This window comes from Haliotis rubra, unplaced genomic scaffold (genome assembly GCF_003918875.1).
Source record: "Haliotis rubra isolate DU_JTF1 unplaced genomic scaffold, ASM391887v1 Scf159, whole genome shotgun sequence".
NCBI classification, from domain to species: domain Eukaryota; kingdom Metazoa; phylum Mollusca; class Gastropoda; order Lepetellida; family Haliotidae; genus Haliotis; species Haliotis rubra.
Genome location: NW_025765547.1, coordinates 27,173 through 99,261, shown reverse-complemented (window position 1 = coordinate 99,261; position 72,089 = coordinate 27,173). Strand labels below are relative to the sequence as shown.

The window sequence follows — 72,089 nt, the reverse complement described above, 5'->3', positions numbered from 1 at the left end:
ATGCAACAAAAGTGTTGATAACATGATTTTACACATTTGTCCATTGTGAAAAAATCGACTTTACCTGAAACTATTGATTTTGATGAGATTTCTTACAAGGGTTAAAAACGCATCGCCACAACGCAACAAAAATCACCTTCCAGTTGAAATTGGGCAGCAAAGAGCATGCACTGTCTGGCTATAAAAATCCAGATTACTTTCGGAAATCGGCATTCGTTTTTTGATGGAGTTTCAAGATCAAATCACTGCGCCACGTCTTGACGCTGCGACACATCGCCATTGAAAGAATTACAAATCTTCTGTTGCCAGGCGTCTGAATGTCTGAGCACGATATCACGGCTTGCAGCTCGTTACAACCAAGCAGGTATAACAAATGACTGCAGCCCAAGATCGGTACATCCGGGTACTACATCTGCGTGGTCGTACTGCCACAGGTGAGAGCACAGCAGTCAGGGTGCCTGGACTTCGGAGGATATCCGGTTCAACTGTACGGAACAGATTGAGAGAGATTGGACTGAGTGAGAGCCAGGAGACCGACCCTACGTCGGGACCGTGCTACGTTGTCACCATCGCGCTCAACGTCTCCGTTATCTGAATGATCCACTTGGTTGTATAGACATTACCTTCTTCTATACCGATGTAAAAAATCATGTACTAAAGTCTATTTGTGGACGAGTTATACGTGTTTGAAAATGCAACATTTTCGCCATGCAGGTAGCAAAAGTAACTTAAGTCCCCATGGTCCCTAGTATGGTTGTTTACCTTCCGTTGACTTCTATAGCCCGATTTTATTGTGTTGTTTTGAAATGATTTAGCATTTTACACTGAGGGCAAACTAGTTTTTATTAATGTGTGATAATCTAGTCGTTATACTGTCCTTCGCTGACAGCTGCAGGTTATTAAAAAGGATATAATATTCTACATATTTATTCTTAGTACATACCTAAGATATGGCTGAAATATTGCCGTGTGATACGTAAACTTTTAACTCACTCACATGCAAATTATATTTGCGATGCATGTTCTGCGTTTTTTTTGGGAGTACCTAGATATAAAGTCAAACAAAATTGGGATCGTGAGGCTGGAACATAGCAAAACAAATTTGCTTTAAGATAATATGGACGAAAATATAACATAAAAACAACTTCATTTGTATCATATTGTAGGTGAGGCTGACTACGTTTTGAATGCCCCTCGTAGATATACCCGCTTGAACACAAGCACCTGGGTACTACTTTTAAGGACAATTTGTCAGTTTTTTCTGGAGTTATCGCGTTAAAAATGTTTTATATTGGCAAAACCCTCGGATTTTTGGTGTGACCTTGCAAGTCAACTGGCTTCGGTGAATCTCGCCAGTACACCTTGCTACCAAATTTGAACAAAATCCATCATTTCGTTCTTGAGTTATCACCCTAACAGGCTTATATATATATATATATATATAAAGAAAGTGATGAGAATACCGAGCGTACAGTAGTACATATATATATATATGATGTATGAAATGCAACGAAAAACGAACACGCGTATTTGCGGATGATTAAAACTGTTGTTACAATTTACGTCAATTTTTTATTACAATTTGCGTATTACAATTTACGTCAATTTTTATTACAATTTACGTCATGGATTATTACAATTTGCTGCAAGTATTACAATTTACCTTCTATAACAATTTACGTCGTAACACAGCGCATGCCCGGACGAGGTGACCATGTACGTCGGGACACGTGTTTTGAAAACTCTTGACAGCGCCGGATGACAATTCGCCTCCTGTGTTCTCGGACAGCTGTTGAAATTTTACCCTGATTGTGCGTAATGAGAACGTTATACTCTGTGAGTCCTGGGTGTATTATTACGCTGCGTGGTCGAAAGTTTCACTACAGGTGGAATTCGACGCCTCGTCTCCCACAATGGACAATAGCTGATGTCGTTTTAGTGAGATGTGGTCGCTGTATCTATTTACAATTATACTCATTAAAATGAGTTGTGACATAATGTTAAAAATTTGCAAACTCTGCGGTTTGTTTTTTTTCAATGTCATTGGCGATCGTCAGAACGTGACTGTTTGCCGTTATATTGGCCCTTGAACGGTCAAATTTGATGGGAATCTCTCACATCCTTCTGAAAATGAGACTATTGCAAACATTCCTCTCCGTTTTTCAAAACACGAACGTTCTGGCGATCACCTTAAAGTTTAATGTGAGTTGATTGCTTTCGGCAATATTACAGCAGCATGAAGGGGATCAGTCTATCCTGGGTATCTGTCCAATTCCAACCGACTCGGTTCACCTGGAGGCACTGACGGCAGCATATCTCGCTTTAAGTGAGTGAGTATGGTTTTACACCGCGTTTAGCAATGTTCCAGTAATATCACGGCGGTGGACACCAGAAATGGGCTTCATACATTGTACCCATATGGGGACTCGAATTCGGGTCTTCGGCGTGACGAGCGAACGCTGTATAACCACTAGGCTACACCCACCACCTCCTCGCTTTAAAGAAAGCCATCGAGCCACAACAAACGGCTGGAAAATCATACGTAACATGTAATCCCAAAACAAACTTAATTAATTTCGGTTTCGTCTTGGGACAAGACTGCTATAACTACGTATTGCACAGAAGACGCCTTTCACGAAATCATGCTGTTGATCACTGGATTGTCTGGTCCAGAATCGATTATTTACAGACAGCCGCCATATAGCTGGAATATTTCTGAGTACGGCGTTAAACCAGTACAAAACCATGACTTGACAACTGAAGGGCCTGATCTTCATCCTGTGAGGATGCTGGTCAAGCTTGTCTCAGCGGCACGTGCTTATCGTGAGAGGCAACTGCATAATCCGTGCAGTCGGTCGCAACAGCGCCAGCGGGGATGAAAGATTTCGGTTTGCTCGTCAGTCGGTTGGTTGTACAATAGATAAATTACAGTTTGGTGTCTGTGAAATATGAAAACTTATGAATGACTGTGAACAGCTTCAGTGCATGCGTCAGGTTGATTGGAAGCACTGACGAAGCCAATACAGATCAAAAACTCCACATGCACCATAGGACACTTTACTGTGGATTCTTCACCATAGGACACTTTACTGTGGATTCTTCACCATAGGACACTTTACTGTGGATTCTTCACCATAGGACACTTTACTGTGGATTCTTCACTGTTGCACTTGGAGCATGAATCGCTTAACTTTACCGTAGGTACTCATTTGCAAGCGCCTCCTCGCCACTCCAACGAAGAATTTCCAGTTTGCACGCCAAGCATGAGCATCGGTAAATGTCTTCCTAGAATTATCAGCTGCACGTCCAACAAGTCCATCGTCTAGAATTCCGTTTATTCAACAGAAAAAAGCGTCGTTAGTCTCAGCCTCGTTTTGGGATGACGCATCTAAGATAATCTGTCATACAGGCCCTGAAACAAATATTTCCAAGAGAGCCCATGCAAGTCTAGAGTACGTGACAAGTCCAGATTTCCACAGTTTCTGAAAATGAAGAAAGTCTCCAGTTCATTATATTTTATGATTATAATTTAGGAAGTGTTTCTTTTCTGTAAACTATGTTCATTTCAGTGACTATATGTTAGTCTACGCCTAAAGCTGAAAGCTTGACGACTGTAGTCTGTACCTGTACATTCTTCAGCTCTTCATTTGAACTGTCTGCACTATAGACTTACTACCTACATATCTAACGGTTATAACGATCAAGTCCTAATGGGAGTTCGCAATGATTATGTGTTAACAGACCTGGGAAATGTTTTTCCAGATTTTAAAATAATTTCATCTGACCCCAAATGGTCAGACACGAACACAAAATCAACAACGATTTAAATATGAATGCATCTTAGTATTTACACGGGAAATCATGTCATTTACATGTCAGCTGTTGATTGCCATGCAGGCGAGACAGGGTTATGTTGTAGAGCCGGACGCCATGTACAAATGTACAATGAAAGGTTATATATCACAAGCACCAGCTTAAATACACGCACGGCAAGAGATCTGGTGTATGAGTTGCAACACTATCCTTATTCTGTAAAGGTCAATTACATAACGTCAGTGTACAAACGCTGATCTTCCACACACAATCTCCCTACAACCTCTCCGTTTTACCCCCCACCTTCACAGCCAGTCACGGTTCTGGTGATCTGTGAGTGTTTGAGCGGGTGAGTGCCCTACCTGCAAAGCTACAACCAACTGAAGGCATTCGTGTTGTATAAGTTTAATTAATTTGACTATTGTGGGTGAGTGTTTGTGTGTGTTTGTGTGTGTGTGCGTGCGTGCGTGCGAGCATGTGATACACTTGTTTAGATTAATATATTTATGTCCTACTCGCCTATTCGGAGTAGCCTAGTAGTTAGAGCGTTCGCTTGTCACGCCGAAGACCCGGGTTCGATTCCCCACATGTGCACAGTGTGTGGAGCCCATTTCTGGTGTCCCCGCCTTGAAATTGCTTGAATATTGCTGAAAGCGGCGTAAATTTCATGAACGAGTGCGAATGTTTTAATACATATTTCACTGTGCATGGCATACATTGTACTCATATACTACCCATCAAAAGTTTAGACTCACCTAAAACACTCACTATATGTTATGTATATATATGTGGTTACATCGAAGATGAATGTCTCCACTAACTTGGGGAACCAACAGCAAACCTTATGCAGATGAATTGTACGAGGATCATGCATCAAATTGCTAAAAAGCATGTGCAAATATCGTTCATGTGAACAGCTGCGTTTTGATGTAAAGTTTTGTTAAGAATTCGCCACTTTTCACTGATTTACATCGTTTACTGAACTCATGACAATAATCTTTTCAACGTTACGAATTTGTTTTACAATACATTAGTTCATGTGTAAACAGTACCTTTAAACTGAATGGAATATTTTGCAAAATCAAGTTTAGAACAGTTGACTAAAGTAAGTGACTACATTTACACTAATGAGTCTAAACTTTTGATGGGTAGTATATATAAGGTCTTCGGCGTAAGGTCAGTCTATATCTAACGGCGAGTCGATACATCAACCTTTAAGAGATTAAGATTTTTATTACTATAAATATACTATGAGACCATCTGTGTCTCTGCGTGTGCCCCCCCTCTCTCTCCCTCTCTCTCTTTCTCCCTCTCTCTCTCTCCCCCTCACTCTCTCTCTCACTCTCTCTCTCTCTCCCCCCCCTCTCTCTCTCTCAATTGTGTGTGCGTATATTTGAAGTTAAAATATAATTTCTTTGTTTATCAAATACAGCAACATAATTTCAACACAGGTTATGTCCAGTAACACGTATATGTATATTCTAAACCCATCTATAGGTTCTCCTTTCCTCATTAATATAACGACAGACGCACCCTATGATTGGAAGCAGTGTTTATATTATACGGAAGCCATAATTATTCTAACACAAACACAGTCTAGGATCTAAACAATAACCCCCTTCCAGGAACCGACCCTTTAGCCGACGTGGTCAGTGACGCCATGTTGCAGTAAACAGAGACCCGATTTGCGACGTAAATATCAGACATTTGAGCCTATGTTATTTCCAGACTGACCACCGGGCATGGGAATGGTCAGTGTCGTTTACACATGAAGTGAAACATTAAACACTGTTAATTACAAACGTCCTTCATCATTGAGATCACTCTCCGGTTTGAAGGCTTCACTCCGAAATATAATTCATACCACACTCGATTGAACAACTATGTTGACTTTCATCTGAAATCCTAAAAGGCGCGTGTAGATTAACTTTTCAAGTAGAGCAATAACTCAAACAGAAATTACTTATATATTTACCTTTCGCCCTTGTAAGCAGCTAGTTTTCTTTCATATGTGTATTTATACAAACATTCTGGTTTAAATCTAAACATACTCTCATTGCCTATGGCGATGAAGATGATGGCGAGAAATGGCGATGAAGATGATGATGATGATGACGACGATGATGATGAAGATGACGATTATGATGACGACGACGGCGATGATGATGACGACGACGACGATGATATACAACAAAACCTCATTATTTAACAAAGTAAGAGCTACGGTTAAATACAGTGAGATTGTGACGTATTACTCATCGGAACGCAGAGAACCAACCACCGGGTCGAGAAGAAAAAAACCGAATTCTTTGTCCGCAGGTGATGGTTTAGGTTGTTTGTTCAACTGTAGTTGTTGTACAGATCGACTCTACCTTGCTGTCCGTCTCTTCATACTGTGACATGATCTTGAACTTTTGGGGGGTGGCGGCGGCTATTAAAACTGACCGTGATATAACTGACATGCAAGTTGGCTGAAATATGACCCATTAATTCAGGACTTAGTCGAGCGGTCGTTAAAGCGTGCTCAAGAAGCCTGTAAAAGTGGACACAATAAACTTACGTGCGTACTTCGGCTATGGGGATTATATCATTACATGTGGTTGCTAATATCGGTGTAAGACAGTTAACTGTGAACTCACACTCTCTCACTAAACGTTGTTGAAATAATATGTCAGTGTGAAATAGCGCAGTTGTTAGTTACAAGCTTTAACATCGTCACGATATGGCTGAAATATTGCCGATGTGACGTTAAATAATAACTCACTCACTTTAACAACTATTTCCGAAGCAAGCGAAACTGTTCCGAGAACAACAGTTGCAGAAGGTCGAAATGAAATGTCCTGGCGCTGATGGACAAACCAGGATATGCAGTAACTGTGTTAACGCTCAGCGCCATGTTTGCACACGTCATCTACGGCGACTCGAGACGCCGCCAGCAGCATGCAGGTTAAGACATTGTATGTGACTTAAGTCTACATCTTAGCGTCTGGACGTCAGACCTTAAGCCCAGTCCCGCACTGTGCTTTTGAAATAAACAAATCTCACCCTGGCAATTTTGAATCTTAAACCAGTGCTTCAACTCGGGGAAACTAAGTATTCGCAGAGTTGAGTCCCTTGACCGTGCCACCTACCTTTGATTGAGGTTTCGAACACCAGACATTCGCCTTGCCTATGTTTTTAGGTGATATAACTTTACACTGATTTTTTCATAGAGGCCTTTAATCCGTTTAATCTATGGCAAATAGTCAGGATACGATTTGCAGTGAATATGGTTTAGATTGGCATACAGGTATCTTTGAGGCCTTAGGGATAATTTTAAATGTTACCTTGAGTGATCTGTGGGTTATTAACACAAGGAAAAGACCAAAAGCTATTTCAAACATTCTTGGAAATTGGAGGAAAAGGAAGTTGACCATTCTTGGGAAGATTACTGTCATAAAAACTTTGGCTGTATCTACTCTAGTTCATATTTTTACATCTCTCCCTAACCCTCCAAAACGTTCTATCGATGATATTGAGAAACTGTGGGTTTTTTTCATTTATTTAGAATGGTAAACCGGATAAGATAAAAAGACTAAATTTAAAAAAGAATTATGGGGATGGAGGAATTAGATACGATTGATATAAAGTTCTTTACTGGTGCCATAAAGAGATGTTTTACGAATGTAGGTTATAACAACCCATGTAAAGTTCCCATCGGGCACTTGCGAGTATTGTGGCTAATATAGACCAATATTGTAATGTCGACAATCCATTTTGGAAAGATGCCCTGCAAGCATGGAAGAGATATAGAGGTCTTTATATAACTGATCAGAATGACATTTCCAAAATACATCTTTCGGATCCATCCTTATTTATAAAAGACTGGTTTGATAATGGAATCACAGACATAAAGGACCTCTGTAACTCTAATTTCAAGACAAGATATCCATAGAGGAACATTCGTAGATTATAACAGGGTGATGAAAGATCTTCTAGTGTCCTTGAGAGATGCTGTCAGTAATCATAAATTCATAAACCAAAATCTAGTGATCAATGATGCTGTATATTCTCTTCTTGTATCTTCCAAAGGATGTAGAATGTTTTATGACAAATTGACAAAAACTGATGTTTTACCCGAGGTGTGTAGCAAATGGGAAAGCATGATTACTATCTCAATACAATGGAGTAATATTGACTATAGAAACTGTACACGTGATATTGAGCTATTGGATTTCCAGTTCAGGTTTATTCATAAGATTATATATACCAAAAGAGAATTAATGAACATGAAATTAATAGATATAAATATTTGTACATATTGCAAAACATAACCTGAAGATATTGTCCATGTTTTTTATCTCTTGTGAATATGTACAGACGTTTTGGAATGATTTAAGAATGCTTCTTAGAAACATTCTTAATAATGAACTAGTATTCACAAATTTCACAGTCCTCTTAGGATTTAATTCTGGCTATGATTATATCAACGACATTATACTGGCTGGTAAACGATTTATATTTACTTCTAGTATTAATAATAGACTTTTACATATAGCAGAATTCATGAAGATACTACCAAATTATACAAAAATGGCCAAATACATATTGTAATAGCTGAAAGATAAATAGCCAGGAAAAACAATACGATTGCCAAATTATACAAAAAATGGCCAAATACATAAATTGAATACCTGGAGAACCTATAGTAGGTCACTGTCACATCTCCTGTATTGTACTGCTGTAATATCAATTTTCACTCCACCCTGCAGATGTACACCTTCTGAAATGAATAAGCAGAATGTAAAAAAATATTATTTTGATTTAGATACAGACCTATAAGTGCCTCAATACTGCATAACATTAAATGTCATATCATATTTTTCTTCATTTGTCAAAAAATTATACTGTTAGATTCCCCCTCAGTTTAGAACGCGTTCATTTAAAAGGTGACCGAAAAGAAAATCAGTCTCGAACAAAAATCCAAGAAACATTTCAACTGTCTCATATCTGTACATGCATGTTGCAGACATAATGAGACTTTGGTGAAATTAACAGACGTGTTTACAGCAACCCTATGCGAAGTACGATCTTGCTCTACTATGGTGTGTAAAAGGGTTATGCTCATTAATATGTGAATGTGCTTACACACATGGGAACAAATGAACTAACCATTATACCTGGAGAGTAGATAACGAAAACAGGTTCATTGATTTTTTTAGCCTAAAATAGATAAATAGCCCAGTTTATCATTGCTCTTATCGGACCAGAGTGACACAGTTCGGAACTGGGTGCATTTGTTTGCTGTTAGTAGGATGCCTGTCAAATATGACTTGGTCAAACCACAGGGACGTATTCGGTTGTGGCTTAGATTTGAACTCAAGAAAGAATATATGATATATGTGCCAATATATTCACAATAAATGCATTGAGTGAGTTTAGGTTTTAGCAACAAACCGGGATTATAGACAATAATAATAATGTGTCCATTTATACAGCGCCAAACTCCACACAGCACATTATTACGCCGGATAACCCGGCGGGGGACACCAGAAATGGGCTTCACACATTGTACCCATGTAGGGAATCGAACCCGTGTCCTCGGCGTGACGATCGAACGCTTTAGCCACTAGGCTACACTGTCGCCCCGTTTGTTGTTTAACGGTGCAGTTAGTCATCAGTATTAGCGCTGTGTGAAGCCGCGGCCTGTACATGATCAAGTCGGGACGAGACAAACCAGGTCCTGATTGAATATACGTGGGGGGCACGGTGACGTTTATTTAACAAAGTGACGGATCCCTGTCCACAAGTCGCCTCATTCGAACAGCTTAAGGTGCTGGGGACTTGCTCTAAGCTAGAATTCCCTCTGGATTTTAATATAGTGAGCTGTTTGTGATATGAACATCAAGCCTAAGCCATACGCTTTAGATAAAGAGTTACATTGTAACTTTTACGCACGCTTGTCAAGAAATTTTCGATTTGATACACAATAGACCCAGCAGTGTACAGTGATCGCAGAAAGATTTGAAAATTCCACCGAAATGCTATGTTCTTCCTTATAAAGGAGCGACACAGGTTCTCAAGTCATCTATTGCGCCCGAACCTACTGTGTAGAGTTATGTCCCTTAGGTGTCCCAGGAAACTACGATGATGGGTTCAGATCCAGAATCATTCCGACAGCCAGTGACTGCGATCTTTCCCACCGACATCAAGCTGACACAGCAGTGAGATAACTGAGATATTGTTCTCTGCGGCGTCAAACAAAACTCACTCATAATACTTACACTCAGACACCTGATAGACAGGAAACTATGCTTGAAAACGGTATAAGAAGCTATACCGAAACGTGGCTATTGTGAATATAAAGACGGTTATCATCCATAATTTTTTATCATCTTATGTGTACGTGTTTATATCCAGGCAAAGTGACATTGTAACTGCACTTCCTGCCTGTTAGTCACAGACAGTGGGATGCCGATATCCCTGTAGAATAATGTCAGCGTCGCCCCAACAAGCACCATAACTACAATTGTCAAGAAACAAGAAGATCCGCAAGGATGCTTGTATTTAGCCCCAGAGCGTATGGGGGACTGACGTGGGGAGGATATGTTCGGCTCAATGTCACCGACTCTCATCACCACTCAGCTGATGCTGTGACGTTTCCGCATCTTTAACTAATATATGTAAATACACAGGACAAAAAGTCGTTGCGGTTGTTATATATCCTTCGGGCTTAAAGGAGTCCTGTGAGGAGAATATACGCCTCGCCCTGTCTCGTTCATATCTGGATAGCTCGGCTTGAAGTCCCTGTTGTGTAAAGGGAGGATGTCTGATGAGGCGAGTTGCGTACCTTAGGCAAGCAAGAACACGATGATTCTCTGTTCGAATGCAATATTCTTCCGATTTTGTTTTTGTTGGCGTTCTTGTTATTGTGCATGTGTTCCGTGGGTTCAACCTAAATGAGTGAGTGACTTGGGTTTTACGCCGCTTTCAGCAATATTCCAGCTATATCACGGCGGGGGACACCAGAAATGGGCTTCACACATTGTTCCCATGTGGGGAGTCGAACCCGGGATTTCGGCGCGACGAGGGGACGCTTTAACCGTTAGGATACCCCACCACCCCCTGAGTCTGTAACACATGTAGTGGTTGCACATTGCGCGGACTTCGGGAAAGGGAAGTTGAGCCTGCTCTTTAACGTGAAGACCCGGTTCTTCGGCGTGGCGAGCTAATGCTTCAACCAATAGGCCCCCCTTTACCCACTATAATATCTCATTAAACCGCGTGACGAGCGAACGCCTTAACCACTTGGCTACCTCCAACGTACCGATCGGTTCAACCTACGTGATACACCAGTATCATTGCTACCTCCCTGAAGCTGACAAGCCGTGATATAACTGAAATACCATCAGAATCGGCATCATTCCAAACTCGATCACTCACTCACTCACTCACTCACTCACTCACTAAACGCTGTGGTGCAATAAGCAACGTATCAGTAATCTTCACCGATTAATGTCGAAGATCTTCAATGATTCCAACGTCGAAATGTCGGAGGCAGATGTCGTCGATTTTGATAATGACTATCACACTGCTTGTTTTAAACAAGTTCCTCCGTCGTGATATTGCTGGAATATTGCTAAAAGCGGTGTAAAACCATACTCTCTCACTCTTTAACAGGATGAATCCGCCTCGGGAACACAGCAAAACTCACTAGTTCCTTTAAACATGCTGCATCTGATATAGGGTAAAATGTATTCTTTATGTTATATATAATACATAGTTTTACGAAGTATTCAGTGTCGACTGACAGTGAGTAAACATGGAATACCTACATGAGTTGATGGAGTGGTATAATCAAGTTCAGTTGTTGTCAGCCAAGTTTAATGTTATGAATATAAATTCAAGGGCGGATACAGCTTTTTGAGAAAGGGGGGTGCACACTATTGAGAAAGGGAGGGTGCACACTTCAATTTCACGAGGTTTCAATGGTAATTTGGGGGTGTAGCCCCGCCCCTCTGGATCCGCCTATGCAATTTAATGTTAACCTTACATGAAATGTGGTTATTAATAATCGGACGTCTAAAGAAAAATAGTTGAAATATGAATATATACTCTCCCAAAAAAGAAACGCATATAGCAATTTCAACTGTATTTATATGTATATTTTGAAACATCTTGTAGGCTTAATGAGTCAATGAAATATAGCGAAATTGCACACTGGGAATGCAGACTTATCCGTCTTTGCCACCAACTCGAGGAAAGTCAGTTTGAGTGTCACATGGAGACGTGTGGTGGCGCTGAAGTCAATACCTCGTGTGACCACCGTGGGCATCCAGAACTGCACGGCATCGCCTCGGCATCGAACGAATAAGTCTCAGAATCTCATGTTGCCTAATCGCAGCCCATTCTGCATGTAGTGCCTGTGCGAGTTGCTGAGGTGTCTGGGGCTGAGGGTTACGGCGTCGCACCCGTCTGTCCAGGCGATCCCACAGATGTTCGATCGGATTTAAGTCCGGTGATCTTGAGGGCCAGGAGAGCACATTGATGTTGTGGTTCTGGAGGAAGTCTCTAGTGTGACGTGCTGTGTTGGGCCTGGCATTGCCCTGTTGAAACAACTCGCTCTGGCGATCAATGATTGGAAGGAGGTGTGGGCGTAGGATTTCGTCACAGCACAGCACCTCCTGCGGCAGGTGATCGCTCCCCACATCATAAAACTGCCCCTGCCGAATCTGCCCACCTGGGGAACGCAAGCGTCGGCGAAACGTTCACGTCGAGGTCTGTACACCCGCATTCTTGCATCGCGTCGTTCCAATAGAAATCGTGATTCATCACTGAACCAGATTCTACGCCAATTCGGTAGGTTCCAGGCCTGAACGTTGGTGCACCATTGAACTTGATGTCGACGATGTTGTTGTCGAAGCACAGGGCCAAAATAAGGTCTTCTGGGACGTAAACCAGCCTCTCTCAACCTGTTCCTGACGGTCTGTGCAGAAAGCCTCCTCAATCCGGGTATTTGTCGAACGGTACTGGTCGCCCACTACGAGGGTCATCTGCTACTGCATTCTGCCGGCGATATCTCTCCCAGAGGCGTGAAATGGTGCTTTGGTGAACATTCATGCGTCGGGCAACTGCACGTTGAGACTGGCCAGCTTCAAGCAAACCAATGGCGATATGACGGTTGGCTTCACTTAGACGTGGCATTTTGCGTTCGTCAACAATATTCCAAATACAGTGAATAATCGACAGACAGCGATCAACCTTTTATAGCCATCATTGAGACTATCTGATCCCCAACTTTCACGTGCATTGCATGTGAATTGTGTATTCTGTGACACTACACTCCGCAATTGAAAGGCATGCTGTTAAATACGGGTATTTTACGGATGGTGCGTTTTGTTGTGATGTTTCAAAACATAAACACCACAGGACTCATAAACAGAGCAAAACCTTTTGTAAAATGAATCTTGATTTAATTCATTGCTACATGAAATTGTTATTGTCATGGTGCGTTTCTTTTTTGGGAGAGTATATATGAGTCCACAACTTAGTGTTTTCTTAAAGTTCACCGATTTGTCAGTGTCAGTATTCATACATCAGTATAGCATACCCATTTTGCCATCTCTCCCAGAATGTATATAACCTCCATACAGCTGGACTATCGCTGAGTGTGGCGGCGTTAAACACCAAAACCAACCCAGAAAGTATAATTCTCATATTCAGAATGTACTATGTTGTGCCTCAAAGAATAATCTGACTAAATAGCGGTGGTACATGATTGGTCCGTCCGTCTTGGCCAACACTACTAATGACTGACATAATGAGCACCGCAACTGTATCCACTCTAATTCCACTGTGGTTTCAATTCAGATTATAAAAATGAATTAATATAATTTCAAATTTTTAATATCATAATTTGACAATTGTAATATTTTGTAAAAAACAACATTCATGTTTGACCCTCATTTAACTTTTATAATAATCAGCCTCCATACAGTTTGCCTTTTATACACTGAATGAAATACGCCCTTGTTATCTAAGCCTAACCAACTTCACATCACCGACAATCACAAGAGCGTTCATGAGATTAGAAGATCGGACACATGCCCAACACATTAACAATAACAGACGGGTTAAGAAGTAGCCCACCTATGTAAAAACAATTCTAATTAATGTTAATGTTTACAAGTTTGACAAAACCACAGCTGGACTAACGAGAGAGGCAAACCAATGGTGGACAAGTGTTTAAGTTATTGTAAAACAGAACAAGCGTACAGAAGTCGCAGCAGCATGTGTGTGTGTTTGCGTGACGTGTGTTGAACACGGAGATCGGGGCCTCAGGGAAACTGGGACTAACAGCCACTTGCAGGGAGCGGAGCGCTAGTGTGGGCTACCACGGGTTTCTGTCGGTGTGGGGAGTACGGATCGGTGGAATATTTAATGTGAGACTCCTGTGCCGTTTTCAACATGGAATATAAAGCTTGGACTACGTGCTTTGTGATTTTGGTTCAAATCTTGGTAAGTACAATTTTAGTTTGTTCGTTACTTGAAATTATCTGTGTATGTTAGCATTTATATTACCATGCATTAATATGTTTGTTAAGTTTGTAATGTTTCTAAATCATGTACCTGTTGTTTTGACAGATCATGCCATTTGTGTGATTATGCTTCGTCAGTTGATTTTACCGAGCTCAGATTCTGTGATTCCAGCTGGAAGGTTGATTTTAGTGCAAATATTTTATCCTATGGTGAATAAACAGCGATTTAATAAAATGGAATAAGCTCACATTTAGGTATGAATTATCTGCCAATCTAATATATATCAAAGAAGAATACCTTCATTGTTCTTAGTCATAGCATACGGAACGGGAATATATGAATATATTTGCATAAATCATAATACAACTGAGTCAAACTAACCACACCCATTCAACATGAAAATTAATAATGGTCTTGCCAGGAATAACCCATCAGGTAGTTCCTGGCCTGTCACAGACTGACACTGAGACAGTTCTTGTGTATTTAAACGTACTGTAAAGCCTATAATGTCACTCAAACTAACGGAGAAAGAAAAAACGATAATTGCCGTTGTGACATTAATAGTGTTGAGATATGTATATGCTGGCGTCCCAATAGAAAGGAATTCCTTTATTCTTGAATTTATTGAATTATACATAGAGGTATATAAGATGTAAGGAAATATACAGATATTGATTATTGCACTAATGTCGTGGCGCTGTCTGACATGTGCAATATGCGTTAAAGGTGAACTATGCTATACGCGGAAAGTAACCTGATTCAAATATATTGTATATATGTTTTGTGTTCTGCCAACGTGATACAAATTGCGTTCACTGACAAACATGGCGTTTGAATAATTCATTTATGCTTGGGCTGCCTTTTAACCTGCGTTTAGAGTCTCTTTAATTGGAATCATATGATGATGTATCTGCTTGTATCAACTGGTCTTGCTGTACTGAGTCACGTGTCCACTTCCAGTCTTGATAGACATCGTTTCCATGACACGTGTGAGATAGTATATGTCACGTTGATACAAACAGAATATGGTACATGGTTCTGGGTACGGTATAAGTCACAAATCAGTCGATGTTGAACATCGTCGTTAGCGTTGATTGGTTGGTCAGGTTGCTCTACAGCTTGACTCCTGAGAGTTTATTGTCCTTGCAATTGTGTTTCATGTGGTCAGAATATGCCTCTTCATCCAGCAGTGAATGGGTACCCGACAGGGTAAGATGGTAAAGTGACTATAACTTCCAACGCCTCATAAGTCAAATTAGCTTGTAACCTTCTAAGAGAGATGAGCATGAAATTGATCATTATTTTTATCATAATTTAGTGTCATGAACATCCACGTGGTGATTGTAACTCTTATGAAATTGTGATAATGTATATCTCAGCAAATACATGTGTGTTTAAGGCATGTGTCAACCTAGCAGGAATTGCAAATTTTCCCCCATGAAGCGCGTCTTTAAGAAAAACGGAATATGTCTGTGGTGACCTGTTTTACACGTCACCATTACATCACAAGGTCGTCCGTCCTCAATCCTCAGGTATCATTATATAGCCATTCCAATACACACCTGCAACAACTACTGATCACCGGGGAAACGTATATATGTATAAGGATACATTGGATCCCGAGGGTGACATCATCTTTAGAGGATGCTTCTGACAGATCAGTACACTGAGTGCTTTAAATAAGAACACTAACTAAGGAAGCTCTTTATGGGGCTGTCACTTTGACACGCGTCTCGAGGAAAGGCTTACACGACCACAGTAAGCCGATAGACCACTTGCTTGTTTCCTGCCTAGTAGATACCTCAAGGTTGCACTTAATTAGCTTGTTATTCGGCAATAGTCTATCGCATTACACGCTCGGATACAGCCATTTAGAAAAAATATATTTACTGACACAATCGGAGATTAAATTTAGCTTGCTTTAAAACAATAGTATGTGTGTCTCTGTGTGTGTGTTTGGGGGTGGGGTGTTAAATTAACAACTGAAATGAACAGATTTTACAGATGAAACGTTCATAATAAAAAAAAAATAATATAATGAAAAGGAGCCCTGAGACTTTCTTCATTTTCCTGAAACTGTGGCTTTCTATAGACTTGCCACATATTCTAGACTTGCATGGGTTTTCTTCGATGTGATTGTTTCAGGGTCTGTATGGCAGACATGGTGCGGTGTGTGCTGATATAGCTAAACAGACTATAATGTGTCATCTTTTTTTATTCAGTTCGGTTTGTAAGTAGTAAAGACCCGTGAAGATCTGGGGTAGAATAGGTCTTCAGCAACCCATGCTTGCCACAAAAGGCGACTATGCTTGTCGTAAAAGGCGACTAACGGGATCGGGTGGTCAGGCTCGCTGACTTGGTTGACACATGTCATCGGTTCCCAATTGCGCAGATCGATGCTCATGCTGTTGATTATTTACAGACCGCCGCCATATAGCTGGAATATTGCTGAGTGCGGCGTAAAACTAAACTCACTCACTCACTCACTGTAAGTAGTATATGTACTATAGAATACATGCTGCATCATGCTTCGTTGTATTTATTCCGTTGGGCTTGATCTAGCCTCAACCATACGCGAAACACAGCAATAATGCTTGATACATGTGATGGGTTCAAAGTGTACCTACATTATCTGATAAAATTTCCCCTACTTACAAGTGACATGCATTTCGATATTGTTTGACATACCTTCGACTTTTCCTTCCCAACACGTGGCACGGGTCTCACACGACTCAGATAACCTACTTACTTGTGTAAAACACGACTTCACATTTAATACAGATTGGTCACAACAGAACGAGTGAGTGATGAAATCAGTATTTGAGTGCGTGATTGGTTGATTGGTTGACTGAATGTCTGATGGAGTTAATGAATGAGTGCAATTTATGTTTTTGCAATATATATCTTCGCCTTCCGCATTAGGTCAGTCTGTATCTAACAGTGAGTTAGTGAGTTAATACATCAACTTTAAGTGTAGGTTACGTATAGGACTTGTATTGCTATTACTCTCTCCGTGTCCCTCGCTCGCTGTATCTCTGGCCCGTGTGTCTGTCTCCCTGTCTCTCCGTGGCTGTGTGTGTCCCTCTCTATCTCTCGCTCCCCCCCCCCTCACTCTCTCTGTGTCCCTCGCTCGCTGTATCTCTGGCCCGTGTGTCTCTCTCCCTGTCTCTCCGTCTGTCTCTCTGTGGCTGTGTGTGTCCCTCTCTCTATCTCTCTCCCCCTCTCTCTCTGTGTCCCTCGCTCGCTGTATCTCTGGCCCGTGTGTCTCTCTCCCTGTCTCTCCGTCTGTCTCTCTGTGGCTGTGTGTGTCCCTCTCTATCTCTCGCTCCCCCTCACTCTCTCTCTCTGTGTCCCTCGCTCGCTGTATCTCTGGCCCGTGTGTCTCTCCCTGTCTCTCCGTCTGTCTCTCTGTGGCTGTGTGTGTCCCTCTCTATCTCTCGCTCCCCCTCACTCTCTCTGTGTCCCTGCTCGCTGTATCTCTGGCCCGTGTGTCTCTCCCCTGTCTCTCCGTATGTCTCTTGTGGCTGTGTCTCTCTATCTCTCCTCCCCCTCCTCTCTGTGTCCCTCGCGCTGTATCTCTGGCCCGTGTGTCTTCCCCTTGCTCCGTATGTCTCTCTGTGGCTGTGTGTGTCTCTCTCTCGCTCCCCCTCACTCTCTCTGTGTCCTCCTGCTCGCTGTATCTCTGGCCCGTGTGTCTCTCTCCCCTGTCTCTCCGTCTGTCTCTCTCTGTGTGTGTGTGTCCCTCTCTACAGTGTATCCCCTCTCTCTCTTCACTCTCTCTCTCTCTCCTTCCCCACCCTCTCGGTGCGACCACTCTTCCTTGCAGTTGACTCACAGTGTATTCGGGACAAGTACTTTATCTCCAAGCGTACTTTATCTGAAGGTGACACTTGTGTATACCTCTGTATGTGGGCCATATCTGATCAGCTAGGAAAACTGTGTATTTGTGCTCGCGACTAATACATCACCGTCTGCCAGTGTAGTCGTGTCACTGTGTCAAGTGTTGAGTATTGCCAAGACGATATCCCCTCGTACAGGTCCGTGCGCTGAATGGAACCAAGACCTTTGGCGTGACGAGCGAACACCTTAACCACAAGGCCACTCTACTGAATTGTCGAATCACTCATTACCAGATCAGTGATATTGTGAAATTAATTAATCCTTTATTTAATGTTGAAGCAAACTTCAAAGTCTACAGAAGGAACTTTCGAGAGAAGTTACATTAGTTTCGTAGGGTCGTATCTCTTGTACAGGAAACGCTCACTCACTAATCCACCCACTAACTATTCTGCCAACTACCTACCCCTTCACTCAACCTCCCCCCCCCCCCTCCAATCCACCCACTAACCCACAATTTCACCCACCCACTCACTCATTCATTCACTCTACTGTACAAAACGCCATCAGTGTTGAAGCCTTGCGTTGTGCTGCGGGCTAAGTACTTTCCTATGCACGAGTTACAGAACGATAGGGACGCATTTCTTGTTCTACAAGTTGTGTCATGTCAGGGGCACTGTTCAGCTGTCTTTTAAATCAAACTTTCCTTGAGAAGGGCGTTTGCTGGAGTATGTTGTGCCAGAAGGAGCTGGTGTCTCCAGACACGTGAAGTACAGCATATAGGTCAGTGGGTGACCCCGCGATGGGATCAAGGGGATGAAGATTCAAGTTGTCTGTGCTTGTCATACGAGCCGAAAGTATGGATTGGTGCTCATTGCGTGTCATCGAACACAGTGGTGCTGGACGTCGCTCATAACATCAATCACTGGATTGTCTGGTCCAAATCCATAAACCGTCCAATAGATTGAGTATTGCCGAGTCCAGCGCTAAGCAACAAATAAATACGCCTCTAATGCAGCGCGCAATTCGCTGTGAATGGTAGCGTTTTGATCGGGGTTCGAATCCAACTCCAGCCCTGACTTTTGGTTTGTCAGCACCTTAACCATTCTAATCGCTCAAAGCAAAGTGACGAGACTCAATTTCAAGAAGCATTCCCCAGTAAGCAGACTTGATAAAAACTACTTTCAATGCTGTGATCTATACAGAAACACTTAAAAACACCACATTAACCTGACAACTTCTCAAAGATGCTGGCCGAAAAAAAGTTACGTCACAGCTTTACTTTATGAACCTGTTACTACACGTAAAATGTTCATTGGTACTTGTTGTTACCCCGCCTGCTGCTTGGTACTTGTTGTTACCCTGCCTGCTGCTTGTTGTTACCCCGCCTGCTGCTTGGTACTTGTTGTTACCCCGCCTGCTGCTTGTTGTTACCCCGCCTGCTGCTTGGTACTTGCTGTTACCCCGCCTGCTGCTTGGTACTTGTTGTTACCCCGCCTGCTGCTTGGTACATGTTGTTACCCCGCCTGCTGCTTGGTACTTGTTGTTACCCCGCCTGCTGCTTGATACTTGTTGTTAACATATCTGGTGCTTAGGGGAATAAAACAAGAACTTGTCCGCTCCGAGGCGTATGATGAGAGTGAGTGAGTTTACTTTTATGCCGCTTTTAACAATATTTCAGCAATATCTCAGCTTGGGGGCACAAGAAATAGGCTTCACACACTGTACCCATGTGGAGAATCGAATCCGGGTCTTCGACGTGACGAGCGAACAATTAAACCACCACTGTGCTACCCCGCCGCCCCTCATATAATATGTAAGTGTGTGAGTGAATTTAGTTTTATGCCGCTTTTAGCAATATTCTATCAATATCGCTGGGGGCAAAAATGAGCTTCATACGTTGTTCTCATATTGGAACTTCGGGACATCGGCGTAATGAGCGAACGCTTTAACAACTCGGCTACCTCACCGTATAATGTGTATATCTACTCCACCTTGTATAATGTGACTGGGTCCGGTCTTCACGGTAAACGGCGGCATAGTATCTAAGCTCAAGAAGCCACACACATACACGTGCATGTACGTTGTTATAATCTTCTCCGGTCACAATATTTGCCGCGATGATCGACCCCATTTCACCTCACGCCTTTGCATCATTGTTTTGGGGAGGGTGGTGGCTGATCACAGGTGATGGAGAAACGTGTTCGTAAAACCGCATCATGTTCCTTGTCCTCACTCCCGCAGCCGATGTCTGAAGGCGCAGTACATGTGTACCAACATAATCAGGAAATCACATGTTTTTTTTATTGATGTTTCTCTTTAATTTCGCTCCCACTTCCCCGTTCACTGTATCCAAAAAGTCAGAGGTTACAGAAGGATAAAGAGACTGTCCTCGGTCGAACTCAGGTGGTCACGTGATTCTGTGTGTCGTCTGCCGGGTTACATAATCGTTAAACTGTCGTCTGGTAACCTTTACTGGTGAAGGTCACAAGCTGAGGAGATTAGACAGCCGCCAACGGTTCGCCAGCCCCGAAATGAAGAATCACTTGGGGAAAGGGGGAAAATCGTCGAACACGTGATTTAGTTACAGCCTACATTTGGCTTGAACCTTTTTCGATCCTTTTTGCGGGTTTAAACAGATCTGTTTCTTGGAGGCTATGAAAGAAATCTGTCACGTTTCACTTGTGGTCATATATCCAAAGGCATTTGGCCTGTTTACTCATTCTTTTGCAAAATGTTTAAAATTTCATGTGCCGGAAGTGATAGGGGCGGGGCTATTTTGACCTCGTGTGGTGTTTACAAAACATTGTTTGCAGTATATGCCGTCTCGAACATGTTGTTTGTAGCGCAGAAATATTAAGCTCCAGTAAAAAGACGCGTGAAGTTATTTTCAAATGAAGTTTCTTATGTTCTAAATATATGTCAAAGTGCTTGATCGCTCTTGTTCGTGTAGCAGGCCAGTTAGATGGAAGGTGCATCTATAGCTGTGCCCTTTACGATGGTCGAATTGGAAATATTTTATGATTGCCAACCCTGACAACCTTAACTCACTTGTCAGTGTAAAATCAAATATTAACACTGACATTTAAGGAAGAAGACTATGTTTGACCTTGTTCAGGTCGAAATGTGTGTTTAGCATGGATCGTGGAATGGGGAAAAATGAGAATCGTACTGTAGAATAATTGTAAAAAACGTAATGGTAGGGTCCATTGTTAGTCTCAGTCGATAATGAGAAAACGTAATTTTGATTTTTGTAAACATGCAGTAATACTATCGTCTTCTCTGATCTTCAAATCCTTGAAGTAGCCTAGTGGTTAAAGCGTTCGCTCATCACGCCTATGACGAAGGGTTCGATTCTCCATATGAGTGCAATACGTGGAGTCTGTTTGGAGAAGCGGTCTACATCAAGACAACCTTTCATTTAACTAACATGTGTGTACAAACCGGCGTCAATCCCCTCACTCACCCTCGCACTCTCCCATGTTTACGTGTGATGCAGGAAAGAAACTCAAGAAACCTTTATTGAAAGTGAACTAATCCATGGAAACCTACTGGTAGTATGAAATAAGATGAAAAGAGTCTATCTCCCTCTTTCACAGTAAGCCAGTTACTACCGCTAATCTGAGGCATCGCACCTTGCCTTACACACTGCTCAGTCACACAATGCTTTGTCTCTTCTCTCAAAAATCACCCTGAACGTCTTTCAAAAATCACCCAGAACGCTGATTCAGACAATTGCCTTATAGAGAGGCAAAACTCATCTAAATTAGTTATGGAATTCCGGCTATGCTTTTCTGTGCACGTATTTAAGCATGCGTCAACCTTACATACACAGTTTAAGTCCATAGCAGGAAAATGACTCACATTAGACAGCAAGAAGTTAATTTTTCAAAACACAAGACAAGGATACAAGTAAAGCTCAAGCCGTCAGTTCATTACGTGACGAAAATACCAATAAAAATATACATACACAACCCTCTTGCCTTTCCCAGCCTTCAACGGACCATACACATCCATTTCTCTTGTTTAGTAGCCTATTGTTTTCATCCCCTTCTCAGCTCCTGCAGCCCGTACACATAGAGTGAGTGAGTGAGTTTGGTTTTACGCCGCTTTTAGCAATATTCCAGCAATATCACGGCAGGGGACACCAGAAATGGGCTTAACACATTGTACCCATGTGGGGAATCGAACCCGGGTCTTCGGCGTGACGAGCGAACGCCTTAACCACTAGGCTACCCCACCGGCCCTCAGCCCGTACACATAGACTAATGCCTCGTCTCTTAATGTATAATTGTAAATAATAGTGTTGAGAGAAACAAATAATTCCATTTCAACTAAAAACGAGTGAGGGAGATTCAGGGACACTTGAGGAAATCTAGACTTGCGTCATATTGGGCTTCAGCATTGCAGAAAGAGCTGGGCGGTAGGGACAATGGAGGGCTGTGAGACAGACTACCTGTACACATAAAATGTGTTATTGTGTACGCTATCGTAGTTCTGTCCAAGTTCATACTCATCCCCCCTTTTCAGCTCTAGCAGCTTACACGTATCCCCTTTTTTCAGCATCTGCTCATCCCCATTTTCAACTCCAGCACCCAATAGTTATCGCCATTTTCAGCCCCAACAGCCTATACTCATCCGTCTTTTCAACTCTAGCAGACTATACTCATCGCCTTTTTCACCTCGAGCACCCTATACTCATCCCTTTTTTCAGCTCCAACAGTCTATACACATCCCCATTTTCAACTCCTGCATCTTATACTTATCGCCATTTTCAGCCCTAATAGCAAGTACTCATCCCCCTTTTCAGCTCTAGCAGTCTATAGTGATCACCCTTTTTCAGCTCCAGCAGCATATACTCATCCCATATTTCACCTCCAACAGCCTATACTCATTCCCCTTTTCAACTCTAGCAGCCTACACCCATAGCCTTTTTCGCTCTGGAATTAGAGTGTTTTTCTTCAATCCTCAAAGGTTTCTTTGTAGAAAGGGAACACTGGTTCAATAGCACCTCAACTGACTGACTGACTGAGTTGAGTTTTACGCCGCTTTTAGCAATATTCCAGCAATATCACGGCGGGGGACACCAGAAATGGGAGCACCTCAACACATGTGGTAGTGTGTTACGTATACAGATTTGAAGACGAGACAGTTGATATGATAGCTGACGACGTGTTTATGCCAGTTCACACTGGACCAATTAGTTCACCCTGTAGGGTAATTGGACCTAATGGTCAGTGGTGCACTTTATTAAATAAACTGGACAAGCAGAAACTTGACCTTCACTTCACTTTGTCTTTGATGACCACATGGGTCGAGTTATAACAGACATACGACATAGTAGATATTTCCAAATAGCTACTCGTACATTCTTGAACTATAATGACTATCAAGGTGACATAACCATCTAAAAACCCGGAAGTAAGTCTTCGATTCTTTTGCAAGTGAAGATGTTCGGTTTGTAAAGTTTGCGGAATTAAAGATTTTTTTCTTAGCTCGTTTTCGTTTACCATAGAAAGGCAACTGAGCAAAGACTTGTTTCTGTTTAACAAAGTTTACTTTATCATGTTTTCTTTTAACTAAACAAATCATTATATTGATTTAGACCAGTGGCTTTACAGACGGACCAGTGTCCTCATAGCCTGTCATACAGGCCCTGAAATAGACTAATGCTTAGTCTCTGAATATATATAATTTTGATAGTAACAAACAATCCCATTTAGATTTAAAAGGAGACCTAGGGAGACCATATATGAACCTGAGGAAATCTAGACTTGCTTTATTTAGGGTTTTAGCGCAGCAGAGAGGGCAAGGCAGTGGGGAAAAATAATGTGGTTCAGGGACTGTGAGACAGACTAACCCTGAAACAAATATATAAAAAAATAGCCCGTGCAAGTCTTGATTATGTGGCAAGTCTGGATTTCCGTTTTATAATATTTTATGATTATAATTCAGGAACAGGTTTTTTCTGTGAAAACGTTTATTTCAGATGCTAGATGTTAGTCTAGTGTCCTCAATACTGGTCGCACAACATAAAAGTCCACGTTATGATTATTACTGATTGTTCGTCTCCCCTATCCAACGGCTGTAATCATATATGGAACTCATGCTTATGTTGACTGAATTCGAATTTAAAATGATTATAAGACGTTGTCAAATGATATTAACCTTTAAACGTATATATATGTACGTTTGCAAGATAAGAAGATGACTGTTAAGTTGTGTATACTAGTAAATATGTATGAATATGAGACAGTTAATTTAGCCTTAATGAATATTCATCTCACTTGATATTTTGAATTAAAACGTTTTACGTGAAATACAAACTTGTTTTGTATGTGACCACCAACTTCACCACGTAGATTGTACGGTTACCATTTTTGTTGTAACCATCTTTAAGTTGAAACAAGCGGGGTTCTTAAGACACGTTAAGTAGCGTCACGCTCACTGTTTCCGCAATGATGCTCTCTGAGGACACCCAACGGGCCCCAAATGTCAGCTTTAAGATTATGTTGCTTATCTGCTGACCTAGCTGAAAATACCAGCTGGGATAAATCAAGGTTGGCCACGCATGGCATGGTCTAATCTTACGACTCTTAAAGGAGGACGCGGTTTAAGCAAAGAGTGAGGTTAGTTGTACACCGCACTCATTTAAGCAAAGAGACAGCCAAAGCTAGTTTTATTACATAAAAGGTATATTTTTCTGCTAAGTCAATATTTGCTATGTACGTTTATTTAAAATTGACGTTCCGGAACTGAATTGTTGTCTAAAGCTCCTTGTTGAACACCCACACACCTGGTGTCATCACTGATTTTCAGATCGTCCATTCACATCATGTCACGGCTGTTTTGGCTTTAATGTTACGGCTGTTACGGCTTGCTGATCCCTGGCCTTGACCTGCCATATGCCATGACTATGATGTAGGTTCCAGACTCTGACGTAACGAAAATCTGCTGTATGCGTTCACGTTATTCACAGACAACGAGTACACAACGTTTGTCATATTTGGGATTACACTTTCTCAGTAAAGTACAGATTCTAGTACTTTAGTTCGAACCCACACTCTCAAAGTCAAGCATCTTATTCTTAACTTTGATCGTAGTTAATGTGTTGAGAATGGACCTGAGACGTTCACAGGGCTACGAACGTTTCGAGAATAGCTAGCCTGGACCTAGATTTTCGAAGCACTCTTAGCGCTAAGATAGTCGTAAGTTAATGCTAATGCACGGCACTTACGACTATCTTAGCGCTAAGGGAGCTTCGAAACTCTAGGCCCTGGTGATTAGGTGCCTGGCTCGGACAGTGGAACAGATTTCATCAGAATTTCTCAGCAAGCATGTGTTTATGATTAACGAAAGAGGGATGATACCAGGTGTTCGCGACAGTGGGAACATATCATCCCTTGTCCCTTAATTTTAGATTGTGTTGCTGACTGAATAAATGAAATGCCGCGTTAGAATTGAGTTTCTTCCAACCACCTTATGACGTCATGTCAGTGATGGTGAACGGGCGACAAAACCCGTTCCTTAATCACAATAAATGTCTGCTAAAAGCAGGGTCCACTGTATCACAGCCACGTGTGTATGATTCGCTATCAAAAAGTGATGATGCTGGTGTTTGCTTCAACTATCAGCTTATCCTGTCCCACTGTTGGCACATGTCAAAACACATGCAAAGGCAGAAAAACACTCGGGGGCATATGGTACAAGTCAAAATAAGGAATTGCATCAGACAGCATTTGTGTCACTTGTGCGTCACATGTGGAAATATCCTCCATATGTCAACCACTAAATACCCTCCATATGTCTTCCACATAATATCGTCGATATGTCTACCACAAACCGTTTTGAAAGCTTTACTGTGGGCTTGAATGTTGCAATTTAGATGGAACTACCTTTGAACAAGAGATAAATGTCTGAAATGTAGACACAATAAGTTGGATCTGCTGGAATATTGTGCGACATAGAGGGAAAGTTGACTGACACGACGTGCAAATAGAGATTCTGAATTATTTGATGCAAAGCTGAGGCGAATATAACGAACTATACCCGCTTTAACCAGGTTCTGAACTTAGGGTTTATTTCCGCCATATAATTAACGCGGTAATGCGAACTGTAGTACAGATTGTTTGTGTTGTCGACCAACGGATCAACGATATCGAACATCAAGAATAAAAATGTTGACATCAGACAATGCGTATTTTGATCCCGGATCATTGATCGTAAATGTGATGTTGTTATCGGACTATGGATCAAATTTGATATGCCGATATCGGACCATCGATCATAAATGCATATTGTGAGGTCGGACCATGGATCATAAATGTGTATATGTATATCGGACGATGGATTATTAATGTGTATGTTGGATATCAGGTCGTGGATCACAAATGTGTATGTTGATATCGGATCATGGATCATAAATGTGTATGTTGATATCGGATCATGGATCATAAATGCGTAAGTTGATATCGGGCCATGGATCATAAATGCGTATGTTGATATCGCCCCTTGGATCATAAATGTGTATATTTATATCGGATGATGGATTATTAATGTGTCTGTTGGATATCAAACCGTGGATCATAAATGTTTATGTTGATATCGGACCATGGATCATAAATGTGTATGTTGGATATCAGACCGTGGATCATAAATGTTTATGTTGATATCGGATCATGGATCATAAATGTGTATGTTGGATATCAGACCGTGGATCATAAATGTTTTTGTTGATATCGGACCGTGGATCATAGATGTCTATGTTGGATATCAGATCGTGGATAATAAATGTTTATGTTGATATCAGACCATGGATCATAAATGTGTATGTTGGATATCAGACTATGGATTATAAATGGGTATGTTGATATCGGACTATTGATCATAAATGTGTATGGTGATATCGGACTATGGATCATAATTGGGTATGTTGATATCGGACTATTGATAATAAATGTGTATGTTGATATCGGACTATGGATCATAAATAGGTATGTTGGATATCGGACTATGACATTTTGGGGGGGAATGTTGATATCGGACTATGGATCATAAATAGGTATGTTGGATATCGGACTATGGATCATAATTGTGTAGTTGGATGTCTTACCGTTTTTCATATTTGGATAAAAATACTTCCCACAAATCAAGAATCATAACTGGATATCTTGTATATCTCGAATAATACTGAATTCGACCCCACAGCTATCCACGTTATACACGACTGTGTGGTCAACCCTCTCCGTCCCCAACTGTCGCTGACTGTGTGTACAAGATGAATTGGGTGTCATGGTGTTTCCTGACAAGGACGGGTTCAGAGTGATGTTAACGTAATGCAAGGCACATAGGGCGTCTATTACGTTATACACGTGGAATGAATAAGGGCACTTAAGTGTAGAGGTTCCACGGGTCGACAACAAAAAATAAAACATCGGGACATAACATGACACACATGTACACGTTTCTGTCACTTCAGAAACACATGCACTGACACGAGTAGATTCTGTAAACTCCAGAGGTCATTGGGTACGAAACAAAGTCCGTTTCTGTGACATTGCTTAAAGTATAATCAGACACAAGATATTATCGAGCCGTACCACGATGGGAGCACGGTGAATAATCTTCAAGCGTTGTATCACTTTGAAATTCAAACTGGGTTTTTCGACTTGGTGCGCTAACGCTTGCACAACCATTTCCGCCCTTATTGACTAATGTGTATGTTGACTGTTGAACCATTTTTTATAAATTGATCTTGGATTCCATGATCATCGTTTACAGTTAAGTGCACACATGTATTGATCATATGTTACAGTAACACCTTTACGTCCAGGTATCAGTGACATTGGTGCTGACGCACAAATGACCATGCAGAGGTCATTTAGTTGATTCAGTTTCCGATCCTCCAATGAAAAGTTCTAGAGTGAGTGAGTGTCTTTGGTTCAACGACTATTTTAAAATCAGTCCGGTTTGTCGGCCGATCACTCACTCACCCACGTACTCATCCAAATAACCACTCACTCACAAAACTAAACACTCACTCATTCACCGAACACCCTCTCATCTGAATCCTAACTCACTCGCCCGTGATTTCTGTTCAACGGAAAGGCCACCAGCAGTTTCAACCGATTCCATGAAATATCCATGCACACGTCATGCCTCCGTCACATGTACGGAGCTGTCAAAAAAAAAAGAGATAATTCCTTTTACAAATAACCAGTCATCCCGTCCCAAAACAACGATATAATTTAGTCATAATGAGAACTGTTTTGTGCACGGGTTGTGAACGGAAAACAAAACGCACCATGCCTATCCCTATGCCAAATCATATGCAGAGCAAACCGCTTTAAACTGAACCGTACATTCAGTATGACTTTGACTTCGCACTAATAATGTGAGCTCACTGCCTAAATATTTTGACAGTAGCTGCCATTGCCTTGTCGAAATATGCATGGAATTCTAGTGCAAGTCTCCCTTGGTTCACTGTTCGCTTCAGTGAGGTGTTCTCTTTCTAACACAACACCACCAGTCTCTCATGAAGACCCTGAACAAAAACATAAAAAAGTCCACAAACCCTAACAAAGTCTAGATTACTTAAATTTCTCAAAATAAAACTGTATGTAGTACAGCAAAAAAACATCGCATTTGCAATGAAACATATTATCTTTGTTGTATTTCATTTTGTCATTTGTTTATCTTAACAGTGACTTCATAGATGATAATATATAACGTGAGACGATACAAAATATAAAAGGCAAGTCTTTTAAAAAAAAGAATCGAGAGTGTTGTTAGTAATAATTAATTACTGAGGTTCTGTCAGAAGGAAATAGTAGCGGTAATAGTATTCCCTCACAGAAAACAAACACAACGAGATAAAAACAACATTACTAGCATCCCACGGGAAGAGGTGCCTCCTCTGTTGGTGTAAATGATTATGTAGGTTAAGTCATTATCTACAGGCAATCGAAAGGAACGGAAGACTAACGAGCACGATCAACCAACGTTTCCATGATGTCAGAAACGTCGTCGCTGTAGTAGTTGTCGTCTACGTCTACGTTGTATGAACATTGGAGCACGACTGACGAAGACATTCACTGTGCGTACAGATTTGCTTCCCTTGACCGATATGGGACAAACTGGTTATCGTTTCGAATCCTAGTTTCTTCCAGGTATTTCTCTTTGGTCTGATAGAACCATATGCATAACTACAATTAGTACCTGGTAAACACGTAGTACGTCCTGTCTTTGAGTTTCACTTGCAAGCGGCCTTAAGTCCTTTATATTCAAGTCACATTTGGCCCATACTTGAAGGCGCCGCAATACTCTCCGAAGAGGAGTGCCAAGACCTCTGGCGGTGCTGCGGAGGGGGTATAATGAGATTGCACAATAGTAGAGAACATGCATCTACTTGAACTTGCATCAGATTACGTCATAAACCGCCATGTTCGCAATGTCAGTGTTTATTGATGTGGATCCAGGTCCTACACTTGTATATCCCAAAGTTATTTTATGGGAGACACAGAATGCTGGGAGTAATGCTGTCATGTTAGAGTATTCTGGATGGGAGAGTATCCTGTGCAGCCAACTGGACGCTGTATCATGTGAGGAGAGTCCTTCTCTAACTGCCAATTTACAAGTGAGCGGCTGTCCTGATCCTGACTCTCGGTTGCCAGAAGCTCATGATTGTTGGTTCGAATCCCAGATGATGTTTTGAGGTTTGTGAGGACCACGCCCTTGCTCGAGGGTTTCACCTGAGTGGTACACCTGTAAGACCTGCATCACTTAGGGATGTCCTCCTGCAGCAAACCGTGATATAACCGAAATACTGTTCAGAGCGGCATGAAACCAATCCCACTCACTCACTCATTCTCCGTGTATAGCTCAATGGCATCTTGCGTTACTGGTATGTCTGCGTTTCGTCGATGCAATTGTTTTAGATACCGAAAGCACACTAGGTTCCAACTAAACCATGCTGATCAATGAGTATGGAGTGTTTAGAATGTGTGTCCAGGATGATTATTTGTGTGTTCTATAAACCACTGCTTTGCCTGGACTTAAATAAGGCCGCCATGTTGATACTTGAATATTGATGACTACTTCAAAACAACATTCCCCGGGGACAGCAGATTCAGTGACCGAGTTTATACCAGCTAAACCAGTGGCTGATAGTATGATCTCCTTCGCCAGATTACACGGAGTACAAGACGTTTTATGAGTTTCATTGACACACTGTTGATCCTGGTTATTCTGTGCCTGTGCCCCCCCCCCACCCCCCACCCCTCCCATCTTCTACATATCCCCAACATACACACCCATCGTTCGGCTCATGTTCGCCCCAGGATGGTGGGTTAGCCTAGGGGTAAAGACGACATCACGCCGAAGATCCGAGTTCGAGTCCCCACATGGGTCCAGATGCCCCTATGTGGGGAGCCCGTTTCTAGTGTCCCCCGCCGTATTATTGCTGGAATATGGCTAAAAGCCGGATAAACCCAACCCACTCACGTACTCACACATGTGCATCCCTACACAAAACACGCTAACGTGTATATATTATACGAGTAAATTCTCTCTTTTTTCTTCAAAGACATTAAATGGGACATATTTAGGATTCAGCCCAGCTTGTGATTATGTTCAGAACGAAATAAAAGTTTAATGATGATTTTTTTTTGTGAATTAGTTGTCGTTTTGAAATTAAGATTAATGTTGTTTACATCATAAACAGAAAAAAGACGAAGATTTTACCTAAAAACTGCTGTTGTATGTTGGTTGGATTGTTCGTTGCTATCACGGACAGATAACCTTGTCCGACATTTGTGTTTTGTCATTTCAACATCAGCGTAATCAAAAGAAACACGTTTAACAAATCTCGCCCTCCGTAATTACAATATAGTAAGAATCTGATAAGAGCTGGATATATGTGTTTATAGGTGGGTCCGAACCACGACGTTTTGAAATTAACCCACGATGTGAACTCACACACATGGCTCTGCCCCTTTGAGGTGTACGGAGCTATCAACACATGTGCTGCCTTCAAGCTGTTGACTAGCCTGAATAATCATACCTCTAGATAGATAACGGAGGCTTGTGCGCACATGATGGATGGGCGGTTGGAAATTTCGGGCTATCGTACGGCTTCAGCAACAACGGTGATGTTTATACCGTCCACCTATCTGCCGTGCGTGTGGGGTGGAGCCCTGGCGGGAATATTTGTAAATTATTCTTTTATTAGATTGCAGCTGGTGTGTGTCTCGCCATATTGTGTGAAGCATTGTGGGAAGGGCCGCTTCTTTGGCTCATAAACGGTACACAGGCCAGTTGCCGTGAAACCGGACATCCGTTGTTTGAATTAAATTTGTCAGTTTGTGTACATTTTTTATAGACATTAAAAAGTTGCCGTTGATATGAACTATGTAAAACAAAAAATGATACATACTCCCTGTGTAGATTTTGTTTTTTTTCAGAAGTTATCACATTTCCGAGCTGTATTAGTACAGATGGAAATGAAAAGATATTTAATGTTGTAAATTTATACAAGAAAAACACTAACATTTAATGGTGAACACGCTTTTGAGTTATCAAACTCGTGGCCGGTGTCTAATACAACCACGCATGTGCATATCAACACATTGAAATTGACCATTATCTTATACTCCTTCCCCACCAACAGACCGCCTCCGTGGTGTAGTGGTTAGAGCGTCCACCCGGAGAGCGGAAGGTCGCAGGTTCGATCCCCGTCATACCAAAAGACGTTAAAATATGGTACTTGTTGGTCCCTGCCTGGCGCTCGGCATTAATGGGTACATCAAGGACTGGTCGGCTCGGAGTCGGCATAATGTGTCTGAGTGGGGTATTCATGCTTCACTGCGGCATGGTATCTCAGTGGGCTAGCACTATAAAACCAGCTTACGTCTGGGCTAGTACAAGCAGCCGCACATACACATACACACGCATGCACGTCGTCATATGAGCGAAATATTCTCAAGCACGCCAAACCCAATTTCACCTCACCTCACCTCACCCCACCAACAATACAACAATTATCACTACTCGAAGAGGCTGTCGCAGTTCAGATCCAGACATTTCGAGATAACAGAATTCGACTATCTAAAAGTCCCGTACCCAACCTCATACCGGATATCTCAAACATCCCTTCTTGTGCATACCACTTCGAGATCATAGAATTCGCCCCAAAGTTTTCCTATATATTCAGTTTTTCCATACCAGTTTGGTGCTTGGTTTGGTTTACTCGATGTTTGACGATCACAGATATTCCAGCTATAAGACGGCGGTTTTCAAATAATCCAATCAGGATCAAACAGTCCGGTGATTGATATTATGAGCGTTTATTTATCAAATCGGGATATGAACACTTGCATCACCCATGTCAGAGGCCTATAAGTCGATTCTGATAACATGCATAGTGCCTCTAATGGCAAACATGGGTTGCTGGAGACCGATTCTAACCCGTACCTTCAAGGTTAACATAATCATTTAACTAGCCTCGTCATAATAAGAGTATAGACGATACCCTCTCGTGCCCATTTTTGCAAAATGACTCGAATCGTATCCAAATGCATAGTCAAAATGAATATCTTGTAACGGGACTCGGATATCTCGAAGATTCCTACATCGACATATCGGGATTCAATTCTAGGTGAAGCACATCTATTCGTTTTGTATCAATAAGAACATACGCATAGGTCGAAGGTCCCACTATTTTGAAAAAAACCAAAACAACGATATTCAAGTTTACCTAGAGCGACTTTATATTCATCTAAAAAAATAACAATCGCAACCGGATATATCGAAGGTCCCACCATCATGACCATGTCGAGATAACCAGATTCAACTCTGCTTGAAACGAGAGACCGTGGTCCCTGCTGTAACGTATCCACTTTTCCCAATAAGAACATGTTGTAACTAGTTCAGATCACAGTGACCTTTCTGTCCAAACACGCTACTCCAGGGCAATGGCTATTTACATGCAGATCTCACAAAATGCCATTTCGCAACTGCGAGTCTGCTGTCGTAAGCGACGCTGCCCTGTTTGCTTGCTTAGCTCATGGTCACACTTCCGCCGGCGTCCGTTGCCAGGCAACACTGCATCTCAGTTGAAACCGCTGATCCCATATCAGCACCCGGAGGTTAAGCGTTCTCTTAAACATACTTATTTGTATGATTGTATTGACCTCCTATGATGTCAGTTAAACATTAAATGTAACTGGTAAGGGCATATATATATCGCAAGAATGAATTTCGCTGTATTGGTGCTAAAAAAAATCAGAAAATTTTGTTCATTCATTTTAGGTCTTGAAGGTACTTGAAATAAGTTAATTTGCTAATGGATTATAAACAATATTTATTTCACTACGGGGCGAATTTGGTCGCATGCTATTGTGTTGCTTGCTGTTAAAAAAAAGCTGTAACCCCAATTAACTCACTCATTCGCTTGCTCAACGTAGGGGGCATGGGTAATTAATGAAGTATATGAGTCTGTTGTGCAGAGTTGTATCCCTTAGATCATGGGATCAGTTTATCATTGCTACAGGTTTTGTAAAAAGTTAAACTCCCTATAGTTATCCCAGTTATTAAAATGAGTGTGTGAGTTTGGTTTTATGCTGCACTCAGCAATATTCCAGCTATATGGCGGCGGTCTGTAAATAATCGAGTCTGGACCAGACAATCCAGTGATCAACATCATGAGCATCGATCTACGCAACTGGGATACAATGACATTCGTCAACCAAGTCAAACAGCCTGACCACCCGATCCCGTTGGTCGCCTTTAACGACAAGCATGGGTTACTGAAGACAAATTCTAACCCAGATCTTCACGAGTATTTAATTATTATAGCGGTTGATGGGAGGAGGAGGGGCGGGGTGGACGAGACAAACGGGGGTCAGGGAAAATGAGACAACGAAAACATGTATCACACCACAGTATGGGTGTGATGCATCACACCACAGTATGGGTGTGATGCAAACACATTCAGGATAATGTGCACAGAACACTGCAAACAAAGCACGATCTACGAGGAATTTTCTGTCCCTCGTGAATTCATTTCATAAGCTGCTACCGTTGCCTTTTACCTGTCCCAGGTGAACAGTTGCTGACAGTTGTGTGACAAGACTTGTAAACTGCAAACTTGAGTACACGGGACAAGTAATACGTAAATCCTCGTTAAAATCTTGAACCTGATCATGTCCGGCGATTCAGGTTTATGGTGGTGCTTTGGAGGTCGCCTTCGCCTGTTGGCATTTCGGTAGTTGGGTTTATGATCATAGACGTGCTTATTATATCATGCTGAGTATTGTTTACATGACGTCACGTCACTGGCTTTATGACACCCCATGACGTCACCACAGGGGCACTGTATCAGAGCTCGTGTCAGTCACGTGATTGGACCCCACCCGCGACATCATAGCTTGGTGCTCAAGATGAATATCGCTTTTCTGGTTCAGTGCATGTTCGCTTCAGTTAATTTGCATCTGGGTTTGATCAGGGACGATATGAACGTGGTGGGATGGGGAGCGGGTGGTCGTTGGGGTGGTGAGAGGGACGTCCCTGTCGGGATTACTGCATTACCTCAAACAACGTTGTCCTGTGCTAATTACTGTTTATATAGCCCAGCAGTGTCCACACATCCTTACAGGGTCTAGAGTGATCGTATTTCAATCTCCTTGTGGCGGTGGGGTATCCTTGCGATTAAAGCGTTCACTCGTCACGCCAAAGACCCAAGTTCGAATCCCCACATGATAGAATGTGTGTAGCCCGCTGTGATGTTGCTGGAATGGTGTTAGGTGCGGCGTAAAACCATATTCACACACACACATTCACTATTGCAGCCTACTAAAACTGATCAAATCTCAAACCCATTCTTCAGGTGGTGTCCAGCTTCATCACCTGCTCCAGCCTTCTGACCTTTGTCCGACTTCATCGGTTTATCACTCACTCACCCTAGCCGTGTGACAGTTTGCATCGTTTTAGCTCAGCCTATTACGAGTTTCTACTTCATTGAGAGGCATTTTAGAAGTTGTAAAGATGAAGGAAAACCTTCAAAAAAGTTCTATGGAAAAGTTCTATGGATTGTCAACTTCTTTATTGCAATGAGTGCGACGTTTCGGAGTAGGTACATGCTTGATAACGCATGCTTGATAACGGTGTAAGTACCTACACCAAAACGTCGCACTCATTGCAATAAAGAAGTTGACTATCTATAGAACTTGGTTTTCCTTCCCTTATTACATGTTTATTCCTTCTACCTAGATCACTCACGCATAGATTAACATTTTTCGAAAAAAGAACATATTTTAAATAGTATTTTGATAGTTCATAAAAATATAATGAACTTGAGTAAAAAAGAGACTCTCCTCATTTTTAAAAACAGAAGTACATGTAATCTAGACATTCCAGTTTGTACCGACCTACATGCCGTATATTGGATATATTCCAGGACTGTAAGACAGATTTACCTCACCTATTGGTATCAAACTTTGTCACATCTGACGGTGGTAAGACGAAACCCACTCATACCCACCCTGGCAGACATGGCCCCGACATGTTTCCGCCTGTCAGACTCTGGCGTTTATTGGGGTTAACTTGAATAATGTGGGGTCCCTCTAAACATGTCAAGGATTAATCATCTCTCCCGCTTGATTACCTCTTAAATCACCCGAACAACTGGGCAGTACTCCCAGCAGTAACAGCTGTGCTGAAACAATCACTGTGCTCAGTAGGGTCACACCGTGTCGTCATGACTTGCCACTTGCAGGTTATCCGTGTTGTGTTATATAATCCTTTAAAGACCTGGAATTATATACATTTATTGATAGCTGACATAGACAATATACTTTTGCATGTACTGAAAGAATATGACTTCACAGTCAGAAATGTCTTCTTAGAACTGTGAGTGAGTGACTCACACATTGTACACATGTGGGGAATCAAAGCCGGGACTTCGGGGTGACGAGCGAACGCTTTAACCACTGGGCTACCCCACCACTCTAGAACTATGGTGTACATTAAGGTTCATCAACGTCGCTTTAGTGAGCGAGTATTATATACGTCGCATTTAGAAATATCCTGGCAAAGTTACGGCGAGCGACACCAGAGATGGTCTTCATACATACGATCCATGGAGAGAAGCAAACTCCGGTCTTCCGGACACCTTAACCACTAAACTTCCTGCGGCTCTGGTAAAGCAGAATTGGTTTGTACACTATAGTTTCATGCTGTTCTGAGGTCTTTTGGGGATAAAGGGAAGCCACACATAAAATTGTCAAATTGTGAGTGAGTTTAATACCGTTTGAAGTACTCTAGTCATATCACTGCTTGTCAACTTAATCAAGTCAAGTCAAGTATTTTTATTCCGTATGTAGGCCACAGGCCCATATACAACATACATACATTTGTTTACAAATATAGATACACTTTAAAGGGCATACATATCAATAATACACGTGTTATTTGTTCAAATAGATTTCTTGTCAGTATAAATATAATATTTAATATAAACATATATACACAACATTTAAAATGGAAAAATGTGTGGTTTAAAGAAAATTTATTGGAGTTTGATTGCTCTGATTTTATAAGCATGAACGATATATTATATTCACATAAATTTCTTAAAAGTGTTTCAGTATTTGTTGATAACAGGGACTTAAATTTATAGTATTTGTCAACTTAATGTGGGGGAAAATCCGACATGATGAAGACCTTAGACATTAAGCACTTTGATAAAACCACGAGCACCCGCTTTACAATGACGGCGTCCGATTACGTTACGCGACCTGGAACTAGACACAGCGCCATTGTACACTTGTCCACGTTAAATCTGAACCGCCGACACGCAGCTCCTGTAACTAAACCGAGCATTAATTACAAGAGTGTCTTTGACATCTCAATTACTGCCTGATGGTACTGATATCGATACGTCAAGAAACAGCTAGGCACTGTTGCGGTGCCTGTAGGTTTACATGTTCTGATAATAGAACTTCATCTACATGATGCAAGGGCAGATAACGACCCCCAAACACCCCTCCTCTCCCCCTTGAGATCACGACAGCGGTATCATGGCTACTCGTTGAGGGTAGTGTTACTGGAATCTTGTCGGACATTGCTCCTGTTGATGTATATTGCAGACTTGAAGATTATATTGTATCGTTCTAGTGAAGTTTAGTTTTACGCTGCTTTTAGCCATATTCCAGCTATATGACGGCGAGGGACACCAAAAATGGGCTTCACGCATTGTACCCATGTGGGAAATCAAACACGGGTCTTCGGCGTGACGAGTGACTGCTTTAACCATCGGGCTACCCCACCGCCCTTCAAGTGAGTGAGTGAGGTTTAATTTGTACTTCAGTTACACTGTGATCCTACAAAGTGTTCAGGAAGCCTGTAGCACGTTTCACACGTTTCACACTCTGGTGAAACCCACGAGTACGTGTATATATGGTACTCACAAACCCAGTAGGAAGATGGTGGAGGAATATGGCTAGTTGAAGTGCCGTTCCAGTGAAGCATGGTTACTTTATGACAATAGATTATACCATTCTACTGAAGTACATTTAAAGGATGTTGATAAAAGTAGAGTACAGTGAGTTAAAGGTTGTAAATAGTACCGTCCTTATGAAATATTTACAGCTGAAGGCTCCAGTTTGTAGTTGAATATTACGAGATGAAGGGTACATTTCGTTCCGCTCCGGTGTGTGGTTAAGAATGTAAAAGTCCTTCCACACTTTACCCCACAACTAGAGCTGAATAGGGGCTGAGTACAGCCTGCTGGAAGAAATGGTGTGTATAGAGAGATAATGTTATTTTCTACTGGAGTTCTAACGGGGTTGACTGTGGACTGCTGGAGTTGAAACGGGGTTGAGTGTGGAGTGCTGGAGTTGACACGGGATTGAGTGTGGACTGCTGGAGTTGACACGGGATTGAGTGTGGACTGCTGGAGTTGACACGGGATTGAGTGTGGACTGCTGGTGTTGAAACGGGGTTGAGTGTGAACTGCTGGAGTTGAAACGGGGTTGAGTGTGAACTGCTGGAGTTGAAACGGGGTTGAGTGTGGACTGCTGGAGTTGAAACGGGGTTGAGTGTGGGCTGCTGGAGTTGAAACGGGGTTGGGTGTGGACAACTGTTGTTGACACGGGATTGAATGTGGGTTGCTGGAGTTGAAACGGGGTTGAGTGTGGACTACTGGAGTTGAAACGGGATTGAGTGTGGCTTACTGGAGTTGAAACGGGGTTGAGTGTGGACTACTGGAGTTGAAACGGGATTGAGTGTGGACTGCTGGAGTTGAAACGGGGTTGAGTGTGGACTACTGGAGTTGAAACGGGGTTGAGTGTGGACTGCTGGAGTTGAAACGGGATTGAGTGTGGACTGCTGGAGTTGAAACGGGGTTGAGTGTGGACTACTGGAGTTGAAACGGGGTTGAGTGTGGACTGCTGGAGTTGAAACGGGGTTGAGTGTGGACTGCTGGTGTTGAAACGGGGTTGAGTGTGGACTACTGGAGTTGAAACGGGGTTGAGTGTGGGGTGCTGGTGTTGAAACGGGGTTGAGTGTGGGCTGCTGGAGTTGAAACGGGGTTGAGTGTGGACTGCTGGAGTTGAAACGGGGTTGAGTGTGGGCTGCTGGAGTTGAAACGGGGTTGAGTGTGATCTGCTGTAGTTGAAACAGGATGAGTGTGGACTGCTGGAGTTGACACGGGGTTGAGAGTGATCTGCTGGAGTTGAAACGGGATTTAATGTGGGTTGCTGGAGTTGAAACGGGGTTGAGTGTGGACTACTGGAGTTGAAACGGGATTGAGTGTGGGCTGCTGTAGTTGAAACGGGGTTGAGTGTGGACTACTGGAGTTGAAACGGGATTGAGTGTGGACTGCTGGAGTTGAAACGGGGTTGAGTGTGGGCTGCTGGGGTTGAAACAGGATGAGTGTGGGCTGCTGGAGTTGAAACGGGGTTGAGTGTGGAGTACTGGAGTTGAAACGGGATTGAGTGTGAACTGCTGGAGTTGAAACGGGGTTGAGTGTGGGGTGCTGGAGTTGAAACGGGATTTAATGTGGGTTGCTGGAGTTGAAACGAGGTTGAGTGTGATCTGCTGGAGTTGAAACGGGATTTAATGTGGGTTGCTGGAGTTGAAACGGGGTTGAGTGTGGACTACTGGAGTTGAAACGGGGTTGAGTGTGGGTTGCTGGAGTTGAAACGGGGTTGAGTGTGGACTACTGGAGTTGAAACGGGATTGAGTGTGGACTGCTGGAGTTGAAACGGAGTTGAGTGTGGGGTGCTGGAGTTGAAACGGGGTTGAGTGTGGACTACTGGAGTTGAAACGGGGTTGAGTGTGGACTACTGGAGTTGAAACGGGGTTGAGTGTGGACTGCTGGAGTTGAAACGGGGTTGAGTGTGGGGTGCTGGAGTTGAAACGGGATTTAATGTGGGTTGCTGGAGTTGAAACGGGGTTGAGTGTGATCTGCTGGAGTTAAAACGGGGTTGAGTGTGGACTGCTGGTGTTGAAACGGGGTTGAGTGTGGACAACTGGAGTTGAAACGGGGTTGAGTGTGGGGTGCTGGTGTTGAAACGGGGTTGAGTGTGGGCTGCTGGAGTTGAAACGGGGTTGAGTGTGATCTGCTGTAGTTGAAACAGGATGAGTGTGGACTGCTGGAGTTGACACGGGGTTGAGAGTGATCTGCTGGAGTTGAAACGGGATTTAATGTGGGTTGCTGGAGTTGAAACGGGGTTGAGTGTGATCTGCTGGAGTTGAAACGGGGTTGAGTGTGGGGTGCTGGAGTTGAAACGGATTTAATGTGGTTGCTGGAGCTGGAGGTTGAAACTGGGAGCTGAAACGGATTTAATGTGCTGGAGTTGAAACGGGGTTGAGTGTGGGAGTGCTGGACTGAAACTGGGTGAGGACTACTGAAGTTGGGGTTGAGTGTGGACTACTGGAGTTGAAACGGGGTTGAGTGTGGACTGCTGGAGTTGAAACGGGGTTGAGTAAGGACTACTGCAGTTGAAACGGGATGAGTGTGGACTGCTGGAGTTGAAACGGGGTTGAGTAAGGACTACTGGAGTTGAAACGGGATTGAGTGTGGACTGCTGGAGTTGAAACGGGGTTGAGTGTGGAGTACTGGAGTTGAAACGGGATGAGTGTGGGCTACTGGAGTTGAAACGGGGTTGAGTGTGGACTACTGGAGTTGAAACGGGATGAGTGTGGGCTGCTGGAGTTGAAACGGGGTTGAGTGTGGACTACTGCAGTTGAAACGGGATGAGTGTGGACTGCTGGAGTTGAAACGGGGTTGAGTAAGGACTACTGGAGTTGAAACGGGATTGAGTGTGGACTGCTGGAGTTGAAACGGGGTTGAGTGTGGAGTACTGGAGCTGAAACGGGATGAGTGTGGGCTGCTGGAGTTGAAACGGGTTGAGTGTGGACTACTGCAGTTGAAACGGGATGAGTGTGGGCTGCTGAGCTGAAACGGGAGTTGAAACAGGGGTGAAATGTGGACTGCTGGAGTTGAAACGGGTTGAGTGTGGACTGCTGGTGTTGAAACGGGGCTGAGTGTGGACTACTGGAGTTGAAACGGGATGAGTGTGGGCTGCTGGAGTTGAAACGGGATGAGTGCGGACTACTGAAGTTGAAACGGGACTGAGTGTGGACTACTGGAATTGAAACGAAGTTGAGTGTGGACTGCTGGAGTTGAAACGGGGTTGGGTGTGGACAACTGTTGTTGACACGGGATTGAATGTGGGTTGCTGGAGTTGAAACGGGGTTGAGTGTGGACTACTGGAGTTGAAACGGGATTGAGTGTGGCTTACTGGAGTTGAAACGGGGTTGAGTGTGGACTACTGGAGTTGAAACGGGATTGAGTGTGGACTGCTGGAGTTGAAACGGGGTTGAGTGTGGACTACTGGAGTTGAAACGGGGTTGAGTGTGGACTGCTGGAGTTGAAACGGATTGAGTGTGGACTGCTGGAGTTGAAACGGGGTTGAGTGTGGACTACTGAGTGAGCTGAAACGGGGGTTGAGGTGGACTGCTGGAGTTGAAACGGGTTGAGTGTGACTGCTGGAGTTGAAACGGGGTTGAGTGGACTGCTGGAGTTGAAACGGGGTTGAGGTGGACTACTGGAGTTGAAACGGGATTGAGGCTGAGTGTGGGTGCTGAAACGCTGAAACGGGGCTGAGTGTGGGCTGCTGGAGTTGAAACGGGGATTGAGTGTGGACTGCTGGAGCTGAAACGGGCTGAGTGTGGGCTGCTGGAGCTGAAACGGGGGCGTCGTTGAGTGTGATCTGCTGGAGTTGAAACAGGATGAGTGTGGCTGCTGGAGTTGACACGGGTTGAGGAGTGACTACTGCTGGAGCTGAAACGGGATTGAGTGTGGGCTGCTGGAGTTGAAACGGGGTTGAGTGTGGACTGCTGGAGTTGAAACGGGATTGAGTGTGGGCTGCTGGAGCTGAAACGGGGTTGAGTGGGACTACTGGAGCTGAAACGGGATTGAGTGTGGACTGCTGGAGTTGAAACGGGGTTGGAGTGTGGGCTGCTGGGAGTTGAAACAGGATGAGTGTGGGCTGCTGGAGCTGAAACGGGGTTGAGTGTGGACTACTGGAGCTGAAACGGGATTGAGTGTGGACTGCTGGAGCTGAAACGGCTTGAGTGTGGCTGGAGCTGGAAAACGGGATTTAATGTGTGGGTTGCTGAGCTGAAACGGGGCTGAGTGTGATCTGGCTGGAGCTGAAACGGGATTGAGTGTGGGGTTGCTGGAGTTGAAACGGGGTTGAGTGTGGACTACTGGAGCTTGAAACGGGATGGAGTGTGGGGCTGCTGGAGCTGAAACGGGTGGAGTGGACTACTGGAGCTGAAACGGATGGTTGAGTGTGGGCTGCTGGAGTTGAAACGGGAGCTGAGGCCGTGGACTCACTGGAGGCGGATTTCGAGGTGGGCTGAGTTGAAACGGGTTGAGTGGAACTGAGTTGAAACGGGTTGAGTGGACTGCTGGAGCTGAAACGGGTTGAGTGGACTGCTGGAGTTGAAACGGGTTGGAGTGTGGACTGGAGCTGAAACGGATTGAGTGTGGACTGCTGGAGCTGAAACGGGTTGAGTGTGGACTACTGGAGTTGAAACGGGTTGGAGTGTGGACTGCTGGAGTTGAAACGGGGTTGAGTGTGGACGCTGGTGTTGAAACGGGGTTGAGTGTGGGCTGGAGTTGAAACTGAGCTTGAAACGGGGTTGAGTGTGGACTGCTGGAGCGGAAACGGGGTGGAGTGCTGGGCTGAAACGGGGTTGAGAGTGATCTGGAGTTGAACGGGTTGGAGTGTGATCTGCTGTAGTTGAAACAGGATGAGTGTGGACTGCTGGAGCTGACACGGGTTGAGAGTGATCTGCTGGAGCTGGAACGGGATTTAATGTGGGTTGCTGGAGTTGAAACGGGGTTGAGTGTGGACTACTGGAGCTGAAACGGATTGAGGTGGGCTGCCAGAAGTTGAAACGGGGTTGAGTGTGGACTACTGGAGTTGAAACGGGATTGAGTGTGGACTGGCTGGAGCTGAAACGGGCTGAGTGTGGGCTGCTGGGGCTGAAACAGGGATGAGTGGGGCTGCCGGAGCTGAAACGGGGCTGAGTGTGGACTGCTGGAGCTGGAAACGGGATTGAGTGTGAACTGCTGGAGTTGAAACGGGGCTGAGTGTGGGTGCGCTGGAGCTGAAACGGGATGAATGTGGGCTGCTGGAGTTGAAACGGGATTGCGGATCTGCTGGAGCTGGAAACGGGATTTAATGTGGAACAAACGAGTGGAGCTGGAAACGGGGCTGAGTGTGGACTGCTGGAGTTGAAACGGGGTGGAGTGTGGGCTGCTGGAGCGGAAACGGAAAGTGGACTGGAGTTGAAACGGGATTGAGTGTGGACTGCTGGAGTTGAAACGGGGTTGAGTGTGGACTACTGGAGTTGAAACGGGGAGTTGATGTGGACCACTGGAGCGGAAACGGAGTGGACTACTGGAGTTGAGGAGTGGACTGCTGGAGTTGAAACGGCTGGAGTGTGAAACGCCGGACTACTGGATGAAACGTGGAAACGGGAGTTGAAATGGCTGGACTGGAGTTGAAACGGGGGTTGAGTGTGGACTGCTGAAAGAAACGGGGTTGAAACGTGTGGACAACTGGAGTTGAAACGGGTTTTAATGTGGGTTGCTGGAGCTGGAAACGGGCTGAGTGTGATCTGCCGGAGTGGAAACGGGATGGTGTGGACGGAAGGACATGGAACCGGCTGGAGTTGGACAACGGAGTTGAAACGGATCTGTTGGAAACGGTGGGTGATCTGCTGGAGCTGAAACGGGCTGAGTGGGAATGGAGTGGGTTGGAGTTGAAACGGGGTTGAGTGTGTGGAAATGGAGTTGGACTGGAGCTGGAAACAACGGAATGGAGTGTGGACTGCTGGAGTTGAAACGACGGAGGGACGTGGAGTGTGGACTGGAGCTGAAACGGGGTTGAGGGTGGAAGTGAGTTGAAACGGGGTTGGGAGTGGGACTACTGGAGTTGAAACGGGTTGAGTGTGGGACTGCTGGAGTTGAAACGGGTTGGAGTGGACTACTGGAGCTGAAACGGGATTGAGTGTGGGTTGCTGGAGTTGAAACGGGGTTGAGTGTGAGTGCTGGAGCGAAACGGGATGAGTGTGGGCTGCTGGAGCTGAAACGGGGCTGAGTGGACTACTGGAGCTGGAAAACGGGGTTGAGTGTGGGCTGCTGGAGTGGAAACGGGAGGTGGACTGGACTGCAGTAAGGACTGAAACGGGATTGAGTGTGACTGCTGGAGTTGAAACGGGTTGAGTGGACTACTGGAGCTGAAACGGGATTGAGTGCGTGGACTGCTGGAGTGAAACGGGCTGGAGTGTGGAGTACTGGGAAACGGAGGTGAGAGTGAGCTGAAAACGGAGTTGGAGTTGAAACGGGATGAGGACTACTGGAGTTGAAACGGGATTGAGTGTGATCACCGCTGGAGCTGAAACGGGGTTGAGTGGACTGCTGACCACTGTTGAAACGGGGTTGAGTGGACTACTGGAGCTGGAAACGGGGTTGAGTGTGGTGCTACTGGAGTTGAAACGGGGTTGAGTGTGACTGCTGCTGGAGTTGAAACGGGCTGAGGTGGGACTACTGGAAGCTGAAACGGGTTGGAGCTGGACTACTGGAAGTTGAAACGGGAGTGGGAGTGTGGCTGCTGGAGCTGAAACGGGGCTTGGAGTGGACCGCTGAGCTGAAACGGGGATTGAGTGTGGACTGCTGGAGCTGAAACGGGGCTGAGTGTGGACTACTGGAGCTGAAACGGGATGAGTGTGGCTGCTGGAGCTGAAACGGGGTTGAGTGTGGACTACTGGAGTTGAAACGGGATGAGTGTGGACTGCTGGAGTTGAAACGGGGCTGAGTGTGGACTACTGGAGTTGAAACGGATTGAGTGTGGACTGCTGGAGTTGAAACGGGATGAGTGTGGACTGCTGGAGTTGAAACGGGACTGGAGTGTGGACTACTGGAAACGTTGAAACTGGAGGAACGTGTGAAACTACTGAGTTGAAACGGATTGAGGAACCTGCTGGAGCTGGAAACGGGGGAGTGTGGAGTGCTGGAGTTGAAACGGATTGAGACTGGAGCTGGAAACGAGGTTGAGTGTGGGGTGCTGGAGTTGAAACGGATGAGAATGGAAACTGGAGTGAAACGAAGGTTGAGTGGGACTGCTGGAGCTGAAACGGGGCTGAGTGTGGACTGTGGCTGGAGTTGGAACGGATAGGAGTGGACCTGGAGGGATGAGAAAGTTGAAACGGGATTGAGTGTGGACTACTGGAGTTGAAACGGGGTGAGAGTGGACTGCTGGAGTTGAAACGGAGTTGAAATGTGTGGACTGCTGGAGTTGAAACGGATGAGAGTGTGGACAAACGGGGTTGGAGAGGAAGTGACTGGAGTTGAAACGTGGACTGGATGGAGTTGAAACGGGTTGAGTGTGGACTGCTGGAGTTGAAACGGGGTTGAGTGTGGACTACTGGAGCTGAAACGGGCTGAGTGTGGGCTGCTGGAGCTGGAAACGGGGTTGAGTGGACTGGAAACTGAGCGTGGACACAAACGGGGTTGAGTGTGGGCTGCTGGAGTTGAAACGGGGTTGAGTGTGGACTGACTGCTGGAGTTGAAACGGGGTTGAGTGTGGACTGCTGGAGTTGAAACGGGGTTGAGTGTGGGCTGCTGGAGTTGAAACGGGGTTGAGTGTGGACTGCTGGAGTTGAAACGGGGTTGAGTGTGGACTGCTGGAGTTGAAACGGGGTTGAGTGTGGACTGCTGGAGTTGAAACGGGATTGAGTGTGGACTGCTGGAGTTGAAACGGGGTTGAGTGTGGACTACTGGAGTTGAAACGGGGTTGAGTGGGGACTGCTGGAGTTGAAACGGGGAGTTGGAGTGTGGGTGCTGCTGAGTTGAAACGGGATGGAGCTGAAACGGGGAGTGTGAGTGTGGGCTGCTGCTGGAGTTGAAACGGGGTTGAGTGTGGACTGCTGGAGTTGAAACGGGGTTGAGTGTGGATCTGCTGGAGTTGAAACGGGGTTGAGTGAAGGATCTACTGGAGTTGAAACGGGATTGAGTGTGGACTGCTGGAGTTGAAACGGGGTTGAGTGTGGACTACTGGAGTTGAGTGGACTGGGAGTTGAAACGAGGCTGTGGACTGCTGGAGTTGAAACGGGGTTGAGTGTGGACAAACGGAGATTGGGGATTGAGTGTGGGCTGCTGGAGTTGAAACGGGTTGAGTGTGGACTACTGGAGTTGAAACGGGAGTTGAGTGTGGTGGACTGGAGCTGGAGTTGAAACGGGTTGAGTGTGGACTACTGCAGTTGAAACGGGATTGAGTGTGGACTGCTGGAGTTGAAACGGGGTTGAGTAAGGACTACTGGAGTTGAAACGGGATTGAGTGTGGACTGCTGGAGTTGAAACGGGGTTGAGTGTGGAGTACTGGAGTTGAAACGGGATGAGTGTGGGCTACTGGAGTTGAAACGGGGTTGAGTGTGGACTACTGGAGTTGAAACGGGATGAGTGTGGGCTGCTGGAGTTGAAACGGGGTTGAGTGTGGACTACTGCAGTTGAAACGGGATGAGTGTGGACTGCTGGAGTTGAAACGGGGTTGAGTAAGGACTACTGGAGTTGAAACGGGATTGAGTGTGGACTGCTGGAGTTGAAACGGGGTTGAGTGTGGAGTACTGGAGTTGAAACGGGATGAGTGTGGGCTGCTGGAGTTGAAACGGGGTTGAGTGTGGACTACTGCAGTTGAAACGGGATGAGTGTGGGCTGCTGGAGTTGAAACGGGGTTGAGTGTGGACTGCTGGAGTTGAAACGGGGTTGAGTGTGGACTGCTGGTGTTGAAACGGGGCTGAGTGTGGACTACTGGAGTTGAAACGGGATGAGTGTGGGCTGCTGGAGTTGAAACGGGATGAGTGCGGACTACTGAAGTTGAAACGGGACTGAGTGTGGACTACTGGAATTGAAACGAGGTTGAGTGTGGACTGCTGGAGTTGAAACAGGATGAGCGTGGGCTGCTGGAGTTGAAACGGGGTTGAGTGTGGACTGCTGGTGTTGAAACGGGGTTGAGTGTGGACTGCTGGAGTTGAAACGGGTTTGAGTGTGGGCTACTGCAGTTGAAACGGGGCTCAATGTGGACTACTGGAGTTGAAACGGGGTTAAGTGTGGGCTACTGCAGTTGAAACGGGAATGAATGTGTTTCCTCACTTTTTCCCTATGTTAGTAACTTTGGTATAGGCACTCTGGATCTGTCTTGTCACTTCCCATTGTATTGTTCTCTGGGCATATCTGTGGACAATAACACTGGCAATCAACCCTGTGACAATGTCACGGATGAGGAGAGTGAACTATGAACCAAGTATGTGTGGTCAAAGGACTACGATAGTAAATTCTTCTCATATTTAGAATGTTTGTTTAGCCAATCACTTAGTGATATGTTAAATCTTCTGGATACATGTGTTGATGATTCTACATCTCTGTTTATTGCGTTACTTCATGATGCTGCGGCACATACTAAGACTATTTATCCACCTGTATATTTCAGTAATTATGATAAGGAGCAGCCCCTATGGTGGGATCAGGAGTTAGAGTTATCAAAGCATAGCAAGTACAAGGCCCTCAGAGCTCACAGAGACTCCAATGAAAGTCTAGATATCTTTCGGTATTTTAGAAATTGTTTTAAAAAGGTTTTCAGGGCTAAGAAGGAAGGTTATTTGTGTAAACAAAAGGAGAAGTTGGTCGATGCTAGTAAAGACTCTAAGTTATTTTGGTAGATTCTGAAAAAGGCTAATTCCCCTAGTAGTATTTCTCATTCAGTTACAAATCAGCAGTGGGTTAATCACTTCATGTCTCTACTTGGGGGAGGTCAGTGCAGCTCTTTCAGCTCAGATGAAGATGGCGATTTGTTTATTCCAAGTCAGCTAACAGAAGGGCTTGATGATCCTATTACTGAGGAAGAACCACATAGTCCATGTTACGAATAATAAGTCCCCAGGGCCAGATGGTGTTGCCGCTGAATTTTTAAAGGCTTCTAGGTATCTTATTGTGCAATATCTCACTCATCTTGTTAATAGTATTTTTGACTGGTAATTATCCTGCTTGTTGGGGTAAGGGTATCATTTGTCCTATATATAAGTCTGGTTGTAAAGATATTACAGATAATTACAGAGGAATTTCTCTTATAGATTCTACTTGTAAGGTTTTTATGTCTATTCTTAACCGTCGCCTTCAGTGTTGGTGTGAAGGTCATAATATTATCAGTGAATCTCAGGCTGGGTTTAGAGCTGATTATTTACAATTGATCATATATTTTCTTTGCAGTCTTTAGTTTAAAATATATTGGTTAAAAAGGGGATAGATTATATTGTCTGTTTGTGGATTTTACCAAAGCCTTTGATGCCTTAAGGCATGATGTACTTATAAAATCACTTGCAGAAGTTGGTATAAGGGGTAAATTTCTAAAGTTGTTAACATCTATGTACAGTTCTCTATCTGCTTCAGTTAGGACATCTAGTGGCTTATCAGGTAGTTTCTCTTGTAATATTGGTACCCGTCAAGGATGTGTATTGAGTCCACAAATATTTATTATTTTTATCAATAAGTTGTGTTGTCTCTTAGAGAGAGATGGTGGCCAGGGTATTACAGTTTCATCTTCCATTAGCAATCTTTGTTCTCTCATGTTTGCTGATGATGTGTCAGCTGTTGCTGATACTTGTGTGCAGCTTCAGAGGAAGATTGATGTTCTTAATAGGTTTTGTGATCAGACAGGTATGAAAGTAAATTTGAAGAAGACAAAGATTATTGTGTTTAGAAATGGTGGTCCTCTGCGTTCATATGAGAAATGGTTTTATAAAGGAAATGTCATAGATACTGTATCCTATTATAAGTACTTAGGAATTTTGTTCACTCCTAAATTAGCTTGGACTAAAGCTAAATCTTGCCTGGTGTGCAAAGCAAAAAAGGCTTTGTTCTCTGTTAAAAACTTTGAAAGGAAACATGGTAATATTAATTGTACAGATCTTTTTAAAATATTTGATAGCATGATATCACCCATTCTTTGCTATGGTTCTGAAATTTGGGGCACATCTTATTGTAGTACAATTGAAGCTGTTCATATCAAGTTTTGTAAATATGTGTTAAAGTTGGAAAGTCCAAAACATGTAACATTATGGCCTTAGGTGAATGTGGGTAGAATACCTCTACAGTTTACTTATACATCTAACGCAGTTTGGTATTGGTGTAGATTCTTAAGGGTGTGAACTCTGCTGGAGCTGCAATGGGGTTGAATATTGGTTGCTGTTATTTGTAATGTATGTTGTGGCCGATTTATAAGAGAGTCAGTAGTTCAATATGGAGCAGTCTACTTGATCGTCCTACAGAAAGTCAACTTTGCTTCCACTGTGATTCTTGTGTCGGTTACACATAGAGCAGAGATGCTGCTTGTTGTACCACGTGGTTGGCTATTTACATGAAATGTGCTACTTCTTTGTCCAAGATTAACCTGCTCACTATTTGCTGTGTAAACTTCGTGCAAGGAAACTAGGTAGCGCCCCCCAGCCAAACAGCGCGCTGTTGGAATGTGCTGGCGTTTCGTCGCTGTAAAACTACTGGATGTAGGTAACGGTGTAAGTGAGTGTATGTTGCTTTAAGCCGCATCAACAGGATTGCAGTTTGTCGCGGCTAGAAACACAAATATTTTTCTGTGGAAAAAATGAAAATATGGTAAATGAAGAATACCGTTAACACTTCAATCCGTTATTGCAGTTAACAGTAAACACTGATTTCAAAACTTAAACTCTATATCTTATCCAACAGAGTAGGTCCCTTCAAGTATGTTACAATTAGATGGTTAGAAACGGTATTGAAGCTGCTTGCACAACATAAACGTTGGTGAATTCGAATTTACCAACCAAAAATTGAGGGGACCCTCCCCATTCAATAAAAAGTTAGAAAATGAGTATGGTTTTACGCCGCTTTTAGCAATGTTCCAGCAAATATCGTATCATGTGACGTCATATGGCCACCTGTTGTCTTTCCGTTTAGTGTCTCATCGCATCGATTATTTGAATGACTGAGTGAGCTTAGTTTTACGCCGCACTCAACAATATTCCAGCTATATGGCGGCGGTCTGTAAATAAACGAGTCTAGATCAGACAAACCAGTGATCAACAGCATGAGCATCGATCTACGATCGAGTATGAGCATCGATACGATGACATGTGTCAACCAAGACAGCGAGCCTGACCACCCGATCCCGTTAGTCGCCTCTTACGACAAGCTTGGGTGACTGAAGATCAAGTCTAACCCAGATCTTCACGGGTAATTATTTGAAAGTTTTCATAATACGATGTGTCTGATCTTGACAAGATAAACATGAGAAATCTCTACAATAGCCAAAGTCCGTTGGACGGTTCCGGTTCTATCATACTCATGTGTTCATGTATCCCATAGATCATGGATGACAGGTGTTTGCGTAAAGGAGACTGTATTCTGCGTAAGATGCGTGAATGAACTAATCTACTCCAGAGTGATTGCATCCGCTATGTTACGCAGGCTTGGGGTCTCGTGACACCCACTACCATCCACATATGATGTTATTCGATAGCGATAAACAAATCAACTGTTGTTTGTTCTTTGTCACTGATTATGTCTATACATGTACATGTACTGTCCACCCTGGATATACTGCCATCCTGGATATACCGCCACCCTGGATATACCGCCACCCTGGATATACCGCCACCCTGGATATGCCGCCACCCTGGATATGCCGCCACCCTGGATATACCGCCACCCTGGATATACCGCCATCCTGGATATACCGCCACCCTAGATATACCGCCACCCTGGATATACCACTCTCCTGGATACACCGCCACCCTGGATATACCGCCACCCTGGATATACCGCCATCCTGGATATACCGCCATCCTGGATATACCGCCACCCTGGATATACCGCCATCCTGGATATACCGCCACCCTGGATATACCGCCATCCTGGGGTATGCCGCTATCCTGGATATACCGCCACCCTGGATATGCCGCCACCCTGGATATATCGCCATCCTGGATATACCGCCACCCTGGATATACCGCCATCCTTGATATACCGCCATCCTGGATATACCGCCATCCTGGATATACCGCCACCCTGGATATGCCGCCACCCTGGATATACCGCCACCCTGGATATACCGCCATCCTGGATATACCGCCTACCTGGATATACCGCCACCCTGGATATACCGCCACCCTGGATATACCGCCACCCTGGATATGCCGCCACCCTGGATATACCGCCATCCTGGATATACCGCCACCCTGGATATACCGCCATCCTGGATATACCGCCATCCTGGATATACCGCCACCCTGGATTTACCGCCATCCTGGTTATGCCGCCATCCTGGATATACCGCCACCCTGGATATACCGCCACCCTGGATATACCGCCGCCCTGAATATACCGCCATCCTGGATATACCGCCCTCCTGGATATACCGCCATCCTGGATATACCGCCACCCTGGATATACCGCCGCCCTGAATATACCGCCATCCTGGATATACCGCCATCCTGGATATGCCGCCAAAATTTGTCTTGACAAATGGTGGTGGTATATCCAGATTACCCTGTATATTCATGTCACAGTTTCATGTTTACATTCTTTTCTTCAAATGTTTGCTGTTTGATGTACGTGTATTCTGTACCGTAATTACGGTTCGTGTTATGTATAATCTGTTATATGACTGTGTCTCCCATTCTCTTCCCACAGAGGTTACTCCTGTCATATCTTCCCACAGAGGTTACTCCTGTCATATCTTCCCACAGAGGTTACTCCTGTCATATCTTCCCACAGAGGTTACTCCTGTCATATCTTCCCACAGTGGTTACTCCTGTCATATCTTCCTGTCATAAAACAGAGGTTACTCCTGTCATATCTTTCTGTCATACCACAGAGATTACTCCTGTCATGTCTTCCCACAGAGGTTACTCCTGTCATATTTTCCCACAGAGGTTACTCCTATCATATCTTCCTAAGTAGGAAGATATGACAGGAGTAACCTCTGTGGGAAGAGAATGTGTGTCTCCTTGCCAATCATCAGATTGTCACCACCCCTAAGTTATAGCTTATGTCAATAGCTAGTCCTCATTTTTTTATTCTAACTCATTTGATATTGTTTTCGATATTAAAATAGTACACGCTTTCACACCACCCATATCCATACATCTGTGCTCAAGTAAGGTGTATTTTGTTTCCCGATCAGTAAATCCATGTGCATTCCAGTTATAATTCTGAACTCCCGTGCAGTATACAACTATGCTTCCTATATGTATTGCGTCCACCTTATATGATGTGTACACACACTCTGCTGGGTTCACAGTGGCACATTTACACTACGGCACACACCCAAGCGGTGACACTACACATTTTGACACTTGTGTTTCGGGTGTGTGTACTCTTGTCTCCACACGTGGCAATCTATGAGTGGGTTAGTTTTAGTCTACACGGTGGGCGTACAGAACAGCATCTTCTTGAATCTTTTTTCTAGCACGACCTTGAGTTGTACTCGATTCTGATTGGCTGAGAGCTCATCAAAAAAGTACTTAAAGCTAAATGTTCAATTTAAAAACCTCACGCCAACGCGTTCGCTTTTTAAATTACATTTAGCGGTCCTAATTCAACAATAACAGGTTAAAGTTACCCCACTGGCACACGAGAGGTTTGTCTAGTTACAACACGATTTGTCCTGTCTTTTGATTGACAGGCGTAGGGCACAAGGTCATAGCCCGAGATGCCACTACGCCTGTCAATCAAAAGCCAGGACAAATTGTGTTGTAACTAGACGAACCTCTAGTCGTGGGTGGGGCAACAGACTTGTACCATGAGATTTCGGCGGTGGTTTTAAAACAAAGTAGCGGGAAAATGAGTGCACCATATGACGTCATGAATATCACGTCATACGCGCCATCTTAGGTCGTTCAAGTTTTCAAACATTAACTCTCAACCATGGAGGACGTGGAAACAACTTTCATACCCAGCAGTGATAGCGTGAATGAGTGGAATGATGAAATTGATGATATTACACTTTCCCAAGTTATTGAGACGATGGAGTTGAATTTAAAGTTTGTCAACATTGTACTTGTTTTTATGTTCTACAATGTATCTCAACTTCCTTCTGGCGAAATTTGTTTACGATGACGTCATCGTTTCGGCACACGAAAGGGGGCGGAGCAAGCATTATCCAGTGAGAATCAGTAGGGCGAAACCATGTAGTAACTAGCAGTAACATCAAAGATATCGCCGCAAAGCCATGGTACAATCAAGCTTTATCTTCTAATTAACTGTTTACTTTGGATACTTTTGAGCCATCACCAAAGATAGTTTTTCGAGATGACTGTTGAGAATTGGATGTCCTAGAGGTTAAAGCGTTCGCCCGTCACGACGAAGACCCGGGTTCGATTTCCCATATGGGTACAATGTGTGAAGTCCATTTCTGGTGTCCCTCGCCGTGATACTGTTGGAATATTGCTAAAAGCGGCGTAAAACTAAACTCACTCACTGTCAGTTCTGTACTACACATCCCTGGACTTATCCTCCTGTAAAGCCTTCTAACCAAGCTATGTTAAAAGTGACGTAAAACACCACTCATTCAGCACTATGTGCCTGGACATGCAGATCACGGGGCCAATGTAACATCGTGGAAATAGAAGAAGTATCCCACAGTGTTCTGTTTGGCAACTCAAGCAGTGTAAACTGTGCTTCAGGGCCTGCGTGTGACTTTTGACACAGGGCTAGTTAAATACTCACCGTCGTCATGGGCAATTAGAAGCGTTTCTTCTGCACTTGACTGTTCCCCGTCAAACTTCACACAGGGTTGATACTCCGTGCAGTGTAAAACAATGTACAGGAAACGAGCCGCCCTCAGTCAAAGCGGAGTTCGAAGTTCATAACATCAGGATCACATCTGCATAAAGACAGATAAGATGATGATATTCTCCGGTCGATATGCCAAAAACGTAAACCATAAAAAAGTTTAACAGAAGAAAAAGTAAAGTGGAATAAATATGTTTCCCAGGTACGCACGAGTATGTTTGAATCTTAAAAATGACTTTATCAGCATTATCTGCTGTTTGCCTCATAGCTGATTAAAAGAACAACGATATCTTGGCATTTTTTAACTTTGTGGTAACAGGCGATACGAATGAAGTAGGCGGTGAGGCTATGATTTGGTTGATAATCTGCTATTGTACCGAACGGCGTGGGAAATGGGCGGTGGGGTAGCCTTGTGGTTAAAACGTTCGCTCGCTACGCCGAGGATCCGGGTTCGATTCCTTACTCACTCACATATTTCACGTTTATCCTGTCCAGAGTTTCCGTCAAAGAGGTAGACATGTAACAATTGCATCACACCAAGCTGGTATGCCCCAACCTAACTGGTGGCGCGTGGTCCTGTGCTTAAAGCTCAGGTCACAAATCGGTGAAGTTAAGCAGCGTCGAGCTCGGAGAGTCCTTGGATGGGTGACCGTGTTTGGCAGCTTGACTCCTCAGAGTTTCTAGGACTTGAGTCCTGCCCCACAACGAAGCACATGTGATACATGTGGTCTCACCTTAGGCAAGTGAGTTTGTTCAAAATTGCCTCTGTTCACCCAGCAGGAAAATGGGTACCCGGTGGAAAAAAGTCATATGACTATAACCTTCTAGCGCCTAACAGGCAGCTTGGGTTATCCGGGGTAATAATGGCCTTGATTGTTAGCGCTATGAGCATACCTAGTGTGGAGTTTGGCGCTATATAAATGGACACATTATTAAATATACTCAGCCTCATATTGAAGGTGAACAGAAGACGGGTTCAACGTTCAGCGTGGTCTTAAGAGTACGTATGAATCCTGGCATGAATAAGCCCCACTTATCGAACTGGTGGTCATAGTATTGCCTACATTCGCCGACGATGCAACCCTTGCTGGACTTAAGTGAAAACGATGATTTAATGTATCACAGAGTAATTACGATAGGCGCAAAGACAGCTTTTTTATCCTGAGTCAAAGAAAACCAAGGATATGGTGATAGATTTTAGAGTAAAAAGCCCGGAATTCAATGTGTATCTATTGATTATTACATCATACAGTCACTGAATACAAACACCTTGGAGCTGTTATGATCAACTGAATTTTATACTTTATCCGCCGAATTTCAGTAGAATCTACAAAAACTGTTTGTACACAAACATACTCTTCTTTAAAGCATTATTATTATTAACTAATAGGCGACATCAAGAATCGGATGGCCAGGCTCAATGACTGTTGTCGTTGCGTGTCATCGTATCCCAATGATTGTTGTTCAGAATATCAATCATTTGATTGTTTGGTCAAGACTCGAATATTTACAAGCCGCCGTCATACACCGGGGATATTGCATTTTGAAGTTTTCAAGACAACGCTTATTCACTTACTCAGGAGATCACTATGAGTATGCATGCTGATAGCCTTGCTCCAAGGCTGTACTGAATACTAAACCCATGGATGTATAGTAATTCTATCTTTAAAGCATAGGGCCCAGTTCCACAGAGCTCTCGTAAGCCTAAGATCTCGTAACTTTTCTCGTAGCATTCGTACCTCCCATACTGTAACATAGGAGGTACGAATGCTTCGAGGAAAGTAACGAGATCTTACGCTCACGAGAGCTTTGTGAAACGGGGCCCAGGTCTAGATGAGCGGAAAGCACAAGGGCGTCAGTCTGTTATTTATATTTCTTTATTATAGAAATTTGCATTTCAACTGATAAATAATAACTTAGAGACCTGTGCAAGTCTAGCATGTTGATTGCACTGTCCTTCACACTGGTGACCTCCTTTGGGAGTGACCTCGTGACCACTATTCCAGGGAAGACAGATTTGCTTGTCTAGATCATGTATATTGTCCTGGCTAGTACCCGAGGGTTGTCGAGTTTTGGAGTTGCTAGTCTAGAACCTGGCGTGTGACCTGCGGTAGTCTATTTAGCCCCCGTTTACCCTGACCGGCATCCTGCATGACTCATTATCAAGCTAAACGTCAACTGTCGCCATATGAGTGATAAAAGCGTTTTCGTGTTGAAATTTTAAATTTATATGTTTTAAAGTCATCATGTAAAGCGTATTAATGGATCATGTGTTTACGTCATGTACCTGTAATGGTTAAATTATTAACATACATGTATATATTGCTTCAACGCCGATGAAACGAATCAGAAATCACTGCCCCGCGCGGTTTTCATGGAAAAACAGACCCGAGTCAGTTGTAGTTGCAACCTTATATTTTAGCGTTAAATGTCAGTTTTCCATTTATGTCAGGCTTCTTATACAATTGCAGAAAAGTATTCTGAATTTAAATGATAAATATTTTATCATTTAGACATGAGGACAACTCCTTGACCCTACGGTCGTGATTCACACCTTGGACGTGCACGTTAATGCACGGTTCCGATGTTTCTATGTTTTCATGTTTGTTTGGGGCACGTGTTTCTTTAATGTGCACAACACATAATGAATGCTTAGCTGATACAAACACCTTTACAAATACCTCTTACACAATGACACGAAATGTTGAAAATCGCCATTGAGGAGCCGTGGGTATACTGCAAAAAGCAATGGTGCACAATTTTGAATTTTGCTGATCATCGAAACGGAATAGATCTGTTTGGAGACGTTATTTCCAGCAGGGCAACACTCATTACATTCTATGGCCCGGTCGGCACGATTGACGTCACGTGAAGACAACCGTATCCGGTTGATGCATCTACAGAATCATTTCTACACTGCCAAATTAAGAGCTCGGACAATTCCTGGAATGAGTCCAGTTGGTGTCAGAATTGTCGAGGGACAACCGCTTCCGGTTCCGACGTCCAGTGATATGCTAAATGTTGCCTCCTGGTCAGCGTCAGGCACGTGGAATTTTCATTTGACAAGACTGGGACAGTAAACTGGTTCAAGATGACCTCAGGTCTAAAGGCATCCACGAGAACGCTTTATCGATGTTAGTAGACGTTATTTCAACGTTTCTCAGCGTCGTCAATATGTGGGTTGTAATGTAATAGTGTACGGTGGCATCACAACTCATTGAGAGAACACCACTATTAATGTCAAATTTAATGGCGAACGAGATTATGCTCTACCCTTTCAGTAACTGAAGGGACATAATCTCAAACTGTAACAGGAAATGGCCACCCACACGCTGCCTATCTAGGCAGCATGACATTGCTGTACTGCCAAAGTCGACCGTTTCAGAAATCCTCTCCATCATAGATCAGGACTGGGATGAGATGGAAGGTCGCCTACGACCGAACCAGAACTAGCTGGTCTTGTATACCGGTGTTCGTATTCTGATAAAACGTTTTCGCATCGGTCTCTGATCATACATAAAATTTAGTATCGGGCTCTGGTTTGTCTGATTCTCATTTGGTTATTGCAAGGCCTCAGCTGGAATACCACTGATGGTGCAGCATACACTTTTCAACACACGTTCAAAGTGATCCAGAAACACATGCTTATGTCATAGTTTTCTTTGATGATACTACTCGCTGGCTTGGTTGACACATGTCATCCGTTCCCAATTGCGCAGATCGATGCTCATGCAGTTGATCACTTGATTGTCTGGTCCAGACTCGATTATTTACTGACCGCCGCCATAAAGCTGGAATATTGCTGAGTGCGACGTAATACTAAACTTACTCACTCACTCACTTTGATGATAATAGAAAACGTTTTGCCGCTATTGTTTTAAAGCTTTGTATGCATTCAAAAGTCTTATTCAGCATACCTGAATCACAAATGAAACCGAGAAATAAATCATGATACAGTTATAGACTCTCATGATGTCATATGTGTTGTCTCAAAGTCTCAGTATCATATAGATACCACTGCCAGTGGTAGATTTCATGGCAAGTCCAAAGTCATGCACACCAGAAGCTCATAGCAAACACAAAGGTTCATATTGCTCTGTCATCGTATCTCATGGTGTCAATTACTGGAATGTCCGGCCTATGTTTATAGACGGCGTCGTACAGCTGTAATACTGCTATGGAAACAAATAAAGGTCTATACTTTTCCTGCTTTTCACCCACAGTGCAATACAATGCATGCTAAGAAGTATAGAAACGGATAAAGGAACACTTTGGCTTTCATGCGTTCCCTTATTTGTTTCCATGAATATATGTCCACCACTGTAATGTTAACGGAAGTCTTGGCCAAGCTTAACTATCAGTCCCATCAAATTGATTGAAGACATTCAAAACACTTTGTCTGTAAACTCAGATGTATCATGTCTATCAGTCCAATTAGTAAAATACCCTCAATACATATAGCAGCGTTTAAAATGCCCGCCTGCCCGACCGTCCGGAACGGTCTATTTTCATCTCGGACGGTCAAATTTCAAAAGTAGCCTGTCCGGTGGTCTGGTAGATGTTTTTACCCTAACAGTAAATATATCATAATATCAGACAGGTTCTCTTGTCGCCAGTTTGAGGTGTTTAAGGTATTATGAAAATTATGTTAAACTATTTACGATTGGACAGTTCATTTTACAATAACCAATCACAACACATTTACTTCCAGTTTACCTAAACTCGGTGCATTGCCTGTTAGTGCTATGTAGTTCATTGCGATGCCTACACACAGTAAAGTCTTCAGAAACCTGATTTTTTTTCACTGTTGGGAGTTTTAAACACTGCATCTACTATGTCCTTGTCCGTAATCACCACAAACAGAAACCAGAAATGACTCTTTACCAGTGAACTTGTTCACTTTAACATGCGTTGTTTCTGTTACAGACAGTTGACAGTTTCCCGGGAAGGTCAGGCTGTAGACGATGCAAGCCTGGATACTATGCACATGCATCATGCACCGACACCAAAGAGACAGTATGTCGTCGCTGCCCAGAAGGCCACTTCCTTCCTGAATGGAACGTTCTGGATCATTGCTATCCTTGTTCAAAATGTGGTCATGGACTATTCGAGCTGAAGCACTGTACGAGAACATCAGATGTGTTTTGCGAATCATGTTCCTCATCGGAGGCAAGAGGAAGTCCTCAGTATAAAATGTTTTGCTGGGGACTTGACGCAGATGCAGCTGAGATGTTAAGCGATGAACCCGAAAAGGATGGGGGTAAGAGTGAACGTGTGCTCGTCGATGAAGGCGAGAAACTTTTGGAAATAGATGAAAGTGATGACGAAGGTGATATAGCAGATGATGAATCATCGGGTCAGATTGACCAAGAAGGGGATATTGTGTTTAAAGAAGCTCTACACGAGCCTCTCAAGGCAACTGAGATTGACAAGAAGGGCGATGACGTGGAGGTACATGACATATCTAGCGTGGATCTGTCAGAGGGAAGTGGGTATGTTCTGTCGGAAGAAGAAGGAGAAGAGATGGACGAAATAACAGAACTTCTCGCTCAGTCAGCCACTGTAGAACCTAACGAAGCTCGCGAAGATGAACTCATACCATTGGGAAAAGCGAAAGTCTCTCCGGCTCCTACAGAGGTTGAACTTGACGTGGACGAGGAGGGGAGCGGTCTGGTGGTGGAGGATATGACAAACGCCTCAATGGCCGAACATGTAAATGTCACAGAAGTTCCTGAGTTGACGGAGGACACGTCTAGGCTGCTGGTGGAGATTGGTTACTCTGGCGATGGTGAAGATGTGGCTGTTTTGGACAACGCCACACGTCCAGCCGATGAGATCATCATTCTGACAAAGGAATTGTCTAACAACACCGTGTCTCTTGGTAAGATGTTAGCGAGGCCTTATTTCACAAAACGATCTGAGTACCATCGCAGATTGTTTTAGCATTGCCATACAAGCTGTGCCATACAAGATTAAAACAACAACATGAGTGAAACTGAATGCAATTTAACCAGCGGAATGGTGTACACGAGCTTTAGTGAATGAAATATGACATATTAACAATTTATTCTTTACAAGCTACGCACCAAGCAAGTGACGTGACATTAAACAGTATTACGTCAAGATGCCTGTTACGACGTAAATTGTAATAAAAACGTAAATTGTAATACTTGCAGCAAATTGTAATAGCTCTTGACCGTGAATGCAGGCCAGCCCACTTTAAATGTGTGTTACATGACCGTGTTCGGGCAATCACATAGCTTGATCGTTTTAACTGTAATAAAACATTTTCTTGTATCAAGTCTGCATTAGCCTCGATTGTGGCAGATTGTCTTGTTTTACAAATTCAGATAATCCACTGCTTGAAATGGAAATCGACCCGGATGAACCAGCTGAAGAAAATAAAGTGGAAGCTAGTGTGGACGAGGTGAGGGAACTACACCGGGAGTTGGGTTTTAACATTAGAGCATTGTGTACAGCTCACCATTCAGAAACCTCTATTTACAGGACCCGGGATGGATTCCCCAACGTGTGAAGCCTTTTCCTGGTGTCGCCGACCATGGTATTGTCGGAATATGTGTAACAGCGCCGTAAAACTATACTCACTCACTCACTCACTTATTCTATATGCCGGAGTCATGGGCTGTGACGTCTGTAGAGCAGGATATGCGTACACGTTATGTCAACTTCTAGTGTCTCCCTGATTTTGAGTTATCCATTCATACAAAATACACGTAATTCCCTATCCTACATTTTTAGAATCTGTTTCGGCAGATAACTGAGATCGTCCATTCTCTGACGGTGACATTTTTAGATTTTGTGTCCCATACGCATACCATCATCCTCGTGGGTTCAAATCCCAGGTTCAAAATGGTAATCATCCAAGGCCTGCCAGGCTATTTTTAAGTCAACGCCTAAGTCAGTCTACATCAATTTGGCATTGTCGTTGGTGGCAAATTACACTTTTCTTAAAACGTATCTATTCACATAGTGGTGACTGGGTACCCGGTAGGATTGTGACATGACATTAAAATGCAGGTGGTTTTGATACTCTCCAGAAAGCTAAGGATGGCATTAAGGCGCCAACTGATACATTTACCTGAATTAAAATGGCGTGCTTTCATATCCACATGGAAAAGCACAACACAAGTCGACAAATATTACCATGTTATAATTATGCTGACATTCCGTGATATAACGGTAATATTTCCTACCCAGTTCACTCTCCCACTGATGTGAGATGTAACATGCACCTACGTAAGCAAGCAACTTAACAATTTGCTGTAAATCCTCTGCTATGAATATACAAAGATGCCCCACGTACACAACCATCCGAGAAATTTCACGTGGTCCATGTTCGTGAGGAAATGAGATGAAGGTGACACTTTTTCCTTACACTTACAGTACACTGATATGTGATTGCCAGCGTTATATAACGAGGATCTCCCTGTCCTGTATGGAGCAAAGGCACCAGCCCCATTCACTCACTAACCCTTACACCTGCCATACACCTGCCACCTGCCAGTCCCGACGTTTAATTTGTTTGGAACAGAACTTTTAAATTATTTTCCAGTACATGTAGAGATTTCTTTGAAATAAGGAACCGAACTATATGGTTTAGTTTACACGGTTCCTTTCATGAACTTCGAGCATTCCTGAAGAAGTTACATCGACCCGATACGTCTGCCTTATGTCTCTCCACACAACCATTCAACCCTACCCCTTACGTCTGCCTAATGTCTCTCCACACAACCATTCAACCCTACCCCTTACGTCTGCCTTATGTCTCTCCACACAACCATTCAACCCTACCCTTTACGTCTGCCTTATGTCTCTCCACACAACCATTCAACCCTACCCCTTACGTCTGCCTTATGTCTCTCCACACAACCATTCAACCCTACCCCTTACGTCTGTCTTATGTCTCTCCACACAACCATTCAACCCTACTCCTTACGTCTGCCTTATGTCTCTCCACACAACCATTCAACCCTACCCCTTACGTCTGTCTTATGTCTATCCACACAACCATTCAACCCTACCCCTTACGTCTGTCTTATGTCTCTCCACACAACCATTCAACCCTACCCCTTACGTCTGTCTTATGTCTATCCACACAACCATTCAACCCTACCCCTTACGTCTGTCTTATGTCTCTCCACACAGCCATTCAACCCAACCCCTTACGTCTGTCTTATGTCTCTCCACACAACCATTCAACCCTACCCCTTACGTCTGTCTTATGTCTCTCCACACATTCATTCAACCCTACCCCTTACGTCTGTCTTATGTCTCTCCACACAACCATTCAACCCTACCCCTTACGTCTGTCTTATGTCTCTCCACACAACCATTCAACCCTACCCCTTACGTCTGTCTTATGTCTCTACCACACAACCATTCAACCCTACCCCTTACGTCTGTCTTATGTCTCTCCACACAACCATTCAACCCTACCCCTTACGTCTGCCTTATGTCTCTCCACAGAACCATTCAACCCTACCCCTTACGTCTGTCTTATGTCTCTCCACACAACCATTCAACCCTACCCCTTACGCACACACATACACACTCTCAAAAGCGCACACACACTCACTCAAACACACACACACACACACACTCTCTCCCTAACGCACAGGCACACGCACGCACATGTTCATCATTATTTATCTTCAGTACTCTATTCTAGTATATCTTATGAGGGTGGTTTACATGCAGTGCATGTATGTGTGTTCAACTGATCAAGAGGCGGTGGGGTAGCCTAGTGGTTAAAGCGTTCGCTCGTCACGCCGAAGACCCGGGTTCGAATCCCCACATGGGTACTTTGTGTGAAGCTCATTTCTGGTGTCCCCCGCCGTGATATTGCTGGTATATTGCTAAAAGCGGCGTAAAACCAAACTCACTCACTCACTCACTCAACTGATCAAATGACATCTTATTCCGATTCATTGATACATCATCATGCTATCAACCACTGGGTTCCATTGACACGTTCGTATTATTCACAGAACTGTGATTGGATGTGCAATATAAAATATGCGGCATATGCTCTTTGGGAAGTTCCTCTGCTGTGGAATTTCCGTCCTAAGTTGTGTCCTAAGTACAATTACATCTGCTGCAACTCTATCCTATGTTTGAAGGAACGTGTGGCCCAGGGGAGCATGGACGGGAGGACGAGGACGGCAGTCATTGTTGGTGTAGCTGTTGGAGCAGTCATCTTCTTTGCTCTAGGGTTTTTCGCCAGCAGACACTGCAAGAAACGTCACGCTTTCAAAAGCATGAAGGTTGGTGTAATGGGACTGTAGAAATTGTCTAAGTTCTGCATGATTTCGGGGTTTCTTTCTATATTAAGCTGATACGTTGTAATACAACTGAATAAATGTTCAATGTGGCGTTGCACGCGACTCGCTCACTCACTCATTCTTTTTCAGAAGCTGGACGCAGGTAAAGATGCCAAGCCACAGAACGGAACCCCAGAAGCAATAGAGTTCCGAGGTGGACGGTCCCCAGGGAAATATGATCCTGGATCCTACGAGAGAAGAAGTCCTCTGTCCTCTAGCCCCCGGACCGAGTCTGTTGTCCTGCTCAGTAACAAGCCGCTGTCTGCTGCACCATTAAGTCAGGGTACTGCAGGCTTTGTACACCTAAACAGATATGCTCGCTTTTGTTTCTTTCCATATAGCCGGAAATGTCATGTATCGTTTTGAACATTGACATAATTGTGATAACTACTTTATATAGCATCGATACTTGCTCACAATTTGCTACAAGATTCCATGTTTATCCAGATGAGACTACCGGAAAATAGATGCACAATCTATATGTTTAGGACTGTGTATACTGGACATGATTGATTTGATGTGAACATATACGTCCTTTATTCCTGAATTGATCGGGGAGTATATTGATGTCTTCCAGCAAGCACCTATGTATGTATAACTTAGCGTGGAGACATGCAACCGATGACATCCCTATCTGGTCAGCTTGCTCAGGGGGGTAACCTCTTTGGTCATGTGGACAGGATGCATGAACTAAAATCAGGAGGTCCTCGACTTGAATCCGACACAGGACTTACGGCCTATAAATTCGCGAACAACGTGGAAGCCTCGTTGTTCTTATCCTAGTATTATCTCAAATCAAAGCCCCCCCGATCTGATAGGCAAAATGTGATTTGTGAGGACAATACCTGTGTTCAGGATTTGACGATGAGGATAGGCGCTGCTATACATCTGGAATTGTCCAACGTATCGCGTTCTGAAGTGTACGTACAAAATGTAGTTCGGTTTGCTTACAGGAAATACAAAGGTACCGGTAAACCCCCAAACAGATATCGTCAATGCTACATCGATTGCAACAACCTCTTTCAATGAAAACTCGGATGTTCCAGTTGTTTAATGTTCCTTAGTGTCCAACTGCGTCTCTTGAGAATGGCAAAACCATAGTGCCGATGCGCCTGGAATTCACTCTAACACGCTGTGATGCCACTGAACTACTGTTCAAAGCAGCATCACGCCAATTTTACCGGCTCATTCACTGTTTTCTTTCAATTTCAGATAAGCACGTGAACGGAATCGACAAGATCAAGTACATGGATGAGACTACGGATGAAGAAACTGATTCTGCAACACCACATGACCGCCTGATCAGGGAGGAGGACGCCCCCCAGAACGCTGATGGACAAAAGGGGGCCAACAACTTGTCTAATGACGTCATGAACAAATTTGAGGACAAGTTAGCCCCAATTGAGGAGGAGAGACAGCCCATGTTATCCAAGCAACCTGAAGATGCCGAAGAAGACAGCTAGCCTCATTACTAATGTTATCTGTTGTATCATGGGTTAAAACAGAGTATTTGCTCTTGGGACCAGGGGTAATATAACGAGATACTGTGAGATTGTTATGAGTATTATAGTGGAACAAGTTACAAATTCACGATCTATAGTACATTTAAATAACATTGCGGGCTAACCATGCTCCAGGCTCCAGGCTCCATTCTCTAGGCCCCACACTTACTTCCGCCCCGAACTCCTGGGTTATCATTGTAAGCATACAATGGTTCGTAGAATAAGTCTTTCCTTTAGTTTGTTTTCCGTAGTTATGTAGAATGAAACCTTTGTAAACCGGACGGTAGCTTACCCAGTGAATTTTCCGGACTGACGAATCTGCGTACACATTTCCCGATTAACGAATTTGTGAATACACTTCTCGATTAACGAATCTGTGTACGCATAGTTTCTTTTCCCAGAAGCAGTAATCGCTAGGAAGATGACGTGTGCGGGTTAAAGGGGTTCCAGATTAACAGGGCTTTGTTTTGTATGTGTTGAGATACTTGGAGTGTTTCTTTCAAGAAATGTCCTGGTCTTACTGTTACAATTAGAATATTTGCATTTGCTTTGTGAAACATTTGCCCTTTTTTCTTTAACTATTCTTTTACAAACGCCACCCATTCATCATGCATCATTAAGCGTTCTGTGTCAATATGGCTGAAAAATTGCTGACGTAACCATAAGTTTTAATTAACTGTCACTGAGCGTTTATATAGAGTTAATTACATCGTACACGTGTTGCCTTCTCTCACACAATATCATTGCATCGTACATGTGTTGCCTTCTCTCACACAATATCAGTATATCAAGAATGTTGATGTCTTTTTATCTTCTTCTTCCCAACAATTATCACCAAAATTCAGGAGAAATGATGAGTACATACACGTAATTATTGCCAAACATAACTGCAACTTGAGATGAACATGTCTTCGACTGCTATTCTTGATCAGAGACCATAATTATAATAATAATTAAATAATGTATTGTATAGTCTCTGTTATGATGCAGCAAATACGTGGGGATCAGACAAAACCTTATATTCGCTCACAAAAACGCTGAAATCATAAAAACATAAAGTCACTGTGACCATATCGAGTAACCAATAGTTCGAGACAAACGGAGTTTCCGTCGAGGGAAAATAGTGGAAATGTGGATTTTACATGGATTATAAAATTATTGCTAATTAATGGCTTCTAATTTACAGTATTGATGATAGTGAATTTGGGAAGTGACGTTAATATGATGCTGACCAAACCAGAACTATCATCTTTTCAATTATTTAACCCCGAAAAGCTTTCAACATCCCCGCCTCTCATCCGATCAACCCACGAAACCAATCCACTGGTCCAACCCGCCATTATAGGATCATCATAGATTTACATGACACAAGGAGGGACTTAAATATACATCCTACCAGGACTATAGTTAGTGCTGGTATTGAAGGACATATTTAACGAATGTCACTAAAGGATACAAAGTTACTAGTAAATAACTGCATATGGAATAGAAATTATTGTAAACTGCATTTAGATTGTTTTAATCCAAATCATCTACTCAGTTTCTTTGAGTGGCATTTTTAGAAGTTGGAGATTCGGATAAGGACAAAGTTTATTGATGAGCAACTTTATTGATGATGCAGTTTGACGTTATCCATCTATTCAGTGCCTTTAGTGTTTGTTCGGTTATATATGGTGGTGTACGGGCGCTAGTATACCACTCCTTGCTAGTTATTCATAAATACGGCCACTGACACCTTCCTGTAAGCAACAGTTTGTTTCGGTTGGTTGGACATTGTACATACTTTACTCCCTCACGTCGTGTAGATTTACACCTGTGTTGATACCTTAATAACAAAATGATACATTGAAGTTTTGTCATTTGTAGTTTGTAAACGAAATTGTTTTGTAACAACCAGACAGATCTAGGCACGAAACATTGCAATTATTAATGCATTATTGCATTACGGTATTTAATTGGGGGAAGAAGAAAAACTATTGATACGAAGCTAAAACATCCCACTCTGTACCTGTTGATATATGTATCTTGACATTATCACCAATCATGCATCCCCTTATTGAAGCTTTAACTGGCTCAAGAAACTTCTTGCCGATGACATAATCATAAAGAGTATATTTTTCGTGTGTGCATATCAGGTTCCTTGTGTTGATGTCAGTTTCATTGTGTATGTTAATGTATATTACTTCCATGTTGTTAGATGTTGATATTTATCATTGTCAGTTGCGAGCTCATTTCAGGTTACTGTTTTATGTATCTTTTGCCAGCTTATCCGGAGCTGTAATTTATTTGAACAGCATGCTTTAAGATTTTTTAAGAACGGTATTTCACAAGAAAACATCATTATTATTATTACTTGCATTATTGTATGGCGGAGTTTGATGTCGATGTTCAGTTATTACGTGTTGATCTAGTCTGTGGTTGTGAAATATATGTTTTACCCTGGATACATGTGTGAATGAGGGTCGGAGATGAAGTCCTTCCTGGTTATACTTAGGTTCAAAATTAACGTCACTTTGATCGCGAATAGGGCGTGAAATAGTTGCGCCATAGGACATTTGGTTTGTTCATTTCATACGACTTTTGCGAAAAAACTTTGTTTGATCACGGTTAAGGCGTTTAAGGCCTCGACAAAGCTTTCGATAAATTTCATGGAAGACGTGGAGGAAGTATCCAAATTTCAACCTTTTCAACACCTGGTGGCATCTATATTTGATAGCGAATCATAAATACATGCTCTACATTAGAGTGTTCTTTGGGTTACGTTAATGTGTCTTGTACCTTTGGATTATTCATTAATAGAATTAAGTACATTTATTTATACCTCTGGGAAAACTCAAATGGTGTAACAAGAAATCGGATAGCTCTCTGAATGGCTTCGTTTCTTGGTATGCATGTCGATGTATATTTTGTTTATGTGTTTATTGAACGGTGTCTGTGTATAGCCGAGATAGAGAAATAAATCTATGTTTTGTTACACTGTGTGTTTGTGTCATTATATAATCTTAGCCTGACCCGCCGTGATATTGCTGGAATATTGCTAAAAGCGGCGTAAAACCATACTCACTCACTTAGCCTGAGATGAATTGTTTTATGAAATACTCGCCTTCTTAGGGGTATTGGTCTAAAGGATCCGAGGATCAGATTTTATTTGAATACGTATTTCAATACATCACGTCAAATGTCCGCCAATATTTTAAATGTATCGCAGCGCAAAGAAAACAGAGTAAATGTCCAGATGACAAAGCGAAAGAGGACTACATACAGTACACACTGTGCTGCTTTTGTTGCAAGGATGTCGCTTTATAATTACGCTGTTATTAATATTCCAGTAATATCACTGTGGGGGAACACTAGAATAGGGCTACTCGCACAGGATACCAGTGTGGGGAATCGAACCCATTCCTTCGGTGTGACGAGCGAGCGCTTTAACAACTGGACTACCCCATCACCCATTTGACGCTAGCATTGCACAGTGTGAGAATACTGTTACATTTTCCATAGGAGGAAATAACCAATACGCAATATTTGTACTGTCGTTGATGTCCTGAAATTTCACTTTTGTAAGACCATATACCTGTATACATTGCTTACTATAGATTTACTAAACGTATGTACGTCAAGGGGAGCACGTCTGGTAAGGAGAACACCTAAATTGATCTTGTTCTCTTAAATATTAACCCAGTGAAGCTAAATATCACCTGTATTATTTTTGTTACTTCAGAAAATTGCATATCTAAACAACGCCCATACGTCCTGTAAGATGACTGAGTGTGTACCCTTTAGCAACATTTCACGCTAAATTCCCTTTAACAATAAAACATATGTACCATTAATATAAATAATATACAGAAGTAAATGAAACTACAATATTCACAGGCAAACAATCCGATGCTCTGTGTGACCCCTTTACCATACCACCAACACTGAAAGAATTGTATATCAAAAAGCTCGGTGTACACCCTGTTCCATACCGGCAACACTTAAAGAACTGTATATCAAAGGGAGTGATGTAAACCAGTAACCTTGGTTTAAGTCGAGTACATTACATCTACGTGAGAGTACTGAGCCGTGTGGCTGGTTCCCAGTGTTTCAAGTGACAGTGCAGGTTGTAGACGAGATATATGATTGATTAAAACGGTGTATTTGAGACGGGCCCATCTGTAATGAGCTGAATGCGCGAGGATGACATTATCCGCACATGGCGTTACGTGGGAATTTCACTCAGCTGGGCGAAGACATGCTGACATGTCACTCCTCGCCCGATCAGCCTGACTCGGAAAGAGCTCGGATTACGCGACATGACGGGGAGGATATTTACATATACAGTTTAACACCGTTGTGTCGAATTTTGATGTTGACCGTACGGCTATCTCGAAGTAGTGGCATTTTTCTTATTTAGTCATCATTAACGGTAGTGTCGAGCCTCGGATTATTCGAAGTATTCGCATGGGTCCATCCAACTTCGACACAACGGTGTCTGACTATAAATACCTGGATGCATTTTTTCTGTCTGGGAATAATGTTGTCTAAAAATTACGACAATTCTTGTAGCTCGTGATGCAATGCAGCATAGTGACAACTTGTTTTGAATGTCTTATATCAAAATGATGGGAATGACAGACTGAGTGAGTGAGTGAGTAAAGTTTAGTCTGGACCAGACAATCCAGTGATCAACAGCACGAGCATCGATCTACGCAATTGGGATACGATGGTGTGTGTCAACCAAGTCAGCGAGCCTAAACACCCGATCCTGACTGACCCGACTAAAGATCAATTCTAACCCGGATATTCACGGGTGCATTGCACCATAAGTTAAATCTATATGAATATTTTAGTTTAAATTTGTACAAAAATATCTGTAGAGGGGAAGACAAAATTTGTTGTTCCGAACTGGATAAACACAGTCTTTACTGAGACGAGATCTCCACATGAGTACATGTGATGATGTCTAAGCAAATATGTTATAGTTCAAAATCTTCGACTATAAATCTGCTGTGTTAATATGACACATAGTGTAGAGACATTGGAATTAATTAGACGTTCAACGTTCATTTTTCTCAATATTGTGAGAAATGTGTTGTGTTTATAATGTTTCTGGAGAAATAGTTATTAAGAACTTATAAAACTCTTTAGAACTTATGGGCGTATGTTTATTTATTTTGTGTGAGAATGTTTTACTTTTGACAGCATTATACGTCTGTAAACCATATCAATTTAGATCTGAAGGTTGTAGCTCGCAGGTCATGTGACACTAGCGTAATGTATCTTCCAAACTAGTCTGTCTCACAGTCCCTGAACCACATTAATTTCCCTACTGCCAAGCCCTCTCTGCAGTGCTAAAGCCCTAAATAAAGCAAGTCTAGATTTCCTCAGGTTCAGGTTCTGAATCTCTGGTCTCTCTACGGCTCCTTTTCAATATAAATGGGCTTGTTTGTTACTATCAAAATTATATATATTCAGAGACTAAGCCTTAGTCTACTTCCAAACGCACGTGGCCTGAAGTAGAAAATCACCCTGCAAATGACCTTGACCAACGTTCATCGGAGTTCACAAATCAGAATAGGAACAAATTTTCTCTTTCACCTTGCTTGCCTTGAGCCTGAACTGAAAGCTACCTTTGTAGATGTCATAATGCCTTTGACACTGGTCAGCCAATGTATTGACCCGTGACTGAGATACGGTCATGATGTACAGGGCTGTGAGATATCCCGGTTGTTAACGACCTAGGTTTGATTCCCCACTAACTTACAAGCACTTACTGACCGCCTCCGTGGTGTAGTGATTAGAGCGTCCGCCCGAGAGAGTGGAAGGTCGCGGGTTCGATCCCCGACCGTGTCATACCAAAAGACGTTAAACTATGGTACTTTGGTCCCTGCCTGGCGCTCGGCATTAATGGGCACAACAAGGAAGGACTGGTCGGCTCGGAGTCAGTATAATGTGTCTGAGTGGGGTATTCATGCTTCACTGCGGCATGGTATCTCAGTGGGCTAGCACTATAAAACCAGCTTTAGTCTGGGCTAGCACAAGCAGCCGCACATACACATACACACGCATGCACGTCGTCATATGAGCGAAATATTCTCAAGCACGACGTTAAACCCAATTTCACCTCACCTCAAGCACTTACTCTCTCACTCATTCACTATCGCTTCAACTCACTCACTCACTCATCAAATCACTTATTAACTCACTCAACCCCGCTGCAATTCACTCCGGCTAACGGGATCGGGTGGTCAGGCTCGCTGACTTGGTTGACTCATGTCATCGTACCCCAGTTGTGTAGATCGATGCTAATGCTGTTGATCACAAGATGGTCTGCTCCAGCCTCGACTATTTACAGACCGCCGCCGTACAGCTGGAATATTGCTGAGTGCGGCGTAAAACAAACACACGCTCACTCACTGACTCACTCACTGACTCACTTATGAAGTCAATAGGAGATGTGACTTTAACACGTTGACATGCAAGTGGCTGATGGGTAAACTTGTGATTAAAGTCTTCGCCTCATCACGTGATACCTAGCTCTGACACACAACGACACTCACCATCACGTGATATTCATGACGGGTTCTCTGTGGTCGCACGAAGGGAGAGGTAACATACGGTATTTTATCCACGCTTCGCAGATGGAACGTTGCATCGGGCACAAAACATAACATATACACTAAACGCCAAAAGAAACGTTACCCTCCTTCCTTAATGACGGATGTACTTGGCGTTGTGATGCGTGGACGTCCACTTCTTGGTCTGGGTGATCCCAGTCTGTCTGTCTGAAGCCCTGAATAAGTCTTACAGTGGCATTCAAGGGCGTTGGCAACAGCATTGTACGTCGACCATCTGCACCATCCCAATGGCTCTTTCTCTCACTTCAGCTGTTAATCGTGACATATTTCTCGTACTTGTGTATCAGATCATGTCTTCTAGGCTCTCTTTATACTCTACAGAATCATTCTACATGTGAAATGGATGTAAATACTGCTTGAATATTGCTGCGTTTTGGCGACTGATATTGCTATGTGTAAACAGAAAATGGAAAAATGTTACTTTGCAAGCAAAAATGTTAACAAACATAATTTTAGATGTTCCTAAACATTTTTCACAATTTCAAAGACACGTTTTACTTGTTTTCACTTTCACAGAAAATGTTTAAAAAAAATGAAATCACAGCAATGATTAGGTTACAATTCTACACACTCTACAACAGTTGTTTCTTGTTTTAATAGTTGAAAAATGGTAACTTTAAGTGGTTTATCATTGTCCCAAAGCAGAATTTTATTTCAACCTTTCTTTTGGACCTGAAAATCACTATTATTGGTTTACTTCGGCATTGACGAATATAGGACAATTTAACTCTTCAAAAGATGCATTTCACCAAAATATGAATGCATTTGAGATTTTGTTTCGTGATTTGCATAAAGCTGTGTTGTTAAGATTGCTTGTAAACTAAAACCTTCTAAAATATCTTTGATAGTTTTTCAGTAATTCATAAAGGTAGGAGGGCAACGTTTCTTTAGGCCTCTAGTGTATGTGCACATTCATTTCCTTACATGGCATGGTGTGATCGAAACTTAAATACGTTTTAGACAGAGGTCCGGACTAGTGGGTTATAGCAAGAAAATACACAGAAAAGGTTGATAGAGAAAGATATGTCAATGTGTCCGGTACTATTAAAACTCCTGT

General features: G+C 43.2%; 1 protein-coding gene across 1 annotated transcript; it reads left to right on the top strand.

Annotated features, from left to right (window-relative positions):
• Positions 1 to 13,879: 13,879 nt before the first annotated feature.
• Positions 13,880 to 67,383, top strand: LOC124271229. Its single transcript, XM_046706307.1, has 6 exons — positions 13,880 to 14,310; positions 58,493 to 59,447; positions 59,917 to 59,993; positions 62,707 to 62,850; positions 62,998 to 63,190; positions 64,120 to 67,383. Exons 1-6 carry the CDS (start codon positions 14,260 to 14,262, stop codon positions 64,368 to 64,370), a joined length of 1,671 nt encoding a protein of 556 aa, XP_046562263.1. The 5' UTR covers positions 13,880 to 14,259; the 3' UTR covers positions 64,371 to 67,383.
• Positions 67,384 to 72,089: the final 4,706 nt, after the last annotated feature.

Coding starts and splice junctions, on each gene's coding strand:
- LOC124271229 (XM_046706307.1), top strand. CDS start 14,260: ATGGAATATAAAGCTTGGACTACGTGCTTTGTGATTTTGGTTCAAATC. Junction 59,448..59,916: donor TAACAACACCGTGTCTCTTG/GTAAGATGTTAG, acceptor TTACAAATTCAG/ATAATCCACTGCTTGAAATG. Junction 59,994..62,706: donor TGGAAGCTAGTGTGGACGAG/GTGAGGGAACTA, acceptor CTATGTTTGAAG/GAACGTGTGGCCCAGGGGAG.